General features: G+C 49.3%; 1 long non-coding RNA gene across 1 annotated transcript; it reads right to left on the bottom strand.

The window, feature by feature from the left end:
* Positions 1 to 2,110: 2,110 nt before the first annotated feature.
* LOC109943030 (uncharacterized) lies at positions 2,111 to 3,728 on the bottom strand. Its single transcript, XR_002265632.1, has 2 exons — positions 3,666 to 3,728; positions 2,111 to 2,209 (listed from the first exon to the last, which is right to left on the bottom strand). It is a non-coding gene; the product is annotated as an uncharacterized lncRNA (long non-coding RNA).
* Positions 3,729 to 60,948: the final 57,220 nt, after the last annotated feature.

Below are 60,948 nucleotides of genomic sequence, written 5' to 3'. Positions count from 1 at the left end.
GGGATTCAGGTTGCGCCCGAAGAGTGGATTCTCCCAGCGTTGCCTTGCATCTTGCTCGGCTTGTTCCTGAGCTCGGCGGCGATCACGTCGTCGGGAGTTCCTTCGTTCTCTGAAGACGCGTTCCTCCGGAGTTTCTCCTATCTCCGAGACCTCGTCTCGCGAAACAGGTTGCTCCGGATCCCGTTCTCCGGCCTCGTGGTGTTGCCGAATGTTTCGGCGCCGGTTTCTCCGTCGGCGGGATTCCCACTGAGGTGGTTCTTCTCCGGGCGCGGTCGGCTCGTCGTCGGAGACAGGGGGCGACTCCACTCTCCCGATGAAGAGGACGTCGGGGTAGAATGGTACGGCGGTCGTGACGATCTTTTTTCCGTTCTCCTTTGAGGGGGGAGGAACGGAAAGAACAACTTGCTTTCTCCCGGCCTCTTTTTTCCTTGCGACCTGTGTCCATTCTTTCGTCGGGGAAGTAGACAGTGGAGTCCTCCGGGTCAGCGGGCCCTCGGCCCCTGACTTTCTGAAGGCGATCTTTTTTCGGAGAGCTGGAGGTTGCGCTTCTCCGGTATTTTCGGAGTTTGTTGGAGGAGACTTCTTTTTCGGTGGGTCTGCAATGCGGTGTAGAGTTCCCTCTTCATCTGCTATGGACGAGATTGTTCCAAAGCAGAATACGGATCCGGGACGGAGAGTGATCTTGCTGTGAAAGGTGACGACCATTGAGCAAGCTTGGATCGTCGACACACCCCCTACCTGGCACGCCAGCTGTCGGTGTTTTGGGTCCGATCGCACACCCGGGGTTACCCCTCTAGGTGTTTTAGGAGTAGGACGGTGTCGCTGACTGTAGCAAAATGGTTCGTGCCAGATGCACGAGGGACAATGGACAGTGTTTACAGGTTCGGGCCGCTTAGAGATGCGTAACACCCTACGTCCTGGTGAGTATGCTTTGTGTAATGGGTTACAAGGTAGCTCTCTAAAGCGAGAACGTGGAGAGTTGAGGTGGATGGCTGAGTGATGGGATCGATCCGTCTGAAGGGGTGCCCCCTAGGCCTTATATATTCGACCGTGGGGCAATACATGTGGATATGATAACAATGTGCACCTAAAAGATAGTGAACTGTTTGAGTCTATCTTCCTATGGTTCTGCCGACCTATCCTCGCCTGGTTCCGTTGCATGGGGCTCCAGCGCGGGAAAGTCGGATCTTTGTTGTGGTCGCTTGCTCAACGCTGTGGGCCGTCCGGGTCTTGCACCAATCCGGCCTTACGTCAACCTGCTTTACTAATTGTCCCTCCCCAGGCCCACGAAGGAATGGCCTTACGATTTATTGGGCCCTTGGGCCTCTTGTGAGGTCTTTTACCCTTCCAGTGGACCTGGGGGATATCTGTCCCCCATAGGCTGGTAATGTTAGGATTCCAATAGAGAGGTGTTTTAAAGCTCCTGCCGAAGAACAATGGTGCTGTGATGGAGAGTAATGATTGCAAGGTGGATGAAGACACTGGGGACGATAGGATTTCAATGAAGAACACTAAGGTGGTTGATCTGCAAGCCACATCTGGCCATGTGCTCAACAAGCTTGAAATGAAGAAGCCAAGGGGAGGACCCCTCAACAAACATAAGCAGGATCTCAGGAACAAGATAAAACATTTGCTTTTAGATAATGGGTGAAAAAATTGACATAAGGCAGAGGAACAACAAAGATTATGAAGACTTAGTCTATGTTTCTCCTAACGAGACTGGCTATTGGTGCAGTTTTCCAAGAACAGTTTCAAAATATGGATCACTCATCTAAACTTAATAATAATAAACTAGGTGCTTCATTAGCTCTATATTGAAGGATGATCTAGCATTGCTAAAAAAGAATATAGTGAAGAAGACTAATAAGAAAATTTGTGGTGCTGAAAAGAAACCTGGGGTTAGCAGAAACATAATCTCAAAAGATATCCTTGCTAATAGAGATTCTAGAAACAAGCACCAGAACAAGGAGGAGAATAGACAATTCAGTTTAGTAGTATTTTCACTGAAAACTGAATCACTGCAAATCGAATGAGACTCTGTCGTAACCTCCTAGACTGAAATAAAATAGCACATAGCAGTATTGCACAGATCAAACATACCAGTATGAACAAAATTGAGCTAAGTATTAAGAGAGAAAAAGAGAAAGCATGAAGCAACTAACCAAATCTTGGAGGACTTATCAAAAACTAAATTGCAGATGTTCTGGGCCTGCACACATATCAAAAGATCAAAGAGTATACTTGAGAATGGATGAACAGTAAGGCATGACACATAAGAGTACTTACCATAGCAAAAATAGATTGAAGGTATGAATTCTATCAAGGTTGCTCATTTTCCTTATTATTACACTCTAAACTTTAGTAAGACAATCGATTGCAGGTATTTTCAAAGAAGCAAAGTTTCCACAAAACAGAGACACTGCTTCAAATAATCCATTGGTTAATTGAGGGAGTGACTCCAAATAAAACTACATCATGAAATATTGTGTACCATTTGGCCGAATATTGTGGTGAATCGTGAACTTGACAGGTTAAAATGCATTCTTACCATAGGCCGAACAAACACTGAACATACAATGTTGTCATGTCATGTTAAAGCAGAAACACGTACTTTTGTTCTGATGTCCCCCACATGTATATATAACCCAAGCAAAACCAAGTGACCATTAAATACAATGATATATATATATATATATATATATATATATATATATATATATATATATATATATATATATATATATATATATATATATATATATATATATATACACACACACACACACACAATCAGACCAATATGGTAGGTTTAGACATCCAACAGACCATGAACTAACCAGTGAGGTAGTGACCATATATAAAAGAAAAAGCATGAAGCACATCATGAACTCACCAGTCCATCAGTCATCAGATATTAAAGGAAGATCAGGAAAAACAAACCTCAAGGAGCATAAGTTTGATATTTTAGCCATAGCGAATTGGATTGTGAATAGGACTGGTGATTTGCTCCTGAATTGAGTCTCATCTATTTTGTCAATTGGGGTACAAATAGCATGCAATAGATCAAAGGAATGAAAAAAAATCTCACACAACACTAATCTTCTTTTGTCCATTGTGGCAACATGCATGTGCCAAGGTAGTGTCTTCTTTTATCCTCCTAAGTAAAATGGCAAAGGAACCAATTCAACCGAGGGCAATTAATTAAATTGGCTGGCAATGAATAAGAAGTATCATGTGAGCAGAGGAGGTGAATAGCTATCTTGTAACATAGATGAGAAATTCCACAACAATAAAGTTTCATCACAATCATTATAGTTAAGGAAGAAATATAACAAAAAAGAGGGAAAATTCAAATCATAGAATATCTAAACAAAATAGATCACAACCATGATCAATTGACGAATAAAATAAATTGATGGAATCCATACATTATCACAGTGTGGTCACAACGTTTACCAATGCCACCGTGTACACAGTGCAAGCCTATCCACATATGGTTTCTAATAAGAGCCACATCTAAGCAACCAAATTAGTCAAATCAACAGTCAAGCGAGAGCGCGAAGACAGAGGTTCACACACCGAGCAGAATCCTCCACAAAGAAAATAATCCTGTAACAAAACCCCTCCAACATCCAGGCAGGATAAGATATGATAAAAGATAGTACCTCATAAGACATATTATCAATATCCATCTGCATGTCTGTATGCCGATCATAGGAGGAAAAAGCACCCAAAAATAGCACACTCGAAAATAGCTTAGCCTCTAGCATCAGCAATTGCTACAAGAAGGTTTATTCAAGTTTTAAGGCAAAAGAAAGGTGATAACAAATTTCTAGAGCAAAGAATAAAAAAGGCTAACAAATGATTAGCGACGTGGGCTCCTTCTGCTCCTGCTAATTGCCCCTCTAGTCATTCAGCTACCTGGATGGAACAAATATTAACCTTCATTAAAATTACGGACAACAACATTAAAATTACGGACAACAACAACACACAATTATTTAGTTAACAATAACTTACAAGTAGCTAAGTTTACTCATGTTCCCTAGTCCTGGGTTATATTTCTAGTGAGTTTGTTGCCACGTAAATAGCTGAAACAAACAGTAATCAAACGATTAATAAAAGAAAAGAAGAGAACCTTGGGGAAAGAATGGTTGACACTGCTGCATGTTGGTCTAAATTGGAAATAATGGTTGACACTGAGGTTGATTGCTTTGAATTTGAAAGAATGGTTGACACTGCTGCTTCTTGGTCTAAAGTGGAAACAATGGTCGGCATTGAGGCTGCTTGCTCTGAATTTGTAAGAATGGTCGACACTGCTGCTGCTGCTTGGTTTGAGTTAGAATGATCGAATGAAACTGTTGCTACTTTGTCTAAATTGAAATGAATGGTTCACTGCTGCAGTTTTGTGTCCAGGTGAATTGTCTGGTTTGTGTCGACTGAATGTTGATTGCAGCAGCACCAGCAGGTGAATCATAGTGAGGAAGCAGTGAAACGGTGAATTACCCGTGGATGAAATTCAGTCAGCAGCAGCAGTGCAAAGATGTGGGAAATGGAAAGGAGGCCACTAAGAGGAGCTGGGCAGAAAGGTAACCACCTTTCTCATGAAACTCTTTACAAATCTATAGAGTTGTGAAAATAAATCTTTTTGACCTCATGTTGTGGTACGTAGGTATAGAGTAATTGTTGCAGAGAACACATGTTATACCAAAAATCTAGCAGACGGAAGTTAAATGTGAACAAGTCCAAATACCAGTGGATGCTTTGATGGTCTGGTTTCCTTCAGAACACGATTGGCAGTGTGATTAAACAAGATAATAACAAATTGATAAGTACTTCGCTTAAGATTGAAAACAATCAAAATCAAAAACAAATTACCTGTACACAGCTCACCTGAGATCTTCAAAAAGAAGTATTTACAATAGAAGTCTCAAGAATTGAGTTGGTATGCTTTCCATGTGTTCTCTTCAGAACATGATTAGCAGTGTGATTAAACAACAAAGCAGCCGTGAGTGTGCTCTGAGTCTCCTATCGAAGCCGGAAGCTCAATTCACCGACTGAATCAAGCTACCCATGAGAAGAACCTCGGTTGAAAAGGCAGGGGGCGGGGGGAAAAGGCAGCCAAGAACTCACCTTTTGCAAGAGGTAGAAACAATAGATCGTGAAGCTAGGGAAGTGGATCAACAAAATGGATTAGGGGAGGAGAGCCTAGTACCTTTTGGGAAGAAGAGGAGGAGCTCGTCGTGATGGGTCCTGGGCGCTCCCCGAACAGCTCATCCTACGCAGCAGAAGAAGAAGGTGAAGGCCAACGCATGAAACGTAGGGGTAGCATATCTCTAAAGGCACACACAGGAGGAGCTCTTAAGGCCAGAGGTGGGTGCGTAGGTGGAGGCCAACGTAGATATGGCTCCAGGGGCCGAAGACAGGCGCAGTCGCGCAGATGCGGGGAGGCAGGGCGACGGGATGGAGTGGGGATGGGACGAAGTGAGGAGGAAGCACGGGCGGCGGATCTAGGGGGATGAAGAGCCGAAGAGGAATCGAGGGGCAACGGGCAGAGCGGGGATGGGATGGCAGATGGATCAAGAGGAGAGGAGGAAGCAGGGCGGCATATCGAGAGAGGCGCTGCGCGGCGTGGGAGGGAGGGATAGGTCGGGAGGGGAGAGGAGCATGGCATCGGCGTTGATGGCGGGGAGCAGAAGGGGAGGAGGGTGGGGGATCCGCGGCAACCTTCCTTGACGGGCGGTGGGTGGGGCGGATCTTGCCGGTGTTGCCTGCGCGGGATGGAGAGGAAGGGGGCAGAGCTTTGATGGCTTGGCCGAGGCGTGCCTGGCGCCTCCGAGGGTCTTTGCGGTCTGAGGGCGCGTCCGCGGGATATCTGTCGCGCCATCAATGCCTCCGCGGAGTTTGTGGTCTACGGGCGCGTCCGAGGCGTGCCTGGCGCGGACTACGGGAGTTGGCGCGACCTTCCATCAACGGCGAGGAATGCGCGGCGCGACCTTCCATTGACGGCCTGCAGACTGCGGGCGAGGCGACCTTCCATCAACGGCGAGGAATTGCGGGACTGTGGGCGAGGCGTTGATGGCGCGGACTGTGGGAGCGGCGGGACCTTCCATTGACAGGCGGGGAGGAATTGCGGGACGGGGCGCGGGGACTGCAGGCGCGGGCAGAACCAAAGTGTGGACGCCTACAGTCCACACATATAGAGTAGTATATATATATATATATATATATATATATATATATATATATATATAGGTATAACGGGAGCCCTGGGCTTCGGATATTAAAGGAAGCCCAGGTCGGTTCCGAGGTCTGGTCCGCTGAGACAGGCGCGCCTGTGTTTAACGTAGTGCTGGGAGGCGGCATGCAGGAGAGACGGCGCCGTTACGCGGTTGTTTGAATGGCAAGGCGGTAAACATAAGGAAAAGGCGCGGAATTATAGGGAATAGTTTCCACATGCAAACGTGATTACTACGATACGTGGGCGCGTAATTTATGGATCTTGCATGGGAAGTATTGGCGGCAGGTAAAAAAATGTAGCATAAGATGTTGAAAGCTATGGCATAAAACCGATACGGCATAATAGTTGCATAAATAATATATACCATTTGGCGTAAAACGTTGAGCCATTGTGCGTAAATAGTTTATTATGGATATTAGTTTTACATTGACATCGCCATAATATTAGGACGGTTTCGGAAATAATGGGGAGACCCTGTAAACGTGGATGTGGTTACTTGTATAGTATCCGTGATTTCCTTTCATTCGAAAAAAGACCACTAAGCCTGCATAACTAATTGGAGTTGGAGATGGCCGGCTCTGGAGATTCGCCGGCGATGGAAGGAGATGGCGTTCGCCTTGATCCAGAGACAGAGGGAGGAGGTGATGGTAACACACTGATCACACCACCTCCTGCTCTACTGGGTCCTGTGATCGCCGAGATGAGCATAAGGGAAGAAGGAGAACAAAGGGTTCGACCTCCTATGTCCAATATTAGCTCCAGGGAGATGGATACGCCTCAAATACTGCATTCACATGTAAGTCCAATTGCTGTATTTGATTCTTGATTGATTAGATTGTTGTGAACATATTCCATGGTACAAACAACAATGTCAATGAATTTGCAGGAAAAAAACATTGATCCAACTATAGTGCCAACGGTAGGGATGACTTTCAAGGATGTTGATGATGCATATAAATTCTATAAAAGGTATGCATATGAAGTTGGATTTCCACTAAAGAAATACAGAGAGAAGACATTCAGTAAGTGGATAAATTGTTCACGTGAAGGTAAAAGTGCACCAAAATCAAATGATACACCTAGGATGAGGAGTAGGTCATCGGGGCGTACGCAATGTAAAGCTAGAATAAAATTAAAAAGATATATGATGATGAAAAATATGGTTGTAGCTGCAAAAATTGAACTGGTAAACTTGGAGCATAACCATGAGTTCATAACTGACGAAGCAGAGAAACAACATTTACGTTGCAACAAAATTAGGGATGCTGAGTTCATAAATTTTGTTGATGCAATGCATGATAGCCGAGTGCCGCAGCATTGCATAGTTGATTTTATATCAGAAATGCATGATGGGCCGGAGAACGTACCGGTAACTGCTCAAGATCTGAAAAACATGTAAGCAATATTTTTTTGTTACATGTGTATATATTAAGTGCCATAAATATTACTATAGTAAATGTGTGTGTAATCATTTTTTGTGCAAACAAATGTTGGAGGGCAGCCAGGAGAAGAGAAAACTGCGCAAATGATGTAGCCAAACTTTTGGCTTTCTTTAGAGAATGCAAGAAACAGAATCCACATTTTTTTTGTGATTTCCAGCTAGACAATGATGGGAAAATAGTGAGTAATTTTTGGTCACACGCAAGTATGCAGGGGGAATATGCGGATTATGGTGATGCTGTGACATTTGATACAACACACAAAACAAATATATATGATAAACCACTGGGCATGTTTGTTGGAGCTAACAGCCATCTGCAGTGTACAATGTTTGGATTTGTTTTGTTGGGAGATGAAACAGTACAGACTTTTGAATGGGCTTTCAATTCATTCAAAACATGTATGGGATGCGAGGGTCCAAGAGTTATGCTTACAGGTATGTGATATATCAATTTGTTATGCAAAACAGTGAATTAATTTATTGTGAAAATAAATTAATAATTTGTGAGCAATTACAGATCAAGATCCTGCAATGCCAATTGCTCTAAGAACGGTATTTCCAAAAACAGTTCACAGACTGTGTTTATGGCATGTACAGAACAAATTTATGGCATTCCTAAATGAGATATATGCAAGGTTTGCTGTTAAGGATTTTAAAGCAACATTCCAGTCTATTATACATCATCCATTAACTCCTCATGAATTTGAATGTGCCTAGGAAATGATGCTAGTGGATGTAACACCCAAATTCTGAATTTGGAATAGAAAATAGAAAGTAAAAGAGAAGGGAAGAACTAAGAAAAATCCTACATAAAATAAAATAAAATCAGAATAAACATCCTTCACACTTATAATATTAAATTATACTATTCAAACTGAGGACCAGTTATTCACAAAAGTTTGAATTTAAACTTGAACTCAAATTGGATTTGAAAATGGAGAAAAGAAAATAGAAAAGAAAAAAAGGAAAAAGAATAAAACCTGCTGTTGGGCCGCAACCTGGAATTCGGCCCACCTGGCTTTTCTTTCCCTCGCGGCCCAAATTTCTACTCCCGCACGCGCCCTCTCATCTGTTTCGCTGACATGCGGGGCCCTCACGTCAGCCTCTCTTTCTCTCACGCTCGCATCCTTTACTCTGTCACTGACGGGTGGGCCGTTTCGTCAGGCGTATCCGCGCGCGGCTCGCGCTCGCTCCTCCATTCTCACGTGTGGCTGCTACACGGGCCCACCAGACAGACTCACGGACACCGGACTCCATCTTCTTCACCGCAACAAACGCGCGAGCATGGCGGGGCCTCGCCGTAGATTTCGGGGCCGTTGCGCCGCTCGGTTCCTTACCGCGTCTACAAATTGGCGGTCCCTCGACCCTGCCGCTCGTGCCCTATTTCCCCAACACAGCCCACCACGCAGCCGCGCCCGCCATTGCCGCCCCGCGGCCGCCGATGGAGAAACCTCCTCTGTGCTTGCGCCCCGCCTCCGATTTGTGGTCAAGTAGCGTCGCCGGGACCCAGGGAAGTCGTTTGTGCATCGGTCGGGCAGGACCGAACATCGGGGCAGCTTCAATTGCTCACCGGAGCAAATGGTTCGCGGCGGTGCCGCCATGCGTCGTGGCCAGGGCATACGACTGCGCGATTCGCGGTATGGTTCTCTCCACGTCTTTCGCCTTGTACTGCTCGTAGCATAGCGCCCGTAGGATTGCGGATTAGTGCACCAAGTCGCCGACCGTGGCCTCGCCGACGGGCTGCGCCGCCGGGGATTATTGGCGCCGCCGCGTTGGTCAAGGGTAGGGGAGAGATACGTGCTCGCCGTTGGATCGAGCATCTTCGGTCGCGATTGAGCCTGATGCGTACCGCTTCGACCGAGGATCGCGCGCCGTCCGATCTCGATCGGCCGGTAGTAAATCCGTATAGGTTATTTAAATCTGAGTCGTTGAAGTTCCATCGTGCGGCCTGTGATGCGTACCGGTTCGTTTAATTGGTGATCTAATCTGGGCGGTTGGCGCGCGATCGGACGGCCCAGATCATATCATACCCTTCGGCCGGGTCGTTTTTCATATGAACCCCTCGGGTTTCACTAAATCAACCCGCCGTCCATATGTTACTGTGCGCTGTGTCTCGGGCAACTTACACTGAGCCCCCTGGGTTTCTCTGGATTTGAGGCCCACTATACATCATATGTATGAGACTTGGTCCCAGCATACCTGGTGTTTATGTTAACCCCGGGTTTTGGACCCCTAAAATCCGGGTGTTACAGAAGCTGTAACACCCGGATTTTAGGGGTCCAAAACCCGGGGTTAACATAAACACCAGGTATGCTGGGACCAAGTCTCATACATATGATGTATAGTGGCACAGGATCGAATGTCACAACTTTATATATAACAGGAGTTCTATACAAATAAATAGTTACATTATAAGGAGACAACGGTCCAGCAACCCAAAGTTGACTGGGAGACGACGGCCTAGACCTCTCACGAACTCATCACAGCATCCTCCAAGAGCATCATCCTGCAGTACCTGGTCTTGACCTGTGGTGTATGTGAGACAGCAAGAGTGAGCTCACATACGTTCATCGCTCAACAAGTTGTGGGGAATAATGTGCATGAACTCGCCAAAGGTGGGAGCTCACGTGAAGTGTAAGGCTTACCAAAGGAGATGGTTAGAGCTGAGCATTGCTTTTAAAGTTGGTCAAAATTTTATTAGCAATTACTAAGTATAAGTAAATACCAAACCCTATTAAGTAGTAGAACCAAAGTAACAACTTCACCTGCGATGCAATGCATATGACAAATTGAATTTAGTTCCATAAATTAATCATGTGAGTGTCCGAGCCGCTCATGACCGTGAGCACGGCTAGTATACCAGTTTTACACTCTGCAGAGGTTGCGCATCTTTACCCACAAGTCGTGTATCCCATGTCGCCAGGGTTTGCAAGGCCCTAAGACACTTCCGAGGTGAATGGCTAGGGATCCACTACGAGGCCTTTACAAAGTTCCACTAGCTTCCGAAAACCCGCTACAGTTTATAGGAAGATCCAGTACAGGAATCCCTTGCAGGACCGCCATCGCAGCAAAATCCTCCCGAGGGCACTTCCCGCACTGACCTCTCCCCTACTGCCCTTGCCCCTTTCGGGTAAGGTAGTCTTCCACTAGCTTTCCTAATTAATCAGCCAAGGGCGTCCCATTAAACCCCTGTGGTAGCACTGTTTTCCCGGGTGGTTCTCCATGTTCCAATTAACATAATGATCTCAACATGAACAATAAATAACAACTGATAACAAAAATGTAACCATGGATAGTGTATCTCCATACCCAAAACCACATATAGCACTAGCAAGTACTACCCAGAAAGTTCAGTGGTAAACAAGGTATAAAGATAGACAAACTAGGGTAACCTATTGGGTCCCATCAAAATTAACCTATGCAGATCATTATGATTAATTAGAACATGAGTAGGTAAAAAGAAGTGATCAAGGGCACAACTTGCCTGGGCCTTGAGAATCCAGGTACCAGGATGATCTTCAGGTGATACGTATCCTCACTGCTAGTCGTAGCAATACAGACAAACAGTGTATAGGCAAAATTAACATTACACCAAACATATATGCCAAAATACATATTAATAATCTACATATTAAAATAAGATCACAGGAAAAAGAATTATTAATTTTCGAGTCATAGATTTTAAGTTATGAATTTCCTAAGATTTAAGGTGATTATAATAGGATTACATGATAAATTTATTTTCTAACAGAGTTCATGTCAAAACAGTGATTCTAAATGATAGAGAATATTATTACAAAATTTTAGAAATTGGAATGGTTCAATTTGGAGCTAAAATGGATTTTCTATGAATTATCTAAGTTTTAGCAATTATTTTCATATTAAAAATCTATTTAATAATCATTTTCCCTGGTTTTATTATGTTCTGGACTGGGCCTCAAATCCAGAGAAACCCAGGGGGCTCAGTGTAAGTTGCCCGAGACACAGCGCACAGTAACATATGGACGGCGGGTTGATTTAGTGAAACCCGAGGGGTTCATATGAAAAACGACCCGGCCGAAGGGTATGATATGATCTGGGCCGTCCGATCGCGCGCCAACCGCCCAGATTAGATCACCAATTAAACGAACCGGTACGCATCACAGGCCGCACGATGGAACTTCAACGACTCAGATTTAAATAACCTATACGGATTTACTACCGGCCGATCGAGATCGGACGGCGCGCGATCCTCGGTCGAAGCGGTACGCATCAGGCTCAATCGCGACCGAAGATGCTCGATCCAACGGCGAGCACGTATCTCTCCCCTACCCTTGACCAACGCGGCGGCGCCAATAATCCCCGGCGGCGCAGCCCGTCGGCGAGGCCACGGTCGGCGACTTGGTGCACTAATCCGCAATCCTACGGGCGCTATGCTACGAGCAGTACAAGGCGAAAGACGTGGAGAGAACCATACCGCGAATCGCGCAGTCGTATGCCCTGGCCACGACGCATGGCGGCACCGCCGCGAACCATTTGCTCCGGTGAGCAATTGAAGCTGCCCCGATGTTCGGTCCTGCCCGACCGATGCACAAACGACTTCCCTGGGTCCCGGCGACGCTACTTGACCACAAATCGGAGGCGGGGCGCAAGCACAGAGGAGGTTTCTCCATCGGCGGCCGCGGGGCGGCAATGGCGGGCGCGGCTGCGTGGTGGGCTGTGTTGGGGAAATAGGGCACGAGCGGCAGGGTCGAGGGACCGCCAATTTGTAGACGCGGTAAGGAACCGAGCGGCGCAACGGCCCCGAAATCTACGGCGAGGCCCCGCCATGCTCGCGCGTTTGTTGCGGTGAAGAAGATGGAGTCCGGTGTCCGTGAGTCTGTCTGGTGGGCCCGTGTAGCAGCCACACGTGAGAATGGAGGAGCGAGCGCGAGCCGCGCGCGGATACGCCTGACGAAACGGCCCACCCGTCAGTGACAGAGTAAAGGATGCGAGCGTGAGAGAAAGAGAGGCTGACGTGAGGGCCCCGCATGTCAGCGAAACAGATGAGAGGGCGCGTGCGGGAGTAGAAATTTGGGCCGCGAGGGAAAGAAAAGCCAGGTGGGCCGAATTCCAGGTTGCGGCCCAACAGCAGGTTTTATTCTTTTTCCTTTTTTTCTTTTCTATTTTCTTTTCTCCATTTTCAAATCCAATTTGAGTTCAAGTTTAAATTCAAACTTTTGTGAATAACTGGTCCTCAGTTTGAATAGTATAATTTAATATTATAAGTGTGAAGGATGTTTATTCTGATTTTATTTTATTTTATGTAGGATTTTTCTTAGTTCTTCCCTTCTCTTTTACTTTCTATTTTCTATTCCAAATTCAGAATTTGGGTGTTACAAATCCTACCCCCCTTAAAAATAATCTCGTCCCCGAGATTTGTAAGAAAAGGGAATACAAAAGGATTGGTTTGCAATTTAGCTTTTAATTTCTAAATCAAGGGTCTCTCTTTTTATTATTAGTAAGTGATAGGAGAGCATGGGTATCATATGTATGTCCACTTTATTATGTAGGATAGAAGATGTCTTTAGGGTATATATAGGTTTGGGACAAGAAAGAGTAGGATAAGAAAAAAAAAACTCCATCCAAGATTGTGGATCTTGACTCCGTTGGCGATTCAACTTGATCTTTGAAGTCTTGAGTTGATGCTTTATCCTTCTTTGACGTGGTTGGTCTTCTTTGGCCTTTCTTCTTGGAGTTGCCATCCGAGTTAAGGACATATGGTTAAGATATATGTGAGTAGGATGGATTATGTGTAGGTTAAAAGTTTGTTTGTTATTAGGTGAGAATAGAAAAGTTATACCATTCATCATGGCCCTATTGGTTAGATCAGATCTCATGCATGTGGGTGAGTGGGTTTAAGGCACTAGTTGAGGGGTATGGACTTATCTCTTATACTAGTATTAAGTAACTTACTCTAGATTAGATCATAATAGATTAGATGGAATCTAGATTAGATTGGTATGACTAGTTTGACTAGTTTAGGTTAGATAGATCTACTAGGGTAGGATACATGTTTAGAATCTTTTGGGATAGGATGGATCATTAGGTTAAAAGCTCTATTAGGTTAACACCGAGGGATCATGCATCTATTGGATGGGTAAGGTAGTTGCATATGTATATGGTCAAGTTAATCTAGGGCATCAATTTTAGGTTAGATTGGTATAACCAGATTAGACTAGATAGAATCTCATTAATTTTAATTAGGTCATGGTTGTTATTCTAGAGGGGAATAAATATTCAATTTAGGGCAAGATGAATCCATAAGATAAGATAGAGTCTTTCGAGGTCAGTTAGATTTATTAGGATAGGATAGAATCTTTTCAAGATAAGATGAGTATCATTTAAGATAAGATGGATCTATTAAGACAAGGGAGAATCTTTTAAGATAAGATGAATTGGCTAGAATGAGATCTTTTAGGATAGGATAAATCTCTTAAGCTAGATATGTTCCAATGGGGAATAATCTAGGTTGTCTAGTTATTTTATAAATATATTTTTATACCTATGTGTATATGCAGATGTAATTGTGGACATTACTCCACAACCCATCACACTCAATCAAAGATCCAAATCAGACAGATATCATAAGAACAAACATTCAAGTGCATAGATAAAAATAGTTTTGTTTTTGTTCCTAAGATTAGGTCTCCTATTCCTAAAGGTCACTTTAGGCACTGGATTTCAAAGTGTGAAATCCACATTTGTCCTTAGAAAGAAAAGATAAGAATAATCAGAGTAAGCGGAAATAGATGAGAAAAGATTAAGAAAAGTTTAGAAAAGAATCAGAGCAGCAAAGGTAAGTAAATAATGGTTGTCCAGTTCTATCTAGGTTTCGTCCTACAGTCAACATTCCTCTGATACCACTTCTGTAACACCCGGATTTTAGGGGTCCAAAACCCGGGGTTAACATAAACACCAGGTATGCTGGGACCAAGTCTCATACATATGATGTATAGTGGCACAGGATCGAATGTCACAACTTTATATATAACAGGAGTTCTATACAAATAAATAGTTACATTATAAGGAGACAACGGTCCAGCAACCCAAAGTTGACTGGGAGACGACGGCCTAGACCTCTCACGAACTCATCACAGCATCCTCCAAGAGCATCATCCTGCAGTACCTGGTCTTGACCTGTGGTGTATGTGAGACAGCAAGAGTGAGCTCACATACGTTCATCGCTCAACAAGTTGTGGGGAATAATGTGCATGAACTCGCCAAAGGTGGGAGCTCACGTGAAGTGTAAGGCTTACCAAAGGAGATGGTTAGAGCTGAGCATTGCTTTTAAAGTTGGTCAAAATTTTATTAGCAATTACTAAGTATAAGTAAATACCAAACCCTATTAAGTAGTAGAACCAAAGTAACAACTTCACCTGCGATGCAATGCATATGACAAATTGAATTTAGTTCCATAAATTAATCATGTGAGTGTCCGAGCCGCTCATGACCGTGAGCACGGCTAGTATACCAGTTTTACACTCTGCAGAGGTTGCGCATCTTTACCCACAAGTCGTGTATCCCATGTCGCCAGGGTTTGCAAGGCCCTAAGACACTTCCGAGGTGAATGGCTAGGGATCCACTACGAGGCCTTTACAAAGTTCCACTAGCTTCCGAAAACCCGCTACAGTTTATAGGAAGATCCAGTACAGGAATCCCTTGCAGGACCGCCATCGCAGCAAAATCCTCCCGAGGGCACTTCCCGCACTGACCTCTCCCCTACTGCCCTTGCCCCTTTCGGGTAAGGTAGTCTTCCACTAGCTTTCCTAATTAATCAGCCAAGGGCGTCCCATTAAACCCCTGTGGTAGCACTGTTTTCCCGGGTGGTTCTCCATGTTCCAATTAACATAATGATCTCAACATGAACAATAAATAACAACTGATAACAAAAATGTAACCATGGATAGTGTATCTCCATACCCAAAACCACATATAGCACTAGCAAGTACTACCCAGAAAGTTCAGTGGTAAACAAGGTATAAAGATAGACAAACTAGGGTAACCTATTGGGTCCCATCAAAATTAACCTATGCAGATCATTATGATTAATTAGAACATGAGTAGGTAAAAAGAAGTGATCAAGGGCACAACTTGCCTGGGCCTTGAGAATCCAGGTACCAGGATGATCTTCAGGTGATACGTATCCTCACTGCTAGTCGTAGCAATACAGACAAACAGTGTATAGGCAAAATTAACATTACACCAAACATATATGCCAAAATACATATTAATAATCTACATATTAAAATAAGATCACAGGAAAAAGAATTATTAATTTTCGAGTCATAGATTTTAAGTTATGAATTTCCTAAGATTTAAGGTGATTATAATAGGATTACATGATAAATTTATTTTCTAACAGAGTTCATGTCAAAACAGTGATTCTAAATGATAGAGAATATTATTACAAAATTTTAGAAATTGGAATGGTTCAATTTGGAGCTAAAATGGATTTTCTATGAATTATCTAAGTTTTAGCAATTATTTTCATATTAAAAATCTATTTAATAATCATTTTCCCTGGTTTTATTATGTTCTGGACTGGGCCTCAAATCCAGAGAAACCCAGGGGGCTCAGTGTAAGTTGCCCGAGACACAGCGCACAGTAACATATGGACGGCGGGTTGATTTAGTGAAACCCGAGGGGTTCATATGAAAAACGACCCGGCCGAAGGGTATGATATGATCTGGGCCGTCCGATCGCGCGCCAACCGCCCAGATTAGATCACCAATTAAACGAACCGGTACGCATCACAGGCCGCACGATGGAACTTCAACGACTCAGATTTAAATAACCTATACGGATTTACTACCGGCCGATCGAGATCGGACGGCGCGCGATCCTCGGTCGAAGCGGTACGCATCAGGCTCAATCGCGACCGAAGATGCTCGATCCAACGGCGAGCACGTATCTCTCCCCTACCCTTGACCAACGCGGCGGCGCCAATAATCCCCGGCGGCGCAGCCCGTCGGCGAGGCCACGGTCGGCGACTTGGTGCACTAATCCGCAATCCTACGGGCGCTATGCTACGAGCAGTACAAGGCGAAAGACGTGGAGAGAACCATACCGCGAATCGCGCAGTCGTATGCCCTGGCCACGACGCATGGCGGCACCGCCGCGAACCATTTGCTCCGGTGAGCAATTGAAGCTGCCCCGATGTTCGGTCCTGCCCGACCGATGCACAAACGACTTCCCTGGGTCCCGGCGACGCTACTTGACCACAAATCGGAGGCGGGGCGCAAGCACAGAGGAGGTTTCTCCATCGGCGGCCGCGGGGCGGCAATGGCGGGCGCGGCTGCGTGGTGGGCTGTGTTGGGGAAATAGGGCACGAGCGGCAGGGTCGAGGGACCGCCAATTTGTAGACGCGGTAAGGAACCGAGCGGCGCAACGGCCCCGAAATCTACGGCGAGGCCCCGCCATGCTCGCGCGTTTGTTGCGGTGAAGAAGATGGAGTCCGGTGTCCGTGAGTCTGTCTGGTGGGCCCGTGTAGCAGCCACACGTGAGAATGGAGGAGCGAGCGCGAGCCGCGCGCGGATACGCCTGACGAAACGGCCCACCCGTCAGTGACAGAGTAAAGGATGCGAGCGTGAGAGAAAGAGAGGCTGACGTGAGGGCCCCGCATGTCAGCGAAACAGATGAGAGGGCGCGTGCGGGAGTAGAAATTTGGGCCGCGAGGGAAAGAAAAGCCAGGTGGGCCGAATTCCAGGTTGCGGCCCAACAGCAGGTTTTATTCTTTTTCCTTTTTTTCTTTTCTATTTTCTTTTCTCCATTTTCAAATCCAATTTGAGTTCAAGTTTAAATTCAAACTTTTGTGAATAACTGGTCCTCAGTTTGAATAGTATAATTTAATATTATAAGTGTGAAGGATGTTTATTCTGATTTTATTTTATTTTATGTAGGATTTTTCTTAGTTCTTCCCTTCTCTTTTACTTTCTATTTTCTATTCCAAATTCAGAATTTGGGTGTTACAGTGGAGTTCAATCTTCATGAAGATATGACCATACAGGACTTTCTCCCTGTCATCGCACTGAGCGGTATGCAACTCCCGCTCCACAGTGCGCAGCCAGTCTTCAGCATCCATGGGGTCAGAAGAATGAGCAAACGTTGGTGGATGACCTCTCATGAATTCAGCACGCTTGTCTCTGGGCATCTGAGGCTGAGGCTGAGGTGGTGCCTGCTGCTGCTGCTGCTGAATGGCGGCCAAGGTCTGACCGATGGCTTGAACTGCCTGAGTCTGCATCAGAAACATCTGCTCGATAGACATCGGGGGCGGGGGCGGCAGGTGCTGCTGCTGGGGCACCTCTTCCTGTTGAGCGGCTCGCTCCTGCTGAGCACGCCTTCCTCCTCTGCGCCTGTTCTCTGACATCTGCAGAATGCAACCACACATCAGAACTGATCTAGCAAATCTTGCAGCATAAGAAAATAGTATAGAATTCTTCAACAGCACTGAACAGATGGGCATCTTCACTGATCTCCAACACAGACCTCACAACTTCTCAGATAGAGAGGAAAGTGGAATAAAAAGGTTTCCCAACTATATAACTAACTCCATTAACATAATATGTAAACCAAAATGCAGGGGATACCCACACTCTGGTGACAATCATTACAAAGATCCAAACCAAACATAGTTCATCATGACAAACATAAATGCACAGGATATAGCAAACTACCCTGTCTAACTAAGACTAACTAAGACCGAGACTAACGCTAAGACTGAAACTTCTATGTATATATTTTGTATTAATTACAAGATCCAACTCTAACGATCTATGGTTCTAGATTTATCTTGGTCTTGCAGTCGGGGTTGCCATAAGACTGGTGTCCACGTCGAGGTGAGCGGTACAGGTGCTGAGTCCCGACAGGAGCGGGGGAACCATCGTCCAGGTGACGACGTTCCGCGCGCTCAGCCCGCAGCAGGGCGATCTCAGCACGAGCCGTACTCAGCTCGTCTAGTGCATGGTCCAGCTCCGTGTTTAGCACGACGGCTAGGTTGACTCATAATTAGGGGTACCCTCAAGACGCCTAATTCTCAGCTGGTAACCCCCATCAGCATAAAACTGCAAAGGCCTGATGGGCACGATTAAGTCAGGGATCAGTCCACACGAGTGACTCGATCGCGCTTCACCCGAGCCTAGCCTCGGCCGAGGGCAGCCGACCTCGAGAGACTTCCGTCTCGCCCGAGGCCCCCCTTTTTATGGCGGACACATCACCGGCTTGCCCAAGGCCTTGGCTTCGCTCAGAAGCAACCTTGACTAAATCACCACACCGACTGACCAAATTGCAGGGGCATTTAACGCAAAGGTGGCCTGACACCTCTATCCTGACACGCGCCCCCGGCAGAGCCGAGGTGACCGCCGTCACTCCACCGCTCCACTGGCCAGTCTGACAGAAGGACAGCGCCGCCTGCGCCACTCCGACTGCAGTGCCACTCGACAGAGTGAGTCTGACAGGCAACTAGGCCTTGCCAAAGGCGCCACGGCGAACTCCGCTCCGCCCGACCCCAGGGCTCGGACTCGAGCTAGGACCCGGAAGACGGCGAACTCCGCTCCGCCCGACCCCAGGGCTCGGACTCGGGCTAGGACCCGGAAGACGGCGAACTCCGCTCCGCCCGACCCCAGGGCTCGGACTCGGGCTAAGACCCGGAAGACGGCGAACTCCGCTCCGCCCGACCCCAGGGCTCGGACTCGGGCTAAGACCCGGAAGACGGCGAACTCCGCTCCGCCCGACCCCAGGGCTCGGACTCGGGCTAAAACCCGGAAGACGGCGAACTCCGCTCTGCCCGACCCCAGGGCTCGGACTCAGGCTAAGACCCGGAAGACGACGAAACTCCGCCTCGCCCGACCCCAGGGCTCGGACTCCGCCCTGGCCTCGGCCGGACGACTTCCGCCTCGCCCGACCCCCTGGCTCGGGCTCGGCCACGGCAACTGAAGGCAAGACTCAACCTCGGCTTCGGAGGAAACCCCACGTCGCCCTGCCTAGAGCACAGACCGCCACGTCAACAGGAAACGTCATCATCACCCTACCCCGAATCGACTCGGGTCACGGAGAACAAGACCGGCGTCTCGTCCGGCCAGCTCCGCCAGAGGGGCAATGATGGCGCTCCACGAGCTCTATGACGACGGCGGCCCCCAGCTCTCTTACGGTAGCAGGACAACGTCAGCAGGGACTCGACCGCTCCAACAGCTGTCCCTCCATCAGGCTCCGCCGCACCACCGATAGCCACGACATCACGCCAGCAGGATGCCCAGATCTCTCCGGCTGCCACATCGGCATGTACCTAGGGCACTAGCTCTCCCTCCGCTAGACACGTAGCACTCTGCTACATCCCCATTGTACACCTGGGTCCTCTCCTTACGACTATAAAAGGAAGGACCAGGGCCTTCTCAGAAAAGGTTGGCCGCGCGGGACCGAGGACGGGACAGGCGCTCTCTTGGGGCCGCTCGCTTCCCTCACCCGCGTGGACGCTTGTAACCCCCCTACTGCAAGCGCACCTGACCTGGGCGCGGGACGAACACGAAGGCCGCGGGACTTCCACCTCTCTCACGCTCGGCTCCGGCCGCCTCGCCTCTCCCCCCTCCGCGCTCGCCCACGCGCTCGACCCATCTGGGCTGGGGCACGCAGCACACTCACTCGTCGGCTTAGGGACCCCACTGTCTCGAAACGCCGACAGTTGGCGCGCCAGGTAGGGGCCTGCTGCGTGCTGACGAATAGCTCCCCGTCAAGCTCCAGATGGGCAGTCTCCAGCAACCTCTCCGGCCCGGGACGGTGCTTCGTTTCGGGGCTCTCGAGTTCATGTCCTTCGACAGCAGCTACGACATGATACTTCTTCCACCGCCGTGCGACCACGACAATGGCGGCCGACAACCCGCCCGCCGGCGGCGGAATCGACGACGTCTACCCCGCGTGGTGGAAAAGCAACATTCGGGCTTGCTCCGTTCTCTCCCCCGCCAACGGAGGAGGAGGCGGGGCCGTCAAGGCCAGACGGGAGGCCGCGCTTCGCCGGCCGTCGAGCGAATCGACGCCCCCGACGTCCCGACGGAAGGCACGCCGGACATCGACCTTGCGTTCAAGACGGAGGCAAGCGCCGTCCCCCCGCGGCACGACGACCCCGAGCAAGAAGACGACGCCGGCGCGCTCGCGGAAAGCCTGCAGGACGTCGCCCTCGAACCAGAGATGACGGCGCAACCAGTCCCCGATGTGACTACGTCGCTCCTCGTCGACCAAAAGGTAACGACTAACTCCCATCTTGCGTCATTTCGACTCGGCCTCCACCCGCCAAACGACCTCGATTTGGCGGGCGCTCTCATTGAGGCGAGTGCAACCCCACTGAGGTTCTGTATGCGATCGCCTTGGGACCGACTGACGGACGTCTCGACCTACGGGCCCTCTGGGTCCGAGGAAGATGACGATCCCAGCATCGGTTGGGATTTCTCCGGACTTGGCAACCCCAGTGCCGTGCGGGACTTCATGGCCGCATGTGACTACTGTCTGTCCGACTGTTCCGATGCAAGCCGCAGCCTTGGCGACGAGAGCTGCGGCCCAAGCCGCGAATGTTTCCACATCGAGCTAGGGAATCCCACCGAAGGCAACCATCTTGGCATGCCGGAGGATGGTGATCTCCCTAGGCCGGTGCCTCGCGCCGACATCCCACGGGAGCTAGCTGTGGTCCCCGCTCCGGCGGGGGGTTACGACCCACAACTCGAGCAAGTCCGCGAGGCGCAGGCCAGGCTCAACGAGGGAACGGGAGCGCTTGAGCCGATCCGTCGGGACGTCGGACAGGCATGGGTGGGCCAACCCCTGGCCGGAGAAATACGTCATCTGCCCCAAGGTCTCCAGCACCGCGTCGCCAACGATGTCAGGATCAGGCCGCCGCCCGCATCCAGCGGGGTCGGTCAGAACCTGGCAACCGCAGCAATGCTCATCCACGCGATGCCGGAGCCATCAACCACCGAGGGTCGGCGGATCCAGGGAGAACTCAAGAATCTCCTGGAAGGCGCCGCGGCCCGGCGGGCCGAGAGCACTGCATCCCGAAGGCAAGGATATCCCTCGGAACCTCATGCCGCGACTTCCCGATTCATGCGGGAAGCCTCGGTCTACACCGGGCGCACGCGCAACACCGCGCCTGCGGCCCCGGGCCACCTCGGCAACGAGCACCATCGACGCGACCGTCGGGCTCACCTCGACGAAAGGGTGCGCCGAGGCTATCACCCCAGGCGTGGGGGACGTTACGACAGCGGGGAGGATCGGAGTCCTTCGCCCGAACCACCCGGTCCGCAGGCTTTCAGTCGGGCCATCCGACGGGCGCCATTCCCGACCCGGTTCCGACCCCCGACTACTATCGTAAAGTACTCGGGGGAAACGAGACCGGAGCTGTGGCTCGCGGACTACCGCCTTGCCTGCCAACTGGGTGGAACGGACGACGACAACCTCATCATCCGCAACCTCCCCCTGTTCCTCTCCGACACTGCTCGTGCCTGGTTGGAGCACCTGCCTCCGGGGCAGATTTCCAACTGGGACGACTTGGTCCAAGCCTTCGCTGGCAATTTCCAGGGCACATACGTGCGCCCCGGGAATTCCTGGGACCTTCGAAGCTGCCGGCAACAGCCGGGGGAGTCGCTCCGGGACTACATCCGGCGATTCTCGAAGCAGCGCACCGAGCTGCCCAACATCACCGACTCGGATGTCATCGGCGCGTTCCTCGCCGGCACCACTTGCCGCGACCTGGTGAGCAAGCTGGGTCGCAAAACCCCCACCAGGGCGAGCGAGCTGATGGACATCGCCACCAAGTTCGCCTCCGGCCAGGAGGCGGTCGAGGCTATCTTCCGAAAGGACAAGCAGCCCCAGGGCCGCCCGTCGGAAGAAGCTCCCGAGACGTCTGCTCCGCGCGGCGCCAAGAAGAAAGGCAAGAAGAAGTCGCAATCGAAACGCGACGCCGCAGACGCGGACCTTGTCGCCGCCGCCGAGTATAAGAACCCTCGGAAGCCCCCCGGAGGTGCAAACCTCTTCGACAAGATGCTCAAGGAGCCGTGCCTCTACCATCAGGGGCCCGTCAAGCACACCCTCGAGGAGTGCGTTATGCTTCGGCGTCATTTCCACAGGGCCGGGCCACCCGCCGAGGGTGGCAGGGCCCACGACGACAACAAGAACGAAGAACACCCAGCAGGGGGGTTCCCCGAGGTCCGCGACTGCTTCATGATCTATGGAGGGCATGCGGCGAACACCTCGGCTCGGCACCGCAAGCAAGAGCGCCGGGAGGTCTGCTCGGTGAAGGTGGCGGCGCCAGTCTACCTAGACTGGTCCGACAAGCCCATCACTTTCGACCGAGCCGACCACCCCGACCATGTGCCGAGCCCGGGGAAATACCCGCTCGTCGTCGACCCCGTTGTCGGCGATGTCAGGCTCACCAAGGTCCTGATGGACGGGGGCAGCTGCCTCAACATCATCTACGCCGAGACCCTCAAGCTTCTGCGCGTCGATCCGTCCACCGTCCGAGCAGGCGCTGCGCCCTTCCACGGGATCATCCCTGGGAAGCGCGTCCAGCCCCTCGGGCGACTCGACCTCCCAGTCTGCTTCGGGACACCCTCCAACTTCCGAAGGGAGACCCTGACGTTCGAAGTGGTCGGGTTCCGAGGAACCTACCACGCCGTGTTAGGGAGGCCATGCTACGCGAAGTTCATGGTCGTCCCCAACTACACCTACCTGAAGCTCAAGATGCCGGGCCCCAACGGGGTCATCACCGTCGGCCCCACGTACAAACACGCGTTCGAATGCGACGTGGAGTGCGTGGAGTACGCCGAGGCCCTCGCCGAGTCCGAGGCCCTCATCGCCGACCTGGAGAACCTCTCCAAGGAGGTCCCAGACGTGAAGCGCCATGCCGGCAACTTCGAGCCAGCGGAGACGGTCAAGGCCGTCCCCCTCGACCCCAGCGGCGACACCACCAAGCAGATCCGGATTGGTTCCGGGCTCGACCCCAAATAGGAAGCAGTGCTCGTCGACTTTCTCCGCGCAAACGCCGACGTCTTTGCGTGGAGTCCCTCGGACATGCCCGACATACCGAGGGATGTCGCCGAGCACTCGCTGGATATTCGGGCCAGAGCCCGACCCGTCAGACAGCCTCTGCGCCGATTCGACGAGGAGAAGCGCAGAGCGATTGGCGAAGAGATCCACAAGCTAATGGCGGCAGGGTTCATCAAAGAGGTATTCCATCCCGAATGGCTTGCCAACCCTGTGCTTGTGAGGAAGAAAGGGGGGAAATGGCGGATGTGTGTAGACTACACTGGTCTCAACAAAGCATGTCCGAAGGTTCCCTACCCTCTGCCTCGCATCGACCAAATCGTGGATTCCACTGCTGGGTGCGAAACCCTGTCCTTCCTCGATGCCTACTCGGGGTATCACCAGATCCGGATGAAAGAGTCCGACCAGCTCGCGACTTCTTTCATCACGCCGTTCGGCATGTACTGCTACGTCACCATGCCGTTCGGCCTGAGGAATGCAGGCGCGACGTACCAGCGGTGCATGAACCATGTGTTCGGCAAACACATCGGTCGCACAGTCGAGGCCTACGTCGATGACATCGTAGTCAAGACACGGAAGGCTCCCAACCTCCTCTCCGACCTTGAAGTGACATTCCGGTGTCTCAAGGCGAAAGGAGTCAAGCTTAATCCTGAGAAGTGTGTCTTCGGGGTGCCCCGAGGCATGCTCCTAGGGTTCATCGTCTCTGAGCGAGGCATCGAGGCCAACCTGGAGAAGATCGCGGCCATCACCAGCATGGGGCCCATCAAGGACTTAAAAGGGGTACAGAGGGTCATGGGATGCCTCGCGGCCCTGAGCCGCTTCATCTCACGCCTCGGCGAAAGAGGTCTGCCCCTGTACCGCCTTTTAAGGAAAGCCGAGTGTTTCGTTTGGACCCCTGAGGCCGAGGAAGCCCTCGGCAACCTAAAGGCGCTCCTTACAAAGGCGCCAGTCTTGGTGCCGCCGGCGGACGGAGAAACCCTCTTGGTCTACGTCGCCGCGACCACTCAGGTGGTTAGCGCCGCGATTGTGGTCGAAAGGCAGGAGGAAGGGCATACATTGCCCGTTCAGAGGCCGGTTTACTTCATCAGCGAAGTGCTGTCTGAGACTAAGATCCGCTACCCACAAGTTCAAAAGCTGCTGTATGCTGTGATCCTGACGAGGCGGAAGCTACGACACTACTTCGAGTCCCATCCGGTGACTGTGGTGTCATCCTTCCCCCTGGGGGAGATCATCCAGTGCCGAGAGGCCTCGGGCAGGATCGCAAAGTGGGCAGTGGAGATCATGGGCGAAACGATCTCGTTCGCCCCTCGGAAGGCCATCAAGTCCCAAGTGTTGGCGGATTTCGTGGCTGAATGGGTCGACACCCAACTACCAACGACTCCGATCCAACCGGAGCTCTGGACCATGTTTTTCGACGGGTCGCTGATGAAGACGGGGGCCGGTGCGGGCCTGCTCTTCATCTCGCCCCTCGGAAAGCACTCGCGCTACGTGCTGCGCCTCCACTTCCCGGCGTCCAACAATGTGGCCGAGTACGAAGCTCTGGTCAACGGATTGCGGATCGCCATCGAGCTAGGGGTCAGACGCCTCGACGCCCGCGGTGATTCGCAGCTCGTCATCGACCAAGTCATGAAGAACTCCCACTGCCGCGACCCGAAGATGGAGGCCTACTGCGACGAGGTTCGGCGCCTGGAAGACAAGTTCTTCGGGCTCGAGCTCAACCATATCGCTCGGCGCTACAACGAAACCGCAGACGAGCTGGCGAAGATAGCCTCGGGGCGAACGATAGTCCCCCCGGACGTCTTCTCCCGGGATCTGCATCAACCCTCCGTCAAGCTCGACGACGCGCCCGAGGTATCCTCGGCTCAGCCCGAGGTACCCTCGGCTCAGCCCGAGGCACCCTCGGCCCAGCCCGAGGTACTCTCGGCCCCCGAGGGCGGGGCATTGAACGTCGAGGAAGGGCAGAGCGGGGCCACGCCAGACCAGGATTGGCAGGCCCCGTACCTGCAATATCTCCGTCGAGGAGAGCTACCCCTCGACCAAGTCGAGGCTCGGCGGGTAGCGCGACGCGCCAAGTCATTCGTCTTGCTGGGCGACGAAGAGGAGCTCTACCATCGCAGCCCCTCGGGCATCCTCCAGCGATGCATCTCCATCGCCGAAGGTCGGGAACTGCTGCAAGAAGTACACTCGGGGGCTTGCGGCCACCACGCGGCACCCCGAGCCCTTGTTGGAAATGCTTTCCGGCAAGGCTTCTACTGGCCAACGGCGGTGGCTGACGCCACTAGAATTGTCCGCACCTGCGAAGGGTGCCAATTCTATGCGAAGCGGACGCACCTGCCCGCTCAGGCTCTGCAGACAATACCCATCACCTGGCCCTTCGCTGTATGGGGTCTGGACCTCGTCGGTCCCTTGCAAAAGGCGCCCGGGGGCTACACGCACCTGCTGGTCGCCATTGACAAATTCTCCAAGTGGATCGAGGTCCGACCTCTGAACAGCATCAGGTCCGAGCAGGCGGTGGCATTCTTCACCAACATCATCCATCGCTTCGGGGTCCCGAACTCCATCATCACCGACAATGGCACCCAGTTCACCGGCAAAAAATTCTTGGATTTTTGCGAGGATCACCATATCCGGGTGGACTGGGCCGCCGTGGCTCATCCCATGTCGAATGGGCAAGTAGAGCGTGCCAACGGCATGATTCTACAGGGGCTCAAGCCTCGGATCTACAACGACCTCAACCAGTTCGGCAGGCGATGGATGAAGGAACTCCCCTCGGTGGTCTGGAGCCTAAGGACGACGCCGAGTCGTGCCACGGGCTTCACGCCGTTTTTCCTGGTCTACGGGGCTGAAGCTATCCTGCCCACTGACCTGGAATACGGCTCCCCAAGGGCGAGGGCCTACACCGAGCAAAGCAACCAAGCCAGCCGAGAGGAATCGCTGGACCAGTTGGAGGAAGCTCGGGACAGGGCCTTACTACACTCGGCGCGGTACCAACAGTCCCTGCGACGTTACCACGCCCGAGGGGTCCGGTCCCGAGAACTCCAGGTGGGCGACCTGGTGCTTCGGCTGCGACAAGACGCCCGAGGGAGGCACAAGCTCACGCCCCCCTGGGAAGGGCCGTTCGTCATCGCCAAAGTTCTGAAGCCCGGAACATACAAGCTGGCCAACAGTCAAGGCGAGATCTACGGCAACGCTTGGAACATCAAACAGCTACGTCGCTTCTACCCTTAAGATGTTTTCAAGTTGTTCACATACCTCGCACCTACGCAAAGTTTAGTTGTCAAGGAAGGGTCGGCCTAGCCTCGGCAAAGCCCGACCCTCCCTCGGGGGCTAAAAGGGGGGAGACCCCCTCTGCGTCGAATTTTTTCCTCGAAAAAGGACCTCTTTTTAGCAGGATTTCTTCCGTGCTTCTTGACTACTTTGGAAAGCGGATCCTGGAAACGACGAGGTACACGTAAGCAGCCAAGGCTGACCGAGCCGAGGGACTCCTACGCCTCCGGGATACGGATACCTCACTCGTCCCCTTCTGCGATAAGTAACTTGCGCTCGGATAAAGCGACTCCGTGGACCGAACGAGTCATCACGTTCGGAAGCTCTCCTGCCGAAGCAGTCCTTCAAGCTTTCTCGACTAAATCGGGGACAGGGCCTCATGGACGGGTGAAAGTACGCGTAAGCGGCAAGGCCGACCGAGCCGAGGGATTCCCACGCCTCTGGGATACGGATACCTCACTCGTCCCTTCCGCGAAAAGCAACTCTCGCTCACACAAACATCCCTATTACCGACAGAGTCCAGATGCTCGAAACAAGAGGAAAAAAGGACGCAGCTTCGCAAGCGCGGCGAGGGTGTGTTCTTCTGGCCTCGGCGGCCGCAGAAAACACACGCTACAAGACGATCTGATCCTGCAGGCTCGGGTCTTCACGCCGAGGGGAGCCGTAGCACCCTCGGCATCGACGACGTCTACAACAAAGCCCGACCCAGCCTCGGGCGGCGCCGAGGTCCAGGGGCTCCTCCAGGAATCCGGCCCGAGCAGGCGGCTCAACCGGTTACCCCTGGGGCCTCGAGCAACCGGCTTCCAAGGGCGCTAGCCCGATCCGAGGCCTCGACTGACCGACTTGGGCGTCGGCACCGCTGACGGGCGACACGGCTAGGCTCCGGCCAACCAGGTTCCCCATTCTCGAGCCAACTCCGCCTCTGTTCATACTGATATCGCTACCCCCGGCCTCGATCCACCAAAGGGCGGCCGAGGGGTCCCTTCAACTAAGCTAGAGGAGCCTCACGTAACAAGGACGAACGGGCCGAGGGATTCCTACGCCTCCGGGATACGGATACCTCACCCGTCACCTTGACACGGGGCAACTCATGCTTGGTAAAGCGGTTTAGATAATAAAACAGGCGAGACTTAGTGCTCGGAAATGAGGAAAAAACACGGCTCCGTGCCAAAATTACATACACGTTCAGGCCTCGACAGCCACAATGAACGAACTCACTGGCATTCGAAGTGCCATTACAAACGGAACTCCGGTTCCCCCTCCGCAGGTACAGACAACCCCACTCCGAGGGGGAAGGCCTGCGGAGCAACGGAAGGCCGACGAGTGGTGCGCCGTCGCCCGCTCCAGCAGCAGCGACGACAACGCCTTCTGCTCCGAGGGACCAAGCAGCGGCAGCGCCAGCCTCGGGCTCGATGCCGCTGCCAGGAAGCCCCCGCCCATGCCAAAACTTGTGAGGCAAGGACGGGCAGAAGGCCATAGAGTCGGAGGTCAGCCCGCGGTCGGCCCCGGCCATCTCGCCGGCGGGAGAACTTCTTCAAGCTGCCGCGGCGGGTGCCGGCGCCGCGAGTGGCTCCGAAGCCACTCACGCCTGAAGGCCAGGCACGCTGCAGCTGCCAGCGCCACGGGCGACGGCCGCCTTTCCCTCCGATCACTGAGTGAAGGAGCGGGCTGCCGCCCACGCGGGGGCCGACCTCAACTCGGCGCACTCCCCTCCCCAGCCCTGGCGATGAAAATCCTTGAGGCTGAGGGAGAGGAAGAGGCCGCGGCCCGGCTCGCTTTCCCTCACCATCAAGTCGGAGGTCGCCATCTCAGGTGACCGCCGGCGGAGGGGAGCAGCCGGGCAGCATGATGAAAATCCTTGAAGCCGAACGATGGCTGAGAGGTACCAACTCCCATGGAGTTGCGTTCCTCCAACGAGGAGGCGGAAAGGCGGCGGATATCCCCCATCCGGGGGCTTGGAAGACGGGAAGACCCGGCGCTTAAGGGAGGAAGAAGACATGGTCGCCTTACGAAAGGAGCCTCCCTCCTTTTAAAGGCAACTCCCCTACGTGCGCCCCCAGGCGCCGCGGGCCGAGTCTTCTCCAACACGCTCCAAGGCCCTCCCCTGCGACTCGAGGGCTGGGTCCCGCATGTCATGCAAGCCGGCTCAGGGCAGAAGAAGCCAAACCGCCGCGCATGGTGCGCACGACCGTCCAGCGGTTACAGGCGACCCCCCATTTCCGCCCAGACCAACGGGCAGAAGGGGCGAGCAGCCATGCAGGCGGCATGCAACCGCGCCAGATGGACGCGCTTCTCCAACTTCTGACACGCCAGCCTGGGGCCCAGGCCCACGCGTCGAGCAACTGGCACGCCAGTTGCTGCATGCAAGCAACCGCACCGCCACTTGTGCCACCATCGCGCCTCTTCGGTTGCGAAGCCTATGCCACGACTCGAGGCGACCCAACAGCGCCAGACTGGCGCGTCGGTCAAAGCGACCGAAAGTGGGCCGGCAGTAATAGCGGTGGCAGGCGGGCGGGCGGGCGCAGCGGTCACGTCGTCAGCCAGGCTCACGTCCCATCCTGAGACAGCAAGAGAGCCTCCTCTCACGGCGTGAAGACGGTGCACCCGTGACCCGTTCCTCAAACGGATCACCTACGCGCAACGGCCGCCCCGCCAACCACTCGCCCCGTCGCATTAACTCCGCGGCGGGACACGCGGCGCTTCTGGCGGGAGGAGCGCGCGACGCTTCACCTTCGCCTTAATAACCGTGTCAGAAAAGGTACGCCACGTCGTCTGATTTCGTATCCTTTTCCGTTTTCCTCTTTCTCTATCTCTTGCAACAGGGACCGGGGAAGGGGGATACCCCGAGAGGGATCCTTCTCCGCGAAGGAACCGGGCTCCGCGCCCCCCATTACTGATCAGGGGTTCGAAGGCTGGCCCCCCGAGGGTTCAACAGCCGCCTCAGATCGCGTGGGCCCGACACCCACTACTGGTCAGGGGTTCGAAGGCCAGCCCCCCGAAGGGCTCCATGGCCGCCTCAGGCTACTCGGGCTCCGCGCCCATTACTGATCAGGGGTTCGAAGGCTGGCCCCCGAAGGGTTCACAGTCGCCTCAGACACCGAGCGAGGGATGACCAGGGGTACGTTCGATACATAACCGAGGCTCGGGCTGCGCTCCCGAGGTACCCTAGGACATATCCGAGACCAGCGGGAACGATCTTGTAACGGAATCCCATCGGAGGGAGGCATCGAGCCCTCGGACCCCGTCGCCAGGGGACCGGGTCCGGCAAGTCACCCGCAGGTACTTTTGGGCGTGCCTCTGGGCCCCTAGCCGACCCCCAACGAACGGGGCACGGACGTCCACTCGGATTACCCGCTTGCAGCTCACCGGAGACACCATGTTCGGTGCCCATCGAGGGTAACATGGCGCACTCCCCCCCTCCTCCTTGCGGAAAGGCGACGTAGGGGCGTATGTAAAAAGCCGAGTCTGTCCCTGATCGTCCTCTCGCCCTGTGCAGAGGCTCGGGGGCTGCTCTCGCAAAAACCGGCTCCGGCCAAATCGTTGACAGCGTCAACATACCAGCCCGAGAGCTTGGGCCCCGACCGTGCACCCGGGCTACGGCCAGTTCGCATGAGGGAACGACCAGACCAGCCGAAGCGTTAAGCGAAGTATTAAGACCTCGAAGGAGTGTAACCACTCCTCCGAGGCCTCGGGGGCTACACCCGGCGGGTGCGCTCGCGCGCACCCACCGGAACGAAATGCAACCGAGAAAGGCTGGTCCCCTTGCAAAAAAGTGCGACGAAAGCCTCCAAGCGAGTGCTAACACTCCCTTCGAGGCTCGGGGGCTACTGTCGGGGACCATAATTAGGGGTACCCTCAAGACGCCTAATTCTCAGCTGGTAACCCCCATCAGCATAAAGCTGCAAAGGCCTGATGGGCACGATTAAGTCAGGGATCAGTCCACACGAGTGACTCGATCGCGCTTCACCCGAGCCTAGCCTCGGCCGAGGGCAGCCGACCTCGAGAGACTTCCGTCTCGCCCGAGGCCCCCCTTTTTATGGCGGACACATCACCGGCTTGCCCAAGGCCTTGGCTTCGCTCAGAAGCAACCTTGACTAAATCACCACACCGACTGACCAAATTGCAGGGGCATTTAACGCAAAGGTGGCCTGACACCTCTATCCTGACACGCGCCCCCGGCAGAGCCGAGGTGACCGCCGTCACTCCACCGCTCCACTGGCCAGTCTGACAGAAGGACAGCGCCGCCTGCGCCACTCCGACTGCAGTGCCACTCGACAGAGTGAGTCTGACAGGCAACTAGGCCTTGCCAAAGGCGCCACGGCGAACTCCGCTCCGCCCGATCCCAGGGCTCGGACTCGGGCTAGGACCCGGAAGACGGCGAACTCCGCTCCGCCCGACCCCAGGGCTCGGACTCGGGCTAGGACCCGGAAGACGGCGAACTCCGCTCCGCCCGACCCCAGGGCTCGGACTCGGGCTAAGACCCGGAAGACGGCGAACTCCGCTCCGCCCGACCCCAGGGCTCGGACTCGGGCTAAGACCCGGAAGACGGCGAACTCCGCTCCGCCCGACCCCAGGGCTCGGACTCGGGCTAAAACCCGGAAGACGGCGAACTCCGCTCCGCCTGACCCCAGGGCTCGGACTCAGGCTAAGACCCGGAAGACGATGAAACTCCGCCTCGCCCGACCCCAGGGCTCGGACTCCGCCCTGGCCTCGGCCGGACGACTTCCGCCTCGCCCGACCCCCTGGCTCGGGCTCGGCCACGGCAACTGAAGGCAAGACTCAACCTCGGCTTCGGAGGAAACCCCACGTCGCCCTGCCTAGAGCACAGACCGCCACGTCAACAGGAAACGTCATCATCACCCTACCCCGAATCGACTCGGGTCACGGAGAACAAGACCGGCGTCTCGTCCGGCCAGCTCCGCCAGAGGGGCAATGATGGCGCTCCACGAGCTCTATGACGACGGCGGCCCCCAGCTCTCTTACGGCAGCAGGACAACGTCAGCAGGGACTCGACCGCTCCAACAGCTGTCCCTCCATCAGGCTCCGCCGCACCACCGATAGCCACGACATCACGCCAGCAGGATGCCCAGATCTCTCCGGCTACCACATCGGCATGTACCTAGGGCACTAGCTCTCCCTCCGCTAGACACGTAGCACTCTGCTACATCCCCATTGTACACCTGGGTCCTCTCCTTACGACTATAAAAGGAAGGACCAGGGCCTTCTCAGAAAAGGTTGGCCGCGCGGGACCGAGGACGGGACAGGCGCTCTCTTGGGGCCGCTCGCTTCCCTCACCCGCGTGGACGCTTGTAACCCCCCTACTGCAAGCGCACCTGACCTGGGCGCGGGACGAACACGAAGGCCGCGGGACTTCCACCTCTCTCACGCTCGGCTCCGGCCGCCTCGCCTCTCCCCCCTCCGCGCTCGCCCACGCGCTCGACCCATCTGGGCTGGGGCACGCAGCACACTCACTCGTCGGCTTAGGGACCCCCCTGTCTCGAAACGCCGACAACTGTGCTGCTCAACCTAAGATTGCCCTCACCGACAGGTGAGACAATCACGCCTCCTGTGCTGCCAGATGGACGGCGGGGGTAATACTTCAGGTCAAGACCGTCAGCTACCCCACCGAAAACCGAGCAGTAGTGCGAAAGCGCACGCCGTGCAGCATCTTGCATGGCTGCCTCAGCTGAGTCCCGCTCAGAGATAGAATAGTGCTCTGAGCAGGCCTCCGCACCCTGGAGACTGTTCTCCGGACGGCGCACCAAGCAGGTTGCCTCCCAGCGGTCCGGGTAGACCCCACGACTATGCTGGTAGACCACACAGCGATACTCGATGGACCAAGTATGCCGGTTAAGTGCCCGACGTAGCAGGGTGTCGAGCGCATCGTGGAAGTGACACCCGCGAGCAGCGTCGCGAGTGATGGATCGAGCAAACCATCCTTCCAGCTCATGGTTAGCAGAGAAGTCGGTGTCGTGGCTCGAGCTGTCGTCGCCACCTCCGTCGTCTGGGTCTCCTCCATTAGCTACTCCAGAAGCTGGGGCGCCCAGTGGTGGTGCAGGGGGCGCCTCCAGGGGAAGCACAGGGGAGCAGCTCCTCACAGACTCTATCTCCTGTTGGAGCGAGAAAGAAGAGCCCTGCTGCTCCTGTCGTCGACGTTCCTGCTCCTCATGCAGGCGGTGGTGCAGTCTCTCCAAGTGGCTGGACTGTCCGGCCACGGGACGGCGAAGCGGGCGCTCAGCAAGGCGGGAGGGTAAGAAGGGGATGACGGACTTTCGTGCAGTGTGTCTAAGTCGAGCCATCTACAAAAGGCATCGCAAGTAAAAGGGTGAGAACAGAATCAATATGACCAGCAAGTAATGAACCATAAGTAAATGAAGGATTAGAATAAAACATGATTTTTAGCAAGGTATAATATATAGTAGAACATAGGTTTGGTCGGTATGACCAACTTTTGAAGGGATATCAAAGTCAAGGAAGGGACAGAGGTCTATAGTCCTTAGAACGACCATTCTACTCTAGGTTAGGGGTCCTACAGTCAGCACGACTTTGATACCACTTATGTCACACCCGGTTTTAGAAGGCAAACCGAATGCGAACCATGTACGTGCCAGGATTAGTTATTCACGTACACAGCAGTTACATAACATGGACATCATCACACAGTGCTCAAAATAGTATTAAAAGGGAGATAATAGTCGATTACATCATACGTCTGAGATGTCCATATAGTTCTTACAATAAATCAAAGTGCGGAAAAGAAGCGTAGATAAACGCGGCCTTCACAGGCAGCCGACTGGAGGTTGCCGCTAACCCACGCCTAGAACTCGTCGTAATCTTGGAACTCCTGGAAGTCTCCTTCCACAGCTTCATCTTCTCCTGAGCAGTGGTTGCAATGCTGACAACCTGGGGATGGGGGGGGTTTGGTGTGTAGAGCAAGGGTGAGTACACATCAACATACTCAGCAAGTATCCTGTTTGGCTGTAGTGGACTGGCTTTATGTGGGGATAAGTCAAGCAGTTGCTTTTAGTTGGTCAGATTATTATTTACTAATAGAAAGCCAGGTTTTAGCATTAACCCAAGTTATTAGCCCAATGTACCCTTTCCAAACGGAAAGAGTACCACTTACCAGCACCATAGTCATAACCAAAACCATCGATCTCATAACCACCTGTACCATAATGTCTCTGATCAAGTACCACTAATCACTGGAGCTCCCTTGGCCGCTCATAACCGCGAGCACGGCTGATATATCAGTTTTCAAACACTCTGCAGAGGTTGTGCACTTTACCCACAAGCCGTGATTCCCATTCTGCCCGGAGATCATGACTCTCCATTGATCACTACCAAGGTGACCCAGCAGGGCATCACTACGTAGCCTTTACAAAGATTCCCCGGGACTGTAGCCACCCGTTAGGTTTCCTAAATGTACCGCACTCCTCCCCAATTGACAAATCAACCTTGGCAGAGCGAGCCGCATACACCGAGCCCCATTGACGGCACGACGACTAAGTGAACTACACCCCGGATCTTCTAATTATTCAGCTAAGGGCATCCCATTCCACCCTCATGGTTGCACTGTTTTCCCGAGCGGTCATCCATAGAACAGGTCCTTACGGAGAGGCACTCGAGAAACCGCTCGAGCCCCCTTGATGACCACAAGTACAACATCATAATAAGAGAAGGGAAAACAGCGTATCATAGATAATCTCATCATGTTCATTGATTAGAGTTTGAGCAATAGCATAAAGCTAAATAATAATAATCCAACCCAAATAGGTAAACAAGGACATGGATAACAAAAGCTAGTCAATCCTTAGGCATAAATGTAAAGCGGGAGGTGAATTAAGGAATGAATAGGACAGAGATAGGTCAAAGGACACTTGCCTCCACCAACCGATTGCTGCTCAGGGGCTTCTCCTGCGGGTTCCTCGGGCTCTTCAACCGGATCGTTCTCTATGCGATTGCAAACATACATACATCCACATATTTAATACAAAAGAACAGTACACCATACAATAGAATGCAATAAGTAAACAGACGTTCCACGCGGGCTCGCGAGTACGGTTAAGAGAGAAAGAGGAAAAGACAGTCGAGAAACGATCACGTTACATGATTATAAATTAACCACTCGCTTAATGGAAGGAAATTTAATGTAGACTCTATGTTTAGCGTAAAGTAAAGTCATGTTTCATGTCTAATCATTATAAGCAGGTGGAGATAAATAAAGAGGATGGTCGCGCGGCGAGACGCGCGACAGCATACGTCGACTAAACTGAGTCCAAAGTGGAACGTCGAGTGAATACACACGCGGCGTTACACCTTAAACAACCTGAAATTAAAATGGATCGTCGCGCGACGAAGCGCACGACGCAGCACATAGATAGAATCTGAATTTAGACAATCCGTCGCGCGGCGAAGCGCGCGACGCAGCACGCTAACTAACGGAGTTTGACATTAACTATCGACTAACAAATAATCATCGCGAGCGCGGGCGAGCGAGGATACGGTCGGGCGAGGCCGGGACGGGAACGGGCAGCCGAGCCGGGGCCGGGGCGGTTGAACCGGGGGGGGCGGTTGAACCGGCCAGGGGGCTGGGCCGGCCGGGGCCGCGCCGGGGCCGCGCACCGGCGAGCAGGGGCGGGGGCCGCGCTGCGCGCGAGCAGGGGAGGGGCGGGACGGACGGGCGCCGCCACGGGGCCGGGACGGGCGGGGGCGCCGCCGCGAGGCCGGGCAGGGGCGCCACCGCGGGCGGGCAGGGGGCGGGGGGCGCCACGCGGGGCCGGGCAGGGGCGGGCGGACGCCGCCGCGGCCGGGGAAGGGGCGGGCGCCGCCACGCGCGGGGGAGGGGCGGGGACGGGCGCCGCCGCGCCGGGCAGGGGCGGGGACGGGCGGGGTCGGCCGCGCCGCCGGCGAGCGGGGAAGGGCAGGGGCGCGCGCGGGCAGGGGAAAGGGAGGGCGCGCGTGGGGAAAAGAAGAGGAGGGAGAGGGAGAGAGAGAGGAGAAGGGGAGGGGAGGGGAGCTCACCTCGAGGTCCAAAATCCGGTGATCGCCGTCTCCAAATCCTAGGGCACCACGGGGAGAGAGAGGTGGAAGAGGGAGAGGAGAGGTTGTTGCGCGGGAGATCCAAATGAGAGAGGGAGGGAGAGAGAGGGGGCGCATGGGGGGGGGGTTTGGGCGCCAGGGGCGCGCAGGGCCGGGCCGGACCGGGCCGGGTAGGGCTGGGCTGGACTAGGCTGGGCCGAGCCACTTCGCGGATCGAAAACCCACGACGTGCGCGGACCACTAAATGGAATTAAATCGCGAATCGAAATCCGGAACGGAACGAGACGAACACTCAACATCAGACAAAGAAATGTGCTTCGGCATGATGCAACACCCATGACACTTAGGTTTTGGTTTATACATGACACGGACACCTGTCGCTATATTGGTTTGAAATTGGGAAGGAGGAGCAAACGGGGAAAGAGAAAAGAGAGTAACGCCCGAATTTGGTGAGAGAAAAGAAGAAAAAATTCTACCCCCAAATTCAGGGCGTTACAAACCTATCCCCCTTAAAAGAATCTCGCCCTCGAGATTTAGGGTTGGCTAGCAAAGAGCTCAGGGTATTTAGCCATCAGATCATCTTCACGCTCCCAGGTTGCTTCTTCCTCAGAGTGGTGATTCCACCTAACTTTGCACATCCTGATGATCTTCCTTCGAGTGACTCGGTCTGCAACCTCAAGGATTTGCACTGGCTTCTCAACGTATGTCAAGTCCTCTTGGACTTCAAGACCTTCCATTGGCAACTGCTCTTCTGGCACACACAAGCACTTCTTCAACTGAGACACATGAAAGACATTATGCACAGCTGACAAATTCTCTGGCAAACTGGGCTGATAGGCCACTTCTCCACGTCTTGCAAGAATCTGGTACGGACCAATGTAGCGGGGTGCTAGCTTGCCTTTGACTCCGAATCTTCTGACTCCTCTGATCGGTGACACTTTCAGATAGACAAAGTCTACGACTTCGAAACTCAGCTCTCTTCTTCTTGTGTCTGCATAGCTTCGCTGTCTTGATTGCGCTATCTTCAGATTCTCTCGGACCATCTTGATGTTCTCTTCGGCTTCAAGCAGAATGTCTGGCCCAAACACTTGCTTCTCTCCAGGCTGATACCATTGCAACGGAGTTCTGCAACTCCTTCCATAGAGCGCCTAAAATGGTGACATCTTCAAACTGGCCTGGTAACTGTTGTTATAGGAAAACTCTGCATAAGGCAATCGCTTGTCCCATACGGACTGATCTTGCAACGCACAGGCTCTCAACATATCTTCAAGAATTTGATTGGTCCTTTCGGTCTGACCATCTGTCTGCGGGTGATAAGCTGAACTGAAATTCAGATGCGTGCCCAAGGCTTCATGCAACTGCTGCCAGAAATGAGAGGTGAACTGCGTTCCTCTGTCTGACACTATCTTCTTTGGCACACCATGAAGACAAACGATCTGAGACATATACAGCTCTGCCAATACTGCACTGCTGTAGTTGGTCTTGACAGGTATGAAGTGGGCTGACTTGGTCAAGCGGTCCACTACTACCCAGATGGAATCGTAGCCGGCTCGAGTGCGAGGCAATCCGACTATGAAATCCATACCGATTTCGTCCCATTTCCACTGAGGGATCTGCAACGGTTGCAACAATCCAGCAGGTCTCTGGTGCTCTGCCTTAATTCTTCGACAACTATCACACATAGCCACATGCTCTGCGATCTCCCTTTTCATTCCGTACCACCAAAATTTCTTCTTCAGGTCCTGATGCATCTTCTCACTGCCAGGGTGAATCGAATAGGTTGTCTCATGAGCTTCCTTAAGGATCAACTCCCGAATGGACTGGACATTGGGAACACACAAGCGGTCTTTGAACCATATCACACCTTCTGCATCTCCTCGAAAATCTTTGCCTCTGCCATCTAGAATCAGTCGCCGGATCTCACTGATCTTCTCATCATTCTTCTGCGCTTCTTTGATTTCGCGCTATAAGGTAGGTTCCAACTCAACTGTGACTCCTCGCGAATTGTTCAGAAATCCGAGACTCAACCTGTCAAACTCCTTGGCCAACTCATAAGGCATCGGACGAGCGACCATCAGATTGACTTGACTCTTTCTGCTTAACGCATCTGCCACCACGTTTGCTTTGCCTGGATGGTAGTGAATCTCCAACTCATAGTCTTTGATCAACTCTAACCATCTTCGTTGCCTCATGTTCAACTCTGACAGAGTGAATATGTACTTCAGACTCTTGTGGTCTGTGTAAACATCACATTTCTGTCCGTACAGATAGTGCCTCCATGTCTTCAGTGCGTGAACCACTGCTGCCAACTCTAGATCATGAATTGGGTAGTTCTTCTCATGAACCTTCAACTGTCGGGACGAGTAGGCCACAACTCTTCCCTCTTGCATCAACACACATCCCAAACCTGTGTAACAAGCATCACAATACACCGAGAAGGGCTTGTGCACATCAGGCAAGACTAGGACAGGTGCTGTAGTCAACTTCTCTTTCAGCGCTTCAAAGGCCTCCTGGCATTTCTGGGTCCACTTGAACTCAACCTTGTTGCCTAGCAACGCTGTCATTGGTTTCGCAATCTTCGAAAACCCTTCAATGAATCGCCGATAATATCCGGCCATTCCAATGAAACTCTTGATTCCTCGAGCATCTGTTGGCGCTTTCCAGTTCAGAATGTCTGCCACTTTCTTCGGATCCACAGCCAATCCTTCTTTGTTGATTATGTGACCCAAGAACAGGACTTCACTAATCCAGAATTCACACTTGCTCAACTTTGCATACAACTGGTGCTCTCGCAATCTCTGCAATACCACCCTCAAATGATCTGCATGCTCTTCTTCGCTATGAGAATAAATCAGAATGTCGTCAATGAATACCACCACAAACTTATCGAGATAATCCATGAATACACTGTTCATCAAGTTCATGAAAAAGGCTGGTGCATTGGTCAAACCAAAAGACATCACTATGAACTGATACAAACCATACTTGGTAATGAATGTCGTCTTCGGAATGTCCGAAGGTCGGATCCTGAGCTGATGATAACCTGACCTCAGATCAATCTTGGAGAACACACTGGCTCCTCTCAATTGGTCGAACAGATCTTCTATTCTGGGCAAGGGATACTTGTTCTTGATCGTGACCTCATTCAAAGCTCGGTAATCAATACACATTCTCTTGGTGCCATCTTTCTTTTCCACGAACAAGACAGGAGCGGCCCAAGGCGAGGTGCTTGGCCGAATGTAACCTTTCCCTGACAGTTCATCAATCTGCTCCTTAAGCTCAACCAACTCTGGTCCAGATATTCTATAAGCTCTCTTAAAGATAGGGGCGGTTCCAGGAAGAAGCTCTATGGCAAACTCAACTTTCCGCTCTGGTGGCATACCCGGTAAGTCCTTTGGAAACACATCTGGGAACTTGGACACAACCTTGATACTCTCAATTGGGTCTGCTTCACTGCTATCGACAGCCATCTGATAACAACTTCCTCTCTTTGGCTCAGGCGGGACTAACTCGGTCACCACTTCCTCTCCTAGTGGGGACACCAACTTGATTGTCCTCTTATCACAACTGATAACTGCCTGATACTTATCTAGCCAATTCATCCCTAGGATGACATCTATTCCCTGAGTACCCATTACTATAAGGTTGGCGGGAAACGCTATCCCCCTTATTTCCACACTTACGTTCAAACAAATGCTATCGACTCGAATTCTACCACCGGCTGAGTCAATTTGAATGGGGGTTGACATGGTAGTAATTGGAAGATTATGTGCTTCTACCCATGATGCAGTAATGAAAGAATGCGTTGCTCCAGTATCAAATAACACTTCTGCAATATGGGAGTCGATTGGGAACATACCTACTATCATGTCGGGGGTCTCCTGAACTGCTTCAGCCTCCAAGTGGTTCAGCCTTCCATGATTATAACGCGGCTGAGGGCGATTGCCTGCTCCAGGCTGAGGCACATTCTGCTTTGCTGGGACATTGGGGCCTGACTGCTGCTGGGCTGCCTTCTTCGGACATTGCATCACCCAGTGGCCTTGCTCTCCACAGTGGAAACATGCCCTGTTTCCGACCTGAGCTGGTGCTACCTGATTGTTCTGCTGGTTTGCTGGGGCAGGAAGACGAGGTGCTTGCTGATTTTGCCTCTAAAACTGACCTCCTGACTGATTGTTCTGACGGTTCTGGTACTGGTGCTGAGGATACTGCCTTTGGAACTGTTGATGCTGCTGAGGTGGACGCTGGTTCTGCCTGAACTGCTGAGGCTGATTGCCTGAGAAACGAGGGCGGTTGCTGCTTCCAGGCTGGGGTCCACTGATCTTGCGCTTACGATCCTCCATCTCCTTACGCTTCCTCTCTGTCATGATTGCTCTATCAATCAGGTGCTGGAATGTCGGGAAGGTGTGATTCATCAGCTGATACTGAAGAGGGTCAACCAAGCCTCTCAGGAAACGGTACTGCCGCTTGGCGTCGGTGTTGACATCTTCAGGAGCATAGCGAGACAATTGCAGAAACCTGTCTCGGTACTCACTGACAGACAATGGCCCTTGATTGAGGGCCAGGAACTCCTCCTTCTTCACTGTCATCAGACCTGCAGGGACATGGTACTGACGAAAGCTTCCTCTGAACTCTTCCCAGGTGATGGTGTCGGGGGGGGGCATGGGTGGCGAGGTAAGACTCCCACCATGATTGGGCTGTTCCTCTCAACAGACGGGGACCATACAAGACTTTCTCCCTGTCATCGCACTGAGCGGTATGCAACTCCCGCTCCACAGTGCGCAGCCAGTCTTCAGCATCCATGGGGTTAGAAGAATGAGCAAACGTTGGTGGATGACCTCTCATGAATTCAGCACGCTTGTCTCTGGGCATCTGAGGCTGAGGCTGAGGTGGTGCCTGCTGCTGCTACTACTGCTGCTGAATGGCGGCCAAGGTCTGACCGATGGCTTGAACTGCCTGAGTCTGCATCAGAAACATCTGCTCGATGGACAGCGGGGGCGGGGGCGGCAGGTGCTGCTGCTGGGGCACCTCTTCCTGTTGAGCGGCTCACTCCTGCTGAGCACGCCTTCCTCCTCTGCGCCTGTTCTCTGACATCTACAGAATGCAACCACACATCAGAACTGATCTAGCAAATCTTGCAGCATAAGAAAAGAGTATAGAATTCTTCAACAGCACTGAACAGATGAGCATCTTCACTGATCTCCAACACAGACCTCACAGCTTCTCAGATAGAGAGGAAAGTGGAATAAAAAGGTTTCCCAACTATATAACTAACTCCATTAACATAATATGTAAACCAAAATGCAGGGGATACCCACACTCTAGTGACAATCATTACAAAGATCCAAACCAAACATAGTTCATCATGACAAACATAAATGCACAGGATCCGAGACTAACGCTAAGACTGAAACTTCTATGTATATATTTTGTATTAATTACAAGATCCAACTCTAACGATCTATGGTTCTAGATTTATCTTGGTCTTGCAGTCGGGGTTGCCATAAGACTGGTATCCACGTCGAGGTGAGCGGTACAGGTGCTGAGTCCCGACGGGAGCGGGGGAACCATCGTCCAGGTGACGATGTTCCGCGCGCTCAGCCCGCAGCATGGCGATCTCAGCACGAGCCCTACTCAGCTCGTCTAGTGCATGGTCCAGCTCCGTGTTTAGCACGACGGCTAGGTTGACTGTGCTGCTCAACCTAGGATTGCCCTCACCGACAGGTGAGACAATCACGCCTCCTGTGCTGCCAGATGGACGGCGGGGGTAATACTTCAGGTCAAGACCGTCAGCTACCCCACCGAAAACCGAGCAGTAGTGCGAAAGCGCACGCCGTGCAGCATCTTGCATGGCTGCCTCAGCTGAGTCCCGCTCAGAGATAGAATAGTGCTCTGAGCAGGCCTCCGCACCCTGGAGACTGTTCTCCGGACGGCGCACCAAGCAGGTTGCCTCCCAGCGGTCCGGGTAGACCCCGCGACTATGCTGGTAGACCACACAGCGATACTCGATGGACCAAGTATGCCGGTTAAGTGCCCGACGTAACAGGGTGTCGAGCGCATCGTGGAAGTGACACCCGCGAGCAGCGTCGCGAGTGATGGATCGAGCAAACCATCCTTCCAGCTCATGGTTAGCAGAGAAGTCGGTGTCGTGGCTCGAGCTGTCGTCGCCACCTCCGTCGTCTGGGTCTCCTCCAGTAGCTACTCCAGAAGCTGGGGCGCCCAGTGGTGGTGCAGGGGGCGCCTCCAGGGGAAGCACAGGGGAGCAGCTCCTCACAGACTCTATCTCCTGTTGGAGCGAGAAAGAAGAGCCCTGCTGCTCCTGTCGTCGACGTTCCTGCTCCTCATGCAGGCGGTGGTGCAGTCTCTCCAAGTGGCTGGACTGTCCGGCCACGGGACGGCGAAGCGGGCGCTCAGCAAGGCGGGAGGGTAAGAAGGGGATGACAGACTTTCATGCAGTGTGTCTAAGTCGAGCCATCTACAAAAGGCATCGCAAGTAAAAGGGTGAGAACAGAATCAATATGACCAGCAAGTAATGAACCATAAGTAAATGAAGGATTAGAATAAAACATGATTTTCAGCAAGGTATAATATATAGTAGAACATAGGTTTGGTCGGTATGACCAACTTTTGAAGGGATATCAAAGTCAAGGAAGGGACAGAGGTCTATAGTCCTTAGAACGACCATTCTACTCTAGGTTAGCGGTCCTATAGTCAGCACGACTTTGATACCACTTATGTCACACCCGGTTTTAGAAGGCAAACCGAATGCGAACCATGTACGTGCCAGGATCAGTTATTCACGTACACAGCAGTTACATAACATGGACATCATCACACAGTGCTCAAAATAGTATTAAAAGGGAGATAATAGTCGATTACATCATACGTCTGAGACGTCCATATAGTTCTTACAATAAATCAAAGTGCGGAAAAGAAACGTAGATAAACGCGGCCTTCACAGGCAGCCGACTGGAGGTTGCCGCTAACCCACGCCTAGAACTCGTCGTAATCTTGGAACTCCTGGAAGTCTCCTTCCACAGCTTCATCTTCTCCTGAGCAGTGGTTGCAATGCTGACAACCTGGGGATGGGGGGGGTTTGGTGTGTAGAGCAAGGGTGAGTACACATCAACATACTCAGCAAGTATCCTGTTTGGCTGTAGTGGACTGGCTTTATGTGGGGATAAGTCAAGCAGTTGCTTTTAGTTGGTCAGATTATTATTTACTAATAGAAAGCCAGGTTTTAGCATTAACCCAAGTTATTAGCCCGATGTACCCTTTCCAAACGGAAAGAGTACCACTTACCAGCACCATAGTCATAACCAAAACCATCGATCTCATAACCACTTGTACCATAATGTCTCTGATCAAGTACCACTAATCACTGGAGCTCCCTTGGCCGCTCATAACCGCGAGCATGGCTGATATATCAGTTTTCAAACACTCTGCAGAGGTTGTGCACTTTACCCACAAGCCGTGATTCCCATTCTGCCCGGAGATCATGACTCTCCATTGATCACTACCAAGGTGACCCAGCAGGGCATCACTACGTAGCCTTTACAAAGATTCCCCGGGGCTGTAGCCACCCGTTAGGTTTCCTAAATGTACCGCACTCCTCCCCAAGGGACAAATCAACCTTGGCAGAGCGAGCCGCATACACCGAGCCCCATTGATGGCACGACGGCTAAGTGAACTACACCCCAGATCTTCTAATTATTCAGCTAAGGGCATCCCATTCCACCCTCATGGTTGCATTGTTTTCCCGGGTGGTCATCCATAGAACAGGTCCTTACGGAGAGCCGCACTCGAGAAACCGCTCGAGCCCCCTTGATGACCACAAGTACAACATCATAATAAGAGAAGGGAAAACAGTGTATCATGGATAACAAAAGCTAGTCAATCCTTAGGCATAAATGTAAAGCGGGAGGTGAATTAAGGAATGAATAGGACAGAGATAGGTCAAAGGACACTTGCCTCCACCAACCGATTGCTGCTCAGGGGCTTCTCCTGCGGGTTCCTCGGGCTCTTCAACCGGATCGTTCTCTATGCGATTGCAAACATACATACATCCACATATTAAATACAAAAGAACAGTACACCATACAATAGAATGCAATAAGTAAACAGACGTTCCACGCGGGCTCGCGAGTACGGTTAAGAGAGAAAGAGGAAAAGATAGTCGAGAAACGATCACGTTACATGATTATAAATTAACCACTCGCTTAATGGAAGGAAATTTAATGTAGACTCTATGTTTAGCGTAAAGTAAAGTCATGTTTCATGTCTAATCATTATAAGCAGGTGGAGATAAATAAAGAGGATGGTCGCGCGGCGAGACGCGCGACAGCATACGTCGACTAAACTGAGTCCAAAGTGGAATGTCGCGTGAATACACACGCGGCGTTACACCTTAAACAACCTGAAATTAAAATGGATCGTCGCTCGACGAAGCGCACGACGCAGCACATAGATAGAATCTGAATTTAGACAATCCGTCGTGCGGCGAAGCGCGCGACGCAGCACACTAACTAACGGAGTTTGACATTAACTATCGACTAACAAATAATCATCGCAAGCGCGGGCGAGCGAGGATACGGTCGGGCGAGGCCGGGACGGGAATGGGCAGCCGAGCCGGGGCGGTTGAACCGGCCCGGGGGCTGGGCCAGCCGGGGCCGCGCACCGGCGAGCAGGGGCGGGGGCCACGCTGCGCGCGAGCAGGGGAGGGGCGGGACGGACGGGCGCCGCCACGGGGCCGGGACGGGCGGGGGCGCCGCCGCGGGCGAGCAGGGGTGGGGAGCGCCGCCGCGGGGCCGGGCAGAGGCGGGGGCGCCGCCGCGGGCGGGCAGGGGGCGGGGGGCGCCGCGCGGGGCCGGGCAGGGGCGGGCGGACGCCGCCGCGGCCGGGGAAGGGGCGGGCGCCGCCGCGGCTGGGCAGGGGCGGGGACGGGCGGGGTCGGCCGCGTCGCCGGCGAGCGGGGAAGGGCAGGGGTGCGCGCGTGGGGAGAAGAAAAGGAGGGAGAGGGAGAGAGAGAGAGAGAGGAGAAGGGAAGGGGAGGGGAGCTCACCTCGGGGTCCAAAATCCGGTGATCGCCGTCTCCAAATCCTAGGGCACCACGGGGAGAGAGAGGTGGAAGAGGGAGAGGAGAGGTTGTTGCGCGGGAGATCCAAATGAGAGAGGGAGGGAGAGAGAGGGGGCGCATGGGGGGGGGGTTTGGGCGCCAGGGGCGCGCAGGGCCGGGCCAGACCGGGCCGGGCAGGGCTGGGCTGGGCTGGACTAGGCTGGGCCGAGCCACTTCGCGGATCGAAAACCCACGACGTGCGCGGACCACTAAATGGAATTAAATCGCGAATCGAAATCCGGAACGGAACGAGACGAACACTCAACATCAGACAAAGAAATGTGCTTCGGCATGATGCAACACCCATGACACTTAGGTTTTGGTTTATACATGACACGGACACCTGTCGCTATACTGGTTTGAAATTGGGAAGGAGGAGCAAACGGGGAAAGAGAAAAGAGAGTAACACCCGAATTTGGTGAGAGAAAAGAAGAAAAAATTCTACCCCCAAATTCAGGGCGTTACAGAGGGCAGCCAGGAGAAGAGAAAACTGCGCAAATGATGTAGCCAAACTTTTGGCTTTCTTTAGAGAATGCAAGAAACATAATCCACATTTTTTTTTGTGATTTCCATCTAGACAATGATGGGAAAATAGTGAGTAATTTTTGGTCACACGCAAGTATGCAGGGGGAATATGCGGATTATGGTGATGCTGTGACATTTGATACAACACACAAGACAAATATATATGATAAACCACTGGGCATGTTTGTTGGAGCTAACAGCCATCTGCAGTGTACAATGTTTGGATTTGTTTTGTTGGGAGATGAAACAGTACAGACTTTTGAATGGGCTTTCAATTCATTCAAAACATGTATGGGATGCGAGGGTCCAAGAGTTATGCTTACAGGTATGTGATATATCAATTTGTTATGCAAAACATTGAATTAATTTATTGTGAAAATAAATTAATAATTTGTGAGCAATTACAGATCAAGATCCTGCAATGCCAATTGCTCTAAGAACTGTATTTCCAAAAACAGTTCACAGACTGTGTTTATGGCATGTACAGAACAAATTTATGGCATTCCTAAATGAGATATATGCAAGGTTTGCTGTTAAGGATTTTAAAGCAACATTCCAGTCTATTATACATCATCCATTAACTCCTCATGAATTTGAATGTGCCTAGGAAATGATGCTAGTGGAGTTCAATCTTCATGAAGATATGACTCTACGCAAATTATATGAAATAAGAAAAGAATGGATACCTGCATTTTTTTAAAAACGACTTCTGTGGGGTAATGGTATCTACACAACGAAGTAAGAGCATGGACAGATTAGTGAAGCAATCACATGTAGATGCGAACACCCCACTGCATGAGTTCGCTAAACAAATGATGAAAATGTTGCACAACAGGAAAATGAAAGAATCAAAGGAGGCATTGGTGAGCAAGGTATGTCGTGCTTGTTATCAATAACGTTTGGCATACAGTTTATGTAAATAATTTGTTTAATTATGATAATAATGTCTTATAGGGACCAAGGACAACAGATACATTGTATAGTTTCGAAGTGAGAGTCTCTAGAGCATACACCAGAGCTGTTATGAATAGATTTGAGGAATCAATGAAATACGCCACTGCATACAAAATATTAAAGGACATAGACGGTTGTGATAATGAATGGATCGTACGCATACAAAAAGGTCTAATAAAATTGTGTGGGGACAACATCAATTCAAGATAACAACGGACATAGAAGACGGTTTGTACGTATTATGTTGATTAACATAATAAATTTGCATACTAAAGAATTTGATGATTGTAGTACAAATTAATGTATATCGTTGAAAAAAATGGTTGGTTTTCATGTTTTCAGGTCTATTGTGTGTTCATCTTTTAAGAGCCTTCATGCATCTTCAAGTTGAAAAGATACCTTCAAAGTATATATTGCAAAGGTACACTGTCTCATCAAGAAAAGATGTTCCATTTGAAAGAATTGATAAGAGCTTCAGGGGAAAGGATGGAGTTACTAAATCATACAGACAGAAAATGTTGTTAATGAAAACAATGAAAGTAGTTCGCCAGGCGTGTATGTCAAAAGCAGGGTACGATAAGGCGATGGATGTGTTGGATGAGCTCGATGTCGTTCTATGCCGATTAGAGCCAGATATTGGATGTAATGAGTCAATAGATGTTAGTGAAGATGAGGAAGACAAGGTAATAATATTCCAGTTGTTTAAGTGTTATACTATTTGTAACATAAATTATGCATAGTAACATGTTATTTGTACCAGGAAGTAGAATTGAATAAAAAAAATGCTGGCGATGGGATGGAAGATGACAATACAATTACATGCCATAAAAAGGTATGTAAAAGATAAATATATAAGCTTGCATGAAGTATTGTATATAATGAATATATAAAATCAATGTAATAAGCAAATTTTATTTTGTAGGATGAGCATAACACCATGACTGGATGTGAACATGCGTTAACATTAATAACAACTGGTAACCAGGTACATTTTAAAAAAATATTGTTCATTTGTCTAAAATGCAAATATATATTTATGCTGCATGGAAATGTTGATGTAATTGGGTTGGGCTATATAGGTGGACAACATGAAAATTCCACATGAGGTTGGTGATACAAGTTCTCCGTGTCACGTAGCACATGAACAAATGGAACATATTGTTGCATCCTCAGAAGCTAAAAAAGTGAGCATTGATAAATGATTTTACTGATTGGTATAAATATAATTTATGTAAATATGCGTATTCTAAATATTAACTTCTATTATTATGCAGAGGTTGAATTTTAATGTGGATGTTATAAATTTGAGTATGCTGGATCGTGCAAGACCAAAAGGACGGACAATAAAAAATTCAGAAGATAGGATTATGAGACTAGGTGCGAAAGGAGAGAAAAAGAAGAATAGGAGATGCCAATTGTGTGGTATAGCAGATGGACATAATAGCAGAACATGTTTGTCTGTGGAAGAGAACAGGGCAAGGCTAGCAAAACTGGCTAATCGAAAGAGAGGACGACCAGCCGGATCAAGACTAAACAATAAAACATCGACTGCTAAAAAACATCGTATTGATGAAGAAGTGGAAAATGAAGAAGCCGATGAGCATATGGAATTGGGCGAATAATTAGAAGTGTGACTAAAGAGTGGTCGATTTAGTAGAAACTTGTAATAGCACAATGACCTATGTTTTAGTTTGTTGGAAATTAAATAGTTTGCATGACAGGGTTATATAATGTGTTGATATAAAACTATAAAATGTTGCGTAAATCTAGACAATTACACAAATTATGTAACTGAATATGTACCGCAAATTGGCATTGAACGTTTAGCAATCGGCAGTTCTGGACATAAATGGTATATAAATTGTATACACTTAACAATACTAATCGAATGGGAGTACATACTTCGGTTTCGCACTTCAGATACACCAAACAGGATATATCATAACCACTAGTTACAGTTAGCATAATTAGCATGGTAAATGTATAAAAGAGGAACCTAATGTATATAAAATAAGGAAGTATATATTTTGCATAAAACTTGAATATTAAAGACAATATGATAATACAAATACGCCAAACATTGGAAGCAAACGATTAACCATCTCACAATCTGGAGATGAAAAAGCATAGAATTTCTTAACAGATAACATAAATAGCATTCTGGTAACACTTATGTTTGACACACTTCAAATAAAAACTGATACGAAGTAGCATAGAAACTGGACACATCGAACATAAGTGGCACATGGAGTATCATACACATGAGCAACGCCTGACATAAGTGACTTAATAAGTAACATAAACAGATTTGTGGATCCCATAGGGAATCATGTTCAGCTATGATATCTAAGTCTTGGCTTTCAAACAACGTCGTCTCCTTGGAGCATACTTGAAAGGCAGCATCTGCAGGAAGGGGGGCAACCCTGTTGTTGTGATGAAAGGTCAGGTAATGCAGAACAAAGGCACATTGGTCCAATGGTTCATCCTGAAATAGTCATAATATCAAATTAATGCTAAGATTAAATCTGAAGGAGTAATATATGCATGATGAAAACACTAATTTAGTAACATACCGGAGTATAAAATTCAGATAAGTCGCCATCATCAAAATCGTAGTAGCGGAGGAAGTTTGCGACATAAAAACCACAATCATTTGACCCTGGTGACATGGTTGGACAATTGGGAAGAAGCCCAATCTTGTAGTTGCCAAACTTTGGTACAGTTGAATCAGGTCGAGCTTCATGTAACACAATGCTAAGTCTCCTCATTATTAATCTGGACCAAGGTATCTTCGTTCCATTTATCATCATTTGATCATTGTGGATTTGTTTCCAGGTAGTGCCTCCAAGCAATGTCCCATAAGGATTTGAATCTAAGATGTCTATTCGACGACGTTCAAAGTTGATTGCATAAAGGGTCCAGTGACTACGGCGTAGCATAGGAACCAGGATCTGTTAAGATATATATAAGTTTATGAATGAACAATAATAAGCATATGAAAAATTAAAGCTAAGACAACATACAACTAATGACCAAAAGAACATTATAACATTATTACAAATAAAACTGATTGGGGCTCACCAATTTAATTTGGTTCAGAACTTCATCTGGAGGAAGCATCGGTTCAAGTTGTTCTTTAAGAAGTGATGTTGAGAAGGGCTGGGGATTTGAACTGTGCTGTTCGAACTCCTCGATATTCAAAACGGTCTGGACAAAAAAATAAATTGATTAGTATTATATATTTATACAGTAAGTGTTGCAATAAGATACAAAGTTGTAGAGAATAAATTACCCCAACATTGACATTCAGTATTAGAGTGTTGATTACAGAATCCGGATTGTATAATACATCATCCTCACGAATACAGTCGATAAATCCCTGCATGAAAATATTCTCAAGACATTTATTAGGACCAAACGACTGGACAACATCGAGGACAGAACCTCCAAATCCTCCAAAATTAATGATAGACCTGGGAAAAAATAAAACTTTAATCACAATTCATCTAATTATTCTTAATTGGAATTTGAATAACGAATACATACATGCTCGGATCTAGTTTTCCTGACAAAATGAACTTAAGTAGGTTGCGAGCACAGTCTTCACGTGACACGTGGGGAGGTTCAGCGACTGCAGATTTAGAGGAACTATCCCTTGCAACAAGGTCAGTAGTTGCCTAATATTTGAATATATGTTAGTAAACAACTGCATAAATAATTATGTTTTTTAGTATATATATAGGAAAAATATGAGAATACAAAACGACATGACTTACATCTGTCAGTGGGGTTTTATCAAACTGAGGTGCACCAGATACAGGAGTATCATGTGTAACAGATTTTTGTCCTTCCTGTAAACAATAAAATTATTAATATAAACGTAATGAAACATAGGTTATAATTAATATTATCATAATATGATGAAGGTGTAAATACTTACACTATTTATATCTGGTGTTAATTCAGGAGCAGCAGGCTTGTCGGTTGTGGGAGCCTGGTGAATAAAGTAAATAAAGCATGCATATATATTACTGTTACTTGCATACATTGTAAATGAAATAATAATAATTGTTATATAAGGAAGTCAAACATTTGATTTTGGAGTCTTGTCAAATATAGGGGCATCCATAGCTTCATCTTTTTTACAGACGTTCCCACTGACAATCTGTAATGGAAACAACTGAAATTTGAGTAAACAGTAACTTGTATGCTAAATATAATATATGCATTGTATATATAGTTTTATGAAAAAAACTTACATGATCTGATACTTTGATATGATCAGTAGGAACATGAATTTCCTGATCATGTTGTTGTTTATCAGGTGTTGGAACAGGTGGAGAGGATACTGGAGCATTTGTTGGAGGCATTGAGGTAGTGGGGGGTTATCTACATTTGGAAAATATAATAATAAAGTAGTTGTTACTGAAATGCAACTGGAATATAAATGTATCGTTATAAAAAAATGGTTAAACATACACATTTGCAAACTACATCAATATACTATCAGGATGCATAAATAAAATACAGTTTTAAAAAATAAAATCAACTGAAAACTGTGTTGCTGATTGTATGAGTATAAATTAATGCATAAGTTGTATATACAATGCTGCATATAATAAATTATTTGAGATCGTATAACTATATATAATTTTCCTCGCAATAATTCGTGAACTTGATTAGTTTAAAAAAAGTAAACATAAATAATAAAACCTTCTTGCTGTGAATCGCGCTGCGTTGCAGCTCTCAGTACTTCATCGATCATTTCACCAAATGTTTCAGAGAGTTCAATCTGCTTCGAAACAATCATCTGATGGCTTAGCTGAAGGGAATCACAGTACTTATCAACCTCTTTGTCATGAGCATCAAACATTGATTGAAACATTGGCCGATGCTGGGAGGGCAAACATTGCAACTTGTTGCCAATCAAATGCTTGATACGTGGCACATATATGTTGAAAACGGTAGAAACAGGCCGTTCTGGAGCAATGACGTAACACGTTTCTGAACGGCTACAAAACTGTATAAAGTCAGATAGAACAGTTAGCAGTAATAAAATTTTAACATCTGCATAACAGGACAAAAATTGTTTATGTCTAACCTCTGCATAGCCGAATGGTTCACCAGTTTTACGGGGGGACGTCTGTCACCCCTAGCCAACTCTCTTATGGTCTCATTATCAAAAAACTTAATGCGGGGAGTACCATATTTGTTATCAGGAGATGCAGGGTGATGTAAGTGATCAAGATAGTAAATCTGAAAAAAATAATGCACAAATATATAACATTAGTACATAACAAATATTTGCATATCATATATATGCACAGTAAACAAAAAAATTACTTATTAGAACAATGAGTGAACATCCATATATTGTTGCTGTGATGTTTGTTTTGTTCCTTTTATGCCAACGTGTGGCAGCATCACACAAATCCGTGTAAACTAGTTGACACCAGTCAATATCAGCCATTCGGGCCATGTTTGAAGTCATTAGTACCTCATTGTTTGTAATGCCCCATGAAGCAGAAGGAAAAAGAAGTCGATTGAATAGAATAAGAAAAAGCATCTGATTGATAGCTCATCATCATTGCCAAACACTATCTTGTCTTGAAGCTTGACAACATCAAATTCTTCTTTACCAACATTGAGATCACGTCTCAGTTTTGCAGCAGCATCCACTTCACCGTACCAATCAGTAAACTCCCTGCCTCCTCCAGCACATGGCAAACCCAAAATCAGACGAACCATATCTTTTGTTATCTTCAGTTCCTTGCCAGCCCCTGGGCGTATGGTCATGTCATGTGGATCCAATTTATCCATCAACCACCTGATGAGTGATATGCTCTCTAAGGCATCAGTTCGCAAATCAAATATACTAGAAAACCCCAACCTAGCGACAACATCGCGCTGCCGATCGCTCATTATCCAAGATGATACAATAACATCATAGGGAATGCAGCAGATATTCAATTTCTGGAAGCATAAATGAATATGCATTAATACACAAAGTATATATATATTGTTAGAACTAATGATACTATATTTACATACAAGGGATAATTATTACAAGCTTGTAAATAACTAGTCTACAACACTAAAAAAGTAAACAACATAGTTTTGGATAATAATATACATAAATTTAAAGTGGGGGAAAATACAAATTAACACATGAATAAACAGAAATATATACATATTACCTGTGATTTTCTAGGAGTCTTCTGTTTAGGAGAGTTTTTTTGTAATGATATTAGACTTTGGACTTCTTTTCACACTCGGAACTTGAGGAGAAGGTACTTTTATCTTCTTTGCACTGATTTGTTCTGAAGGAGAAGGTGAGGCAGATCTGAATTGGCGCTTCAACGATGGAGCATCCATGAAATCGTTGTCGGACAGTGTGGATGGAGCAGGAGGTTTTCTTTTTAAACGACAAGCTAAAGCCTTTCTGCGAAAACGATGGATTGGGGCTGGTTGTGGCTCATTCTGCTCCTGATTTTGTGGAATATCATCTTGGTGAGCTGAGCTGCTGGATCTTGTACGTCTGGAAATATCAATTGAAAAAACCTCCTAACTGGATTCAATGGTTAATCTTTTTGGATTACTGGGCGGGCGATCAACAGACTTCGTGATTAAATACTGAATAAATATGTTGAAAAAAGTTGTTTTTAAATACAGTGATTTATGCATGAATATATGCCAAAAAAAAGAACTAATTTTTACTATAACTATCTACAATGCATACTATATAATGCTAAATAGAATTATATAACTTAAACTACCTTTTACATTTATGCGACATCATTTAATGAACAATGGTTATATACAAACATAAAGATTGATTTAATATTTCATATAATTGTAAATGGATCATGATAAAATAAGAGCCTTTTTTGCATCAATTAACTATACAACATATTTTAATAACTGGTTCATAGTAATAAAAACATTTAGCTCATATTCAAACATGAATATTTAAATAACTTTTGCTTAAATAACAGTATCTGTATGTATTTATATATAATAAACATGAGTGTAAACTAAATATTCAAGTAAATAGAACAATGCAAATATGCTTATTATATTGCTAAATGTTCATAAACATGTGTATAAATGAGCATACACATTAGTGCCAATATGCATATATATCAAATCCAATAAGTATATTTTATATATAATAAAACAGATGTGTACACAAATGATTTAAGTGAATGTGTATAAAAAGTACTGAGGATATGCATATATATTAAATATAATAAGCATATTTGATAATAAAATAGATGTGAAAACAAAACATTAAAGTAAATGTGCATAAAAGGTACTGACTATATGCATATATAATAAAACAGATGTGTAAACAAATGACTCAAGTGAATGTGTATAAACAGTACTGAGGATATGCATATATATCAAATACAATAAGCATATATGTGTTACTTGGATTGTGTAAGGGTACTCTCTGCTAACTCATCAATAAATACCTAATCCACAGCCTTTGTCTAGATCTATGAATGTCGGGCGATAGAGGGGATCTAGAATAAATACAGATGCTCTAATATCGGGGCTCCTGAACAAAAAAGAGATGCAATGCGCGTTGCAGTGACCCGATTAGAGAGATGTATACACGGATACAAATCACACATTTAGCTGGAGAATAAGGGTTACAATCAAATCCACTTCAATCGATAGAAATGCTTCAAAAATCGACGGCAAACTCGATGTATTTCAATGTTGGATTACCTGGAACTTCTTGAATCGGGCTCCAATGCTGGGAGATTGAAGGAGGTCAGCTGGATTGGAACGGCGCTGGATTGGAACTGCGCTGGATTGGAGCAGAGGAAATCGCCTGACGAGTCGCCTCCGACGAAAGGAAAGACTGCGCGACCACTGGGGTTTTCTTCCTATCGGCGCGGGTTTGCCTCCGTTGATTGCGCGAAGACGGTTTTAGAAACCGGAAACGTGGGAGACGTGGCTGGCTGACGGAGAAAACGGTGTAACAGCGCCGTGACTGGGAACTGTTGACCCGGTGTGGTTCAACCAAAATGTCCATATTGACTAGCCTGGACTTCCTCTATTATTGGAAGCATATATATATATATATATAACCTGGGTGCATTCTCTATATTGAATGCACCCAGATGCAATAACACCCCGAGCCGCCCTCGGCCCTCCTGTACGCGCGCCTCTCTGCCCCCCGCCGCTGCCGCGCACCTCCCTGTCCCCACGCCACCCTCTCCCCCACCGCCGCCGAGCGTCTCCCTGTCCCCGCGCCGCCGCGAGCCTCCATGTCCCTGCGCCGCCGCGCGCCTCTCTGTCAGCGTGCCTCCCTGTCCCCCGCATTAGGTGTGATTGCAAGCCCGCATTAGATGTGATTGCAACTATTGTATAATTCTACCCAAATATCTGTTAAAAAAAATGTAAACAAAATGATTGCAACCGATGGTGTGTTGTAATTGCAACTGCTGGTGTAGTGTGGATGCAACTGTTGAGTTGCTCTGATGTGATTGCAAGTACTGAATAAATATGGGAAATTTTGTTAAAAAATATGATTGCAACTGCTGGTCTGGTGTAATTGCAACTGTTGGTCTGGTGTGATTGCAACTTCTATATAACTATGTCCAAAAATCTGTTAAACAAACAATGATTGCAACTACTGGTCTGGTGTAATTGCAATTGCTGGTCTGGTGTGATTGCAACTTCTATGTAACTATGTCCAAAAATCTGATAAACAAACAATGATTGCAACTGTTGTCTGGTGTAATTGCAACTGTTGGTCTGGTGTGATTGCAACTTCTATATAACTATGTCCAAAAATCTGTTAAACAAAACAATGATTGCAACTGTTGTCTGGTGTGATTGCAACTTCTATATAACTATGTCCAAAAATCTGTTAAACAAAACAATGATTGCAACTGGTGTCTGGTGTAATTGCAACTGCTGGTCTGGTGTGATTGCAACTTATGTGAAGATTCGGCCTGGTGTGATTGCAACTTATGTGAAGAGGTTGAGCCGTTCGCGGAGAAGCCGTTCACGGAGAAAGAGGGGCGGGGGCGGGGAAGTGAAAAGGTTCTGTCGGGAGCGTGCGGGAGGGACGAAAACGGTCTGGGTGGGGCGGTTGGCTCGGACCTGGCGCGTAGATTCGGCCTGGGTGCATTCTCTATATTGAATGCACCCAGGTGTAATATATAAAAACAGTATATATATATATATATATATATATCCCGTGCCTTTATTTACGTACGTATTCTGGTAACAGATGCTGCCTTTCTGTACCGTTTTTTATCTTTAGATCTAAAAGTATGCATGCATGATCGACGTGATTCTAGTTAATTGGGTTAGTTGTGTAATATTTTATCTGTCTAGTTTAATCTGCCAAAAAATTAAGTTGATCAAAATCTATGAATTTTGCTCGGTGTCGTTTTTACTAATTAATGAAACAAAGTTTAGTCCAGATATAGAAAAGTAAATTAAATTGGTTTAGTAATTAGGAAAAGGTGCGACAATTGTTTTTAATATTCCATAATCGTCATATTCGCCTCTCACCTTTGATTGTGTATCCTTGTGCATTATGATCCTACAAGTGGTATTGGAGTAAATTTTATTGACTAATTGATGTTAATCGATGATTTGAATAAATAGCAATGGGTAGGTATTCCACATAACTGTTCGTTTTTTTATGGTGTTGATTTCATTTCTGGAAGGCAGCGATGGGGGCATATATTCAAGCAAGCACATGGTTAGGTGTATTGGGAACAACAATATTTAGACTGATGTTGATAATGATAGGAAGGCAAGAAATTTGATCATCCAAGGTCTTATGAAGATTGGCTTTAACCGCGTGGTGCATCTTAAGGTTGGTTTGTTTAAAAAAGATTACTTGCATTTTAACATGAAACCTACTGAATCATTAGATGATTTCTTTGAACACTTCTATAAAATTCTTAGCAATTTGTGTGTTGTTAATGTTTCTTTCACTTATCTTAAAAAAGCAAGATAATTACTTGGTGCATTAGACATGCCTATTTGGGAGATGAAAGTAACTTCAATTAGAGAGTTTGTTGTCATGAGTACTCATACTTTAGAGTTTAGATGCACTTTATTCTAAGTTGAAACCTCATGGATTACATATTTTTTTTTGCTTGGAAGCATGGTTCAAAGTCGATTGCATTAACTTCACAACTTAGCATGTCACATGATGATAATTCCTCCACTAGTTACGCTTTGTCCTTTTGTCTTCACTAATAACCAATGAATAGCTAGAACAACTAGCAGAAGATTACTTGGCCCTTCTCTTAACTCACTTTATCAAAGCTTTGCAGAATGAGATCAAGAAATAAAAAGTAATTCTAATTTTCAAAGGTATTTTTAGTGCGGTTCACTGAATCACTTTCGCCCTAAGTGGTCAAAAAGTTCAGCAAGATGCCAAAAGATGAGATTAATAGTGAATAATAAATAAAAATGACAAGAAAAAACACACATTCAAGATCAAGAATAACTTTTTGAACCACAAGATCACCATATGAAAGAGGAGCACCATATGGATGAGGAGAACCAAACGGGGGATGAAGGAGGAGCATCATAAGATCCATATAGAGGAGCGCCATATATATATATATATATATATATATATAGTATTTAGAGCCCTGGGCTCTATTTAACTACAGGAAGCCCTGACCAGGTGTGCAGACCGCACGAATCTTTTTTGGCTTATTGTACCTATCTGTGCTTACGCTAAATTATAATACGAGTTATGCTGATGTGTGTATAAGTTTATGCAAATATAGTCTGCACATATTACGTGAATCGGGCCCACGATCCTTCCCACGCGCTCACAATTATCCAGTCCCACGACGTCACTATAAAAACACCCCCACGCCGCCAGGGATTAGGTTTTAGCGGCGGCGGCGGTTCCCTCGGGCGTGCGAGCAGGCGCCCGTGAGCAGGAGAGCCCCGGCAGCCGCGGCGCTCTCCAGCCGGCGGATTGGCGGTCGTGGAGGGGGCGTGAGGAGGAGCCTCAGCGTCTGCGGCGGTACAGCTTCAGGAGGCATCGGTTGGGCGCAGCGGAGTGGGCGGCGGTGGTGCTGTTCATGGTGCTGGCGGTCGTGGTGCTGCTGGGCGCCGTGGCCGTCCTTGTGGTGGTGCTGCTGCTGCAGCCCCGCGTGCCGTACGTGGCGGTGCGGGCGGGCTGGCGGTGCTCCGCGCCTACCTGTTCCGCGTGCCCGCCAGGGGCGTCCTCCCGCTGGCGTACGTGGCGCGCGCGCAGGGCGCCCCGCTAGGCGACGCCGGCAGCGCCGCCATGGAGGCCGCGCTTCGCGACGGCGTGGTGCTGTTCCGGGTGGATGGAGAGGCCCATACGCGATGGAAGGTCGCGGGGATCGTCGGCGTCGACCAGTGGACGCGCCTGGCGTGCCAGCTCCGCTTCTTCTGGCCCAACAGCACCGTGCTCCCCTTCAGATGCATCTCCAAGTCCAAGTTCTTGTTCTTCTGACCGCGCGTGCCCTCTGTATTGTCTAGTGGCTACTCTTCTGACCTCAGTTCCATGGCCGGACGTGAGCGTGACGGATCAAGATTCAGGAACAGCAAATGGCTTCATCGTTTTCTTTCTTGTCTTGGGTTCGTTCAGTTATTAATTCACCCCCATGTCGCATGTATAGGTCGGCAAAAAAAAGATTTTGTCTTGGGTTCTTTCTTATTGCATTTTACGCTTCCACTAAAAAGCAAGTGCCACATTCGTCGTTTTAAAACAGATCATTGATTTACGCTAAAATTCGTATTCATTTACGCTGTTTCGGATCACGTCTTACGCTTAAATCCACCTGACCTAGAACCCGAGCACGATCAGAGCGCGATTTTGACGTCGTAATTTAGGCCACATTCGTTGTTACGAAATAGATTGATGATGTACGATAAAATTTGTACCCATTTACGCTGTTTGGTTCACGTTTTACGCTGAAATTTGACCAAGCCAAAATCCGTGCACGATCGAACGTGATCAATCTACGCTGTTTTAGCTAATATAGGATTTACGCTAAATTTCGTATTCATTTATGATGTTTTAGCTCACGTTTTACGCCGGAGTCTGCCCTAGCTAGAACCCGCGCACGATTGGGTGCACGCGATTTTTACGCCGTAATTTTGGGCTTCGTTTGCTGTTACAAAACAGATATATGATTTACGCTAAATTTCGTACTCATTTACGATGTTTTAGCTCACGTTTTACGCTGGAATCCGCCCGAGCAGAACCCACGAACTGCAGCTGTAAATTAAAATTTATTTCCTTCTACTAATGCTCCTCGAACCATAACTGTCCCTTTATTTACGCGATTATGCAGCACGTCTTTCCTTATATCAAACCGGTCAAAATTTATATAATGCATGGTTTATGCTATCATGTTACACATCGTTATGCAGTCGTAAATGGTGTGCACATGGTAATAGTCGTTTCCGTGAGTCAAGGTACAAAAGATCCCTTCTATGCATGATTTATGCGTGCGTATTTTTTCCTCCTGTAACTGCGCCTTTATTTACGCGCACGAAGATCACGTCTTTCCTTATCTTAAAACCGGTGGGAGATTTTAAATGTTTGCATGATTTACGCTATCATGTATCACAGCGTTATGCAGTCGTAACCGGCAAGCACATGCAAATATTCGTTCTCGTAATTCCTGGCATAAAAGATTCCATTTAGGCATGAGTTATGCACATTTGTACATATATTTATGCATGCGTATATCGCATGTCGCGTCTCAGCCGGGATACGTGACTATCCTATGCATGGCTGACGCAAGCTGGCGTCCAGTGGGCCGAACGCGACCCGATCGGCCTCCTGGCTGGGGCTTCGCCCACTAACGGAAGCCCAGGGCTTCCATTACCTCTTCCCTATATATATATATATATATATATATATATATATATATATATATATATATATCCATAAAGGCATGTAGGAGGGTTGTATAAGTAAATGGTGGAGTGAATGGTGGAGGAGAAGTAGCATTGTTGGTTAGAGCTTCGATAGTAGGAGGAGCAACGTTGGTGATATGATCAACATTGAGGGGGAGAGGAGCATCCATGGAATATCTTTAGGGAAACAGAAGAGTAAAATATGAGTATGAAAACAAAGGTTGTTGAGTGAGGGAACGGGGAACGGACAAAAACATCCTCCTAATAACGATGATGTACAAAAGAAAGGTTATCGAAGGACTCCCCCACATCGGCACGAGTGTCAGGAAGTTGTCGAGATTAGTTGTTGAACAAGTCAATGAAGGTTAAAAGTCCAGACTCCATCTACGAATAGACAGTGGAAGACTATAATATATGATGGAGATGAGCGAAATGAAGAGTGAGTGATCTATTTATAGGCGACTAGGCTAGGGAGTCGATACTGACCGAACTGACCAATCCGAGCCAAATATGTCAAACCAGTCGGTTTGTATCGATTCGACCGCATAATGCATTGGCTGATATCGACGGTGGATACCAACTAACAAATGGTCCAACGTGGTTTGTACCGAACCAACCGATCAATTGATAGTCGTGTCGACCAATCAACCGACCCGACTAGCTTTGGGGCCGGTGCCGTCGATTTCAACTGCCTGCCAAACAACATCACTGGAGATGATAAAGCCTGGGTTGAAAACTAGACTTAAAAAAACAATGTTGTGAAGAGTGATTCCTTTTTACTCATGCATGCTTTTCCTTATTATGAAACCAACTCCAAAACTCGCCTCCGTAGGCTATCCACGTCGGTATTTGCTAGTCAAGCCATTGGATTCTCAATCAATGGCTGATAATCCACGCATCTCGCCTCGCTCCCTCTGCCTCTGGAGTGTTCTATTTTTTAGCTGCGTAGGGCCACTCTGTCCCTGTCCCCGCACCTTTCTTCGTTCAAGCGCTCTGTCTAGATCTAGAAGGACAGTCGAGAAGGGAGGCCCTGCAGATCTGTGTGAGAGCGAGGGTGGTTGAGGGAGCTCAGACCGAGCTCGCGGGACCTACGGCGTCAGGGCAGACGACTCCCACAACTTCCTCGCCTCTTAGTACTGGTATGACGACCTTCCTATCTTATATGTCGGTACCCTGAAACAGGGGTACCCCTTGCTACAACGTGAAGGCGCGGTGCCCGCGTTGCTATCTCAAGTTGTGTGGTGAACAACATCCAACCCCACCACGTGGACGGCTCCGGGGTCGCCACATGGTCAGGGAAGACGATATACTCCAAGATGTCAACAGTGGGTCCGAACCCCCATGGGAAAGTGTCGGTGAAAGTCGCCTTGTGTTACTGGTGAATCAGGCTCTGTTCCGCAGATATCAAAATAGAAACAGTTGCCTGCCTGA

This window comes from Zea mays, chromosome 10 (genome assembly GCF_902167145.1).
Source record: "Zea mays cultivar B73 chromosome 10, Zm-B73-REFERENCE-NAM-5.0, whole genome shotgun sequence".
Taxonomy (NCBI): Eukaryota; Viridiplantae; Streptophyta; class Magnoliopsida; order Poales; family Poaceae; genus Zea; species Zea mays.
Note: the sequence above shows the minus strand (reverse complement) of the source record. Positions and strands in the feature narration are given on the sequence as shown.